At 41.6% G+C, this 72,089-nt stretch overlaps 2 protein-coding genes and 1 non-coding gene across 4 annotated transcripts in view; all 3 read left to right on the top strand.

Annotated features, from left to right (window-relative positions):
• LOC133507116 (G-protein coupled receptor 22) overlaps positions 1-22,024 on the top strand; it is a 31,166-nt gene extending 9,142 nt beyond the window's left edge. Inside the window, 2 exon segments of the mRNA XM_061831829.1 lie at positions 18,105-18,239; positions 18,242-22,024. Of these exon segments, the coding sequence (XP_061687813.1) occupies positions 18,194-18,239; positions 18,242-19,881 (1,686 nt within the window). The 5' untranslated portion in view covers positions 18,105-18,193 and the 3' untranslated portion in view covers positions 19,882-22,024.
• A 4,249-nt stretch (positions 22,025-26,273) lies between these two features.
• On the top strand, positions 26,274-71,406 carry LOC133507786 (inositol hexakisphosphate kinase 2-like). 2 transcript variants are annotated; one of them, XM_061833219.1, is made up of 5 exons: positions 26,274-26,400; positions 67,547-67,778; positions 67,865-68,028; positions 68,140-68,315; positions 69,759-71,406. In XM_061833219.1, exons 2-5 carry the CDS (start codon positions 67,675-67,677, stop codon positions 70,344-70,346), a joined length of 1,032 nt encoding a protein of 343 aa, XP_061689203.1. In that variant the 5' UTR covers positions 26,274-26,400; positions 67,547-67,674; the 3' UTR covers positions 70,347-71,406. The 2 variants fall into 2 exon arrangements, with proteins under 2 accessions (XP_061689203.1, XP_061689202.1); XM_061833218.1 differs by lacking the exon at positions 26,274-26,400 and adding an exon at positions 64,788-65,381.
• On the top strand, positions 26,480-26,552 carry trnaf-gaa (transfer RNA phenylalanine (anticodon GAA)). The gene has a single exon. It is a non-coding gene; the product is annotated as a tRNA-Phe (tRNA).
• Positions 71,407-72,089: the final 683 nt, after the last annotated feature.

Below are 72,089 nucleotides of genomic sequence, written 5' to 3'. Positions count from 1 at the left end.
TGGATTTAAAAATAGAATAGCTGAAATAATGTGGTTGCACAGAACTACACACTCATCCCTATAAATGGGATGTGGCTGTGTTCAGGAAAAAAAAAAACACAATCAAGCTCATCTTGTGTTAGCACACAACTAGCACCATTTGTGGCTACATGTTCTAGCAGCTAGCTTCTGGAAGCCTGAATGTTTTGTGCTAAGGGTTCATTGTTCCTTCTGACTAACGCCTCAGTGACACCTGAAGAAAAACAGTCTGAAAGCATGACGCTGCCACCGGCATGCTTCGCTGTATGTACAAGGTTTCTTTTTTGGTAGTTGCTTGCTTGTTTCTCATGAACAGTGTTGTGCTTATCAAACTGTCCAATGGTTCATCGGACCACAACTAAAGCCCACTTGATCATCTGAAATATATTTGATGTTCATCAGAGGCACATTAAATGATGGGTGTTCACTGACTCTAATTTGAGGTACGTTTGAATTTGATTCGTTGATTCTGAACACAGCCACATAACTTTTATGTGAGGCTGTATACATTTGTGCAACCACATTATTTTAGCTGTTTATTTTTTGTCACCCCTCTGATAAAGATTTAAAAAAAAAAAAAAAAAAAAACTTCAATTTTTTTTGGGTTACATTGGTATAAAAAGTACAGTGGAACTTCGATAGAACAGATTAATATGGGGGGGTGTCTTACACTATAGCTGATTGTCTGTTTTATTGAAAGCACTTTTTTTAGGCCATATGCACCCTATTACTGGACAGTACATCATTGTAGATCAAAAATCTTGAAAATTGAAAGTTTTTCACTTCATCTAAACCACACCAGTGCACTTGGTCACGGTGACATACATTTTGACATACAGTACTCATCATAGATGAGTTGCTTTCATGAGCCACGAGGTATTTGTGTGCTACCTAGTTCCAAATTTCTTGCCATGGATGAACACCTTGACAAAAATGCTACTTGTATCAAAAATAGCATTTTCCATAATCCAGAGATTTGTGTTTTGCATTCCTCAGAATTGCTATGCCGTGTTCTCTCTCTCTCTCTCTCTCTCTCTCTCTCTCTCTCTCTCTCCTCTCTCTCTCTCTCTCTCTCTCTCTCTCTCTCTCTCTGCAATGCAAGTCAATGTAGAATGAACATAGATACAACTATCATGACATGGGCGCCACGTTAATGCCCCACATTCGACATGGCTGCCAAGTAGCCTCGTCGTTTGGAATTAGATCGAGTCTTCTGTGACCCGGAAATACATCAATCCCGTTGTCACCAGTAAACAACAGCGGCCGAATCTGTAATTGCCAGACTTTGTCAATGCCATTTTAAGGAATTAATCGAAACTATTTTTGAGACATTGTTTAGTCCCAGTCATCCGTTTTTTATCCAATATCCGTTATATCGGGGACTGTTTAATGGAAATTAATTTGTAATAATTTAGTTTTAGCAAGAAAAACTTGACATTAGAGCAGGTGTGTGTAGTCTTTTTATATCCACTACAGTATGCATAACAGGTACAAGAGCAGTAATGGAAATGTTCACACATGGCCACCTGGCCAAGTATGACTTTTACACTAGTCATCCTGTGCACATGAGTTTGTTGTGGCTTAGAGAAAAGAGCAGTGTAGTGGCTTGTTATCACACCAATAGCTGAAGAGGAGCGCCAGAGTGACTGATGACCTCACACCAAGACTCCTCTATTTATTCACAACGACAGCTAAACAGAGTTTCATTGTGCCATCCCGGTGCATACGTGTCCACGTGTAAAATGGTGGCATAATGAAACACTGATGGGGCCACGTCGCAATCTATTCCTTCAGTGAGCAGAAGGAATGTGGGCGTTGTTGCCAGCATGATAGATGTATAATGCACGCTTCCTCTTGATCATGGTCTTATTGTCTGTTATCATCATCATGGCCAATCATTGGCTCTGGATGCTCGCGCTGACTGATTTCGGCATCTTTGTCACTTTATCTTCATTTGCTTCAGCTTTAAAGAAGTGTGATTGCACAGCAGCTTTGATTGGCACTTATTGATGGGTGGCACATGTAATGACAAAATTGCAGGCTTGGGATGTCATCACTGCATATACTATACGTAGGGATGCCGCTAATGAATGGCGGAGCAAAATGAAATCCATCAAACAAGCTGTCTAGTGGTAATGATGCCTCATACCCTGTGGACTGGCTGTATTGCGACCAAGATATTTTAGTTACACACAGCTCGCTGTATGGATTATTTGCTGATAATTAACAATCTCTCTATTGCTTTATTTATATTCAGACAGCAGCCAGTCAAGGTTTGAGGCTATAACGTGGCAGGATATCCCCATCTTTCTTTGGGTGAAATGCACTGAGTCTTAATTGACACATTTTTCCATCTTCTACTGGCATATAACAAGCTGTCAGTCATAATCCGTGTTACTATTGTCGTCATCTTTGCTGTACTCTGCTATTTTAAAATGGCAGATTTAATGCAAAAAAAAAAAAAAAAAAGCTGAGCTCAATGAGTAAGACAGAGACGCAGTACACACATAAAGACAAGAAGGCTGCTTTTGTCCCGATTTTGCCCCCTCCTGAATAAAGACATCAAACAGCAGATTCTTTTGTAAATCTTAAAAGATTATCCTATAAAATTATCTTTAGGTCTGATACTGTATATGTTAAGAGTGGATTTGTACTGATTATAGGGTCTGAAATAGGTCGGGGCCAGCAATCTTAAATATTGAAAGCATTCAATATTTATGACCAAAAATCCTCACGTACCTGAAGAGAGCCGAGTCATGGCAGTGTGAATTTCGTTTGTCTTATTTTGTTTTTGTAAATACACTTAAGACTCCCAGCACCTTCCCTCCTTGGTTTGTTGCACTTGGTTCAGCTACCTTTTGCCTCAAGACTTTTTAAACTCTAAAAGTGAATTGTTACATAACAACCGAATACAAAAACAAACATTTCTTACCCATTGTTGGTGTTGCATAAAACTTGGTTCCCTGGACGGCAGGAAGTATTTTCCAAATACAGTCTTTTTGCAACATCATTGCCTTTTAACCACATTCCCATTTCCATCAACCTTTTGAAACAATGGGGCACTTTTGGCACAAATTCAGAAGTTGTTTCTTCTGCTTTAATTTTTGAGATTAGTGATTTCACAAAGTATTATGGTAAATCACATTTAAAAACTTTCATTTGAGATCCTTTTTCAACTATTTCTTCTCTTGTCACATATACAGTGAAGAAAATAAGTATTTGAACACCCAGCTATATTGCAAGTTCTCCCACTTAGAAATCATGGAGGGCTCTGAAATTTTCATCGTAGGTGCATGTCCACTGTGAGAGAAATATCTAAAGAGAAAAATCCAGAAATCACAATATATGATTTTTTTAGCGATTTGTGTGATACAGCTGCGAACAAGTATTTGAACACCTGTCTATCATCTAGAATTCTGACCCTCAAAGACCTGTTAGTCTGTCTTTAAATGTCCACTTTCACTCCATGTATTATCCTGAATCAGACTCACCTGTGTGAGGTGGAGATCTGCATAAAGACACCTGTCCACCCCATACAATCAGTAAGACTCAAACTTGTAACATGGCCACGACCAAAGAGCTGTCCAAAGACACCAGAGAAAATTGTACAACTCCACATGGCTGGAAAAGGCTACGGAGAAATTGCCAAGCAGCTTGGTGAATAACTGTCCACTGTTGGAGCAATCAGAAAATGGAAGAAGCTAAACATGACGATCAATCTCAATCAGAGTGGAGTCCCATGCAAGATATCACCTTGTGGGGTCTCAATGAACCTTGGTAAGGTGAGGAATCAGCCCAGGACTACACGACAGGACTTGGTCAATGACCTGAAAAGATATGGGACTACCGTTACCGAGGTGACTGTTGGTAATACACTAAGACGTCATGGTCTGAAATCATGCATGGCACGGAAGGTTCCCCTGCTTAAAACAGAGCGTGTCAAGGCCCGTCTTAATTTTGCCAATGACCATTTGGATGATACAGAGGAGTCATGGGAGAAAGTTTTGTGGTCAGATAAGACCAAAATGGAACTTTTTGGTCATAATTCCACTAACTGTGTTTAGAGGAAGATGAATGATGAGTTCCATCCCAAGAACCACATCCCTACTATGAAGCATGGGGGTGGTAGCATCATGCTTTGGGGGTGTTTTTCTGCACATGGGACAGGACGACTGCACTGTATTAAGGAGAGGATGACCGCGGCCATGTGTTGTGAGATTTTGAGGAAGAACCTCTTTCACTCAGTCAGAGCATTGAAGATGGGTCGTGGCTGGGTCTTTCAACATGACAATGACACAAAGCACACAGCCGGGAAAACCAAGGAGTGACTCTGGAAGAAGCACATTAATGTTCTGGCGTGGCCTAGCCAGTCTCCAGACCTAAACCTAATAGAAAATCTTTGGAGGGAGTTTAGCGACAGCCCAGAAACATGTCTGATCTAGAGAAGATATGTGTGGAGGAGTGGGCCAAAATCCTTCCTGCAGTGTGTGCAAACCTGGTGAACAACTACAGGAAATGTTTGACCTCTGTAATTGCAAACAAAGGCTACCGTACCAAATGTTAGCATTGGTTTTCTTGGGTGTTGATATACTTATTTGCAGCTGTATCACACAAATAAACAAAAACAAAACAACTAAATACAAACAAATAAATCGTTAAAAAATCATACATTCTGATTTCTGAATTTTTCTTTTCAGATCATCTCTCTCACAGTGGACATGCACCTATGCTGAAAATTTCAGACCCTTCCATGATTTCCAAGTGGGAGAACTTGGAATATTTTAGGGTGTTTAAATATTTATTATCTTCACTGTATGGGCAAAGAACACATTTGTATCTGTATCCGGTCCCCTAATAATATCATGAGAGCAGTACACTGAAGACTTCCCCACCAATGTAGTTGGAAACATGGTGGCATGCAACAAGCAGAGAAGCAGGCATGTGTAAGTGTAAGACTGAGAGTGTAAATTAAGGAATTGGGGGGCAAGCTGGCCCAACTGGGACTTTACCAAAGGAAGAGAGATGGAGGTGGTAAACAGGGAGCAAACATTCCCCTCCAGTGATCACACGACTCAGTAGCCATCTGCAGACCTCTCAGGGTCCTCCATCCGTCATGCCTTCAATGTACCTCATCTCCAATTTTTATCTGAACTCCTGCTCCCTCCCCCTGCCAATTCCTCGTACGTGCGGCAGAGATTCAGCAGTTTCTTAAGCACACAGCATGTCATACACCTCGTACAGCGATCTGTCTTGTGCCACATCCGCAGCGAGCATGCTAGCGGGGAGACTCTGCAGGGGGCCGTGTGTGCGCCTGTGGGTGTGGTGTGGCTGGGTAGCGGCAAGAGGAGGATGATTTCAAAACTTGACACAGTGAGGGTGTTGTTGCAGAGGTTCAGAGTCAACATTGTTTTTATGGGGGGGGGGGGGGACTACCACTTCAGTAGGCTACATAGCAGGAAAACAACGCTGCTCGCGTTTTCTTCTCTCCCCCCCACCCTATTCTAATGTAATAACATGGACAAATAGCCACAAGATATTTTAGCAGCCCAGTGCCCCAGCATATACAGCAGGTGTTGGTGTTTTTTTTTTTCGAACATGCAAGGGGTCCTTGTTTAACGATGGCCCTGACAATGTTCCAAGGTTACAAGCACTGCGTTGATGAACTATTCTGTGTAGTAGCATAAAAATACAGTGGGTCCTGAAAGGATTCAGACTCCCTTAAAGTTGATCTTTGTCACATCTTAGCCATTTGCTAAAATCATTTGTCCATTTTTTCATCATTCAAGTACACACACCACCCCATGCTGACAGCCCCCCCCCACCCACAAAAAAAACCGCAATTGTTGGAATTTTAATAGAAAAAGAAAAACTGAAATATCATGCAGCAATACATATTCAGACCCTTTGCTGTGACATATTTAATTCGGGTGCTCTCCAATTTTTCTGATCATCTTCGAGATGTTTCTACACCTTCATTAGAGTCCAGCTATGTTTGATTATACTGATTGGACTTGATGAGGAAAGCCACACACCCGTCAAAAGAAGAGAGAGAAAGAAAGAAAGAAAAGAACCTTAAAGCTCAATGCGTGTCAGAGAAAATGAGAATCATGAGAACTAGAATCCTTCTTAGAGCTGGCCAACCAGGCAAACTGAGCAGTCGGGGGAGAAAAGCCTTAGTGACCGAGGTACAGAAAAATGTAAAGGTCACTGAGGCTGACGTCCAGAGATACTGTCTGGAGATGGGAGAAAGTTCTACAAAGTCAACCATTAGGCAGCCCTCAACCAGTCCGGGCTTTATGGCAGAGTGGCCCGACGGAAGCCCCTGAACACCTGAAGAACTCCAAGATGGTGAGAAGTAAAATTCTCTGGTCTGATGAGACCAAGATAGAACTTTTTGGACTCAATTCTAAGCAATTTATGTGGAGGAACCAACAACTTGCCCATCACCTGTGCAATACAGTGAAGGTTGGTGGTGGTAGCATCGTGCTGTGGTGTGTTTTTCAGCTGCAGGGACAGGACAACAGTATGCAATTGAAGGAAAGATGAATGAGGCCAAATACGGGGATTTGGCCCAAAAAGTACTCCAGCGTGTTCAGGACTTCAGACTTACCTTCCAACAAGACAATGACTCCAAGCACACAGCTGAAATAATGACAAACTGTATCTGTTTTTGTTCCTGGCACAAAAATATAACTTCAGAACAACTCCATGACTGTTCTTAAATCGCCCCAGGCTATTTAAGGTTGGACTGACTTAAACTCGTGATCTAGACCCAATTGAGCACCTCTGGAAAGACCTGAAAATGGTCGTTCACCATCCAAGCTGACAGAAATGCAGAGGATCCCCAAATCAAGTGTGAATAACTTGTTGCATCATTCCCACAAACACTCTTGGTTGGATTCATTCCTTCTACTAAATACTAAGTTAAGGTTCTGGATACTATAGCTCTTTGGTATTTTAGTGTTTTTTTTTTTAATATCATAAATCTGCAAAAATGTCAACAATTCAGTTTTTTTCTCTGTTAATATGAGGTGCTATGTGTACATTGGGGTCTGAATATTTTCCGTACCCACTGTATGGTATCTGTTGGATCTGGTAGGATACTGAAGGCAGAATCGTCACCGCATTGTAGCAGGAGCAATCACTGCTTTTGGGGCCTGCCAGGGATGCTGCTACCCACCTGCTGGCTGTGTGCCGTTTGCGCTGCGGGAAGAATTGAGTCAGATAATGAAGGCCTTGATCGATTGTCTCACTGCGGACATCGGGAATCCCTAAGATCGCTGTGAGTCTGCCTGCCGCAAGCGCTATCATCCTGTTGGCTTCCTTTCTTTTCTTTAGTTGGCGCCTCCCTTTCCCATCTTGCCCAAATGTCACCTTGTGATATCGCACAGAATCAAAGCTTCCTCCTCGCCTCGGTATTTTGTGGTGACATTTTCCAGTTTAATAATGAAAAAAATCCATAATAGACGGAACAGTTGTCAAGTTTCTCGAGGCTCAGTAAACGGAATTACACCACAACAATGCCTCCCATTTGGTGAGCGCGTTGTCGGTAGGCATGCTGGCGATGTGACAATTATCCCCATCACTGGGCCGAACAATGTTTTCATATACAATACTGAGTATTTTTCAAGATTTGAATGTGTACTTCAGGTTCAAAATCTGTCCTGAAAAGCAGCGGGTTGAGACCTCACCACGCAAGCACCATGAAGGATAGTATGACTTTAAAACTTTGTCTAGTGTTGCAAGAAGGTACACAAGACTCGAAGTCCACTTTTCATCTGAAATGGATCTGTTTTTGATCAATAATGTAGTTGTCGCCACAATGTATTCTACTACACATGTTCCAAATTTGCCTCATGCATTCTGATGTGTTAAAAAAGATTTTTGTGAAAAATATGGACTGGATTTCCACCAATTCTTTGAGTTAATTACTTCCTGGGAGACTGGGTGACTCTTGAGACTTGAGCGCACAACGCAGCCTAAGAATTTATAATGGGTATTTCTAAAGCTTGTTCTGTTGTGTTTTGCTTACCCTAAAGACAAGTACAATGGGGAAAGCTGCTATGTCAGCAATAGAACTGACAAAGGTAACAAATTCTCAGGGACAAAAGAATGGACCTCAGTAGATCTCATTTCTGCCATTGTGAAATGATTAACTTGGCTGCTGTGTCACTTTTTCGACAGACTGAAAGAAACTACACCCATCCATCCATTTTTTGAGCCGCTTATCCCTCACGAGGGTCATGCGAGTGGTGGAGCCAATCCCAGCTATCATCGGGTATACCCAGAACTGGTTGCCAGCCAATCGCAGGACACATTGAGACAGACAACAGTCGCACAAACAATCACACCTACGGGCAATTTAGAGTCTCTCATGAATGCATATTTTGAGAATATGGGAAGAAACCAGAGTGCCTAGAGAAAACCCATGCAGGCACGGGGAGAACATGCAAACTCCACCAAGGAGGGGCCAAGATTTGAACCCCAGTCCTCAGAACTGTGAAACTAACACTCTAACCAGTCGTGCCACCATGCTGCCACAGAAACTACGTTTTTGATCAATCTTCCACGTAAACTGGACATCATCTCCAACTATCATGACACAAAAACACCCACTAAAAGCTGGACTGAAGTGTTAAGAGACGGGAGTTTCTATCTGCGCCACCATGACAAGTGTTCAAATCCCGGCCCCTCCTAGGTGGAGTTTATGTTTTCTCCAGGCACTCTTGTTTTCATTCCACATCCCCAAAACATGCATTCATTAAAGACTCTAAAATGCCCTTAGGTGTGATTGTGAGTGCGAATGATTGTTTTGATGTGCCCTCTGATTGTCTGAGAACCTGTTCAAGGTGTATCCTGCCTCCTGCCCGAAGATAGTTTGGATAAACTCCAACACACCCGCCACGCTTGTGAGGATATGGGGCTCAGATAATGTAGCTTCTGCTTGGCCACATTTAGTACTGTTACTGGTGTTATTTTTTTGTTGCTTTTGCAGTGCTTTGTTGCTTGCCGACTAAATTTTCTTCTTTAACTGGTGTGGTCCCTTTAGAACCACTATACCATCTACAGTTCATGTTACTGTTCAGAACCTTTGTTTTACACAATAAGCCCATCGATACATTGCAATTTCTTTATCACTTTTCCAAATTAGGATCGTGGGTGATCTGAAGCCTATCCCAGCTAACATTGGGGTACAACCCTGAACTGGTCGCTAGCCAATTACAAGGCACATGTAGAAAAATAAAAACATTGACACTCACGTTCGCATCTTTAATTGAACTTACCACACACGTTTTTGCAATGTCGGAGGACGTTAGAGTGCCCATTACAAAATGAATGCAAGCACGGGGATTGCAACCATAATCGCACCACGCAGGATGCCCTGAGCCAAGATTCTAACCCGAACTGTCAGAAGTGTGAGGCAGACATGATAAACATTAGCACAGCAGCAACAAAACAATTGTTCTACAGAATGCACGGTGTTCATCTGTAAGAACCCCACTAATAATTGTGCTCTGCTTGTTGTGGTTGACAAGCTCGCAAATCCCTATAATCAGATAGCTACAGAATTCTACGCAGCAGATAAACACTATTCATTTGCTTATTTTACTGAAAAAAATATACAATCCATCAGGTTAAATATTAGGACAAATCAGCAAAATGATGAAATGATGATAAAACTGAAGCCACCCAGGAAAAATTATTAAGTGTTATAATTTGATAGAGAAAACGCCAGAGAAAAACGTTGAGTAGGAGAAACCATCAACGAGCTGTCTTGCCATCTGACTTTTCAAACTATAATCTGTGAAAGATGATTTGCAACAAATAATTAATTGCTCACTTCACTCAGGTGAGTTTCCTCAAGCTTTAAAAGTAGCTGCTATTGAGCCTTTGTAAAAATTTGAACACTGGATGCGTCCATGATAGCATGATTTTTCTCTTTATTTTAAATGTTTATAAGCTTGTTTTTTTTAAATACAGTTGATCATCTAAAGCACACGGAGTTACCTTGTGTCTGAAATGCACTACATAAATAAATTTACTTCCCTTTGCTTCTGTCCAGAAAAATGAGATTGTTTGTGATGAATGAATTTAAAAAAAATAAGCAGTCTGCAGTTGATTGCACCCTCTTATTATGTAGGGGGGAAAAAGCAATTTCCCCTCAGAAATAAGATGCAAACACTGATAAAAAGCCAACAAAACATCAGACCAAAGTTGTGGATGTGTTGATGATCATCTAAATAGCAACCACACGATGATTGCGTTGATGAATCCGTTTTAATTTTGACCTTTCATCACGGTTCTTACTCCTACGTTCATGATTGAATAATTAGGTCCCTAGACAAGACCCTAGTCAGAAACATCTAACATGCAGGCTCAGGTCCCCCAGGACCAAAACTGAGAAGCACTTTGAAGAATTGCACGAGTGTCTGTCCTCTCTTCAGCTGCCCTAACGTTCACTGCATTTATGTATACACATTCAAAACAGCACGATGAAATCCACATAGAAGGACCTTAAGTAATGAAAAATATAAATTCTCTAATGTACTCTCCCTGCAGCGCAGTGAGAAGTGGTTAGCATATTCTCACAGTTGATGACACATTAAGTGTTCAATTCCGGGGACTGGCCTTCCTGTGTGGGGTTTACTGTGACTTCCTCTTAGGTTCATTCAAGACCCTAATTTATCCTTATGTGTGGATATGAACGGCTGTTTGTCTATATGTGCCCTGTTATTGCCTGTTGACCAGTCCAGGGTGAACACCGCTTCTCGCGCCGAAATCAGCGGGGATAGGTACCAGCTAAGTATAGAAAATGAATGAACATGAGCTCTCTCTCAATGTCTCAATGTTCTAAATTCCTGATGAATGCTGCTGTCATCATGTAGAGCTCTGTGGATGTAGCTCAACTTTCCATAGCTTTTATGGGTTTTCTTTCATTGGACAGACAAACAGTTGGGACTGAATCTATTGCGCTAGCACAGTGGAGCGACTGGTAAGCGTTTTGCCTCACAGTTCTGAGCGCTGGGGCTCAAACCCAGTCTCACCTGTGTAGGGTTTGCATGTTTTCCCCTTACCTGCATGAGTTTTCTCCAGATACTCCGGTTTCCTACCTCGTTCTAAAACCGTGCATGATAGGTCGATTAATGAATCTAAATTCCTGTATGTGTGAATGTCAAAGTGGATTTAAGGTGGAGGTGGGTCTGCATCAGAGATCCGCTCTGAGCTCCTTCCTGTTAGTGGTAGTAATGGATAGGCTAACAGATGAGGTTACACTGGATTCCCCTTGGACCATGATGTTCGCAGACATTGTGATCTGCAGTGAAAGCAGGGAGCAGGTCGAGGAACAATTAGGAAGATGGAGGGACGCACTGGATAGGAGAGGAATGAAGATTAGCCGAAGTGAAACAGAGTATATGTACATGAATGAGAGGGGCGGTGGGGGAAGAGTGAAGCAAGGGTAGACGACTTCAAATACTTGGGGGCAACAATACAGAGCAAGGAAGTGAAGAAACGGGTCCAAGCAGGGTGGAACAGTTGGCGGAATGTGTCTGTGTTCTATGTGACAGAAGAGTATCCGCTAGGATGAAGGGCAAAGTCTATAAAACAGTGGTGAGGCCGGCCATGATGTACGGATTAAAGACGGTGGCACTGAAGAAAAAACAGGAAGCAGAAATGAAGATGCTGAGGTTCTCGCTCGGAGTAAGCAGGTTGGATAGGATTAGAAATGAGTTAATTAGAGGGACAGCCAAAGTTGGATGTTTTGGAGACAAGGTCCAAGAGAGCAGACTTATATGGTTTGGACATGTTCAGAGGCAAGAGAGTGAGTATATTTGGAGAAGAGTGCTGAGGATGGAGCTGCCAGGCAAAAGAGCAAGAAGAAGACCACAAAAAAGGATGATGGATGTTGTGAGGGAGGACATGAAGACTGTGGGTGTTAGAGACGAAGATGCACGAGATAGGCTGAGCTGGAAAAAGACGACACGCTGTGGCGACCCCTAATCAGGACAAACTGAAAGGAAAAGAAAAACAAGTGAATGTCAGAGTGAATGGTTGCTTGTTTCTATGTGCCCTGTGATTGGCTGGCGACCAGTTCAGGGTGTACGCCGCCTCGCACCCTAAGACAGCTGACCCTAGTGAGGATAAGCACTACAGAAAATGGGTGGATCGATGAATCAATAGCACCTCTCCAGGTTGCAATCCATTTTGTCTGGCTTCACAACATGAATGATTGATCAAATCCAATCCGCAGTTGTCAACATGAACAGCTCTTTACTTTGTTTTTGTGCCAGGAACAAAAACAGATACATTTTGTCTTTCGTTGTGCAGAAGCAATTATGTCTCTGGCAAGAAACGGGTCCCAAGTCACACACATACAAAAAAAAAAAAAAAACACCGTATCTATGTGATTGGATTCTGGCACACTTGTACATGCTGCATGGAGGTTTGCACAAGGACAGCATGCGGTAGGCCATGACAGCCATTAACAAGCTGACACCATTAATGATTCTGTCAGTAGGGCCCAGGAAGCTCGACAGAATATTCATTGTTGAGACTCGCAGTCGGCAAATTAGATGTAACAAGGTGACCAGACAGCATTCTTTCCCTTCAGGGAACTGTAAAATCAACTTGAGTCAGCATTTATTCTTTTAAAGAACAGTGACTCAAATATCTCATTATGCTAGACATCTCGTATGGCATACAGTATTCTCTATATCAGTGAGTGTCAAAGTGTGGTCACACAAGTGGTGTGCGGTCTCCCTCTAGTGGTATGTAAAAGTACAAGTACTTAACTTGTACATAAACCTACAGGGGCTTAAATTTGTTTTGAACCAAGTCCATTTCATTCCGCTCTATGCTAATTCACAAACCATTTAAGCACACTGTGGTGCTTAAATGTTCCAACTGTATGTGAGCATACTGTGGCTTACTGTAATATTAAATACACTTTTTGGGGAAAAATCCTGTGTCTGGTTTTGGGTATTACATTTCTACTGTATTGTCATGTTGGCCATACTTGAAGAGCTAAGTGTGAGCTGAAGCCTATCCCACCTGAGTTGAGGCAAGAGGTAGGGTGCACCCAGGATTGGTGACCAGACAATCGCAGTGCAAGGATAGAAACAAACAGTCATTCACCCTCGTATAATGGAGTGGCTTGGGAAAATCAGTGTTTTGCTTGTTTTTGGAACGTGTGGTGAAGCTATAGCACCCGGAGAAAACTCACCCGACCACAAGATTGTGGCAGAAATGCTAACCACTAGCCAGCCCACCATGACCTGAAAAAAACATAACACTGTATAACAATAAAAGCAATGTGTTGGGCTCGTCATCATATTGCACTAATCAAGAAAGTTGGCTTCTCGCTAGAAATTTAATTCAAACTGAAATCCCCCCAAAAATCATAGTAAATGATGCAAAAATAATTTCAATTTTTCCTGTCTGTAGTGCCTCTGAAAGAAGAACGTTGTGATGTTTCCCGCGTTAGATTGCCATCATACTTCCAGTCAGGGCTTTGACATTTCCCCTCAAAGAACAAGCTAAGCAAGTCAGACATTTTCTTTTGTGTGTATCCCTTTGAGTTTCTTCCCAAGCTCATCAGACTGCAGTGTCCATTATCACAAAACTGGCATTGTCATTGTGGCACTTAGTCAGAGAATGGCATCAATTACACTTGTTGAAAGCTTCTATGGCCTGCTCATTTCAACAGTTTTCTATCAACCACTTGTAACTACTAACATCATCTAATGAGAACTAGATGACAGTCTAATTCTCAATACAACTGCAGAATTCCATACATAACCTTATTGCCAAGTACACTGTGTCATTTTATCAAATATTTGCAACCATGACCTGTTCCAACATATCAGTTAGTGTGTAAGTAATTCACTGATAGCTGCTGTTTTAGCAGTTTACAGATGACAGAGTGAGAGAAATGATGCTCTTGTCCCATGTCTAACTTTGTTCCCTCCTTAGAGGTTGATTGCTTGTTTCCTGGTGTCAGGATCTGTGGTTTTTCTGTACTTTTTGGTTTGAAGGGTCAGGCACAGAAATTTTCTATTTTTGATAGAGTCCATCAGGAATCAATTCTTGCACCCCTTTTGTTCAGCTTGTATATGCTACCCCTTGGTTCAATTTCTTCAAAACTTTAATATTAACTATCACAGCTATGCAGAGGGAATATGTAAAAGCTGCTTTTTCTTTCTTTGTTTTTAAATGCTTTTAATAATGTAAACCAGTGAGTTGCGATATCTTGTGTATGAAATGCGCACTATTAATAATTTTGCTTTACTTTTTTTCTGTATGACTGTTCAAGTCAAAGAGTGCTGTAAATTTTGCAGCCTCAAATACTTATTTAAAGTTAAACATTCTCAAATGGGAGTCATTGATGGTGTAGTGATTAATCTCCCTGACTTTGTTGCAGTTAGTGTGGATTCAGTTCCCACTCTGTGACGATCTGAATGTGTTTGTGAATGACTGTCCTTTGCAAAATCTCCCCTGTGTTTGACAGGCGACTACTCAAGGGGGTACTCCATGTTTCACCTGAAATAGACTGATCAAGATCATTATTACATCGATTTATTGTTCTATAAATAAGACGATTGGATGGATCAGTTGTCATTGATGTGGTGAGCCGGCGGAGATTTGGAGAACCGTGTCATTACTGACTAGTGGGTTCATGGAAAGCCAATGGACTGGTACTCTTTGGCCCGTATCGGCTCCATCCAATACTCCACAGGCTCACTCCGTGTGCAGTGCGTAGATTCGCAGAACAGGGACACTTAAGGGACCATTAACTGTTTATTATGTACGCTAACGCGTGTGCTAATGAGCTAGCGGGTTAAGGAACCAAACAGTGCTTTGCTCCGAGCTGCTGTGTGCATTAGCCCTCAATTAACACATACACACAGAGGAAAGTTCACCGTTTATTATGTGTGCTAGCCCCTGAGCTAAGGAGCTACGTAATTAAACAGCTTGCGCTACCATGTTGAAGTCAGGGCATCCAGTTAACTACGTTAGCGCCTCTAGTTAAATTCCTCGTATGTCAACATATAATTTATTGACAGGTAAAGGGGTCGTCTTCAAGGGGAGCAGGTCCATCATATTGTGAGTGAGGGTGGGCCTTATTTTCCATGATTTCAGAGCCATCAAAAGAATGAATGATATTGACATTGATCGTGATAGTTGGGGGAAAGCATATCGTATTAGGATGCCACGGTGATCGACTGATTAGAGTGTCTGCCTCACAGTTCTGAGGACCGGGGTTTTCTTTGGGGACCCAAGTTTCCTCCCACATCGCCAAAATATAAATGGTAGGTTAATTGAAGAACCTTAATTGTCCATAGGTGTGAATGTGACTGTGAATGGTTGGCTGTTTATATGAAGAGTTTCTGTCTGTCTGTCTGTACAGAAACAACAAAAATGTATATATCTGCTTTTGCGTCTGACCTCTTCATATGTGCCCTGCGATTGGCTGGGATTCAGTTCAGGCTGTACCCTGCTTCCTGCCCAAAGATAGCTGGGATAGGCTCCAGCACTCCCGCGATATTTATGAGAATAAGAAGGTTAGAAAATAAATGCATGGCTACATCATATTAAAAAAAAAAAAATCTGATCACCTGTAAACCAAATGTTTACATGATAAATGTAAAGTCTACAGAATGAGTCTCAAGTGATACTTGCATAGCCATCCATGTACAGCAAATATTGTGACCTGTGTCACAGTAAATTCACAACACTCACAAGTGTTGGTAGGCAGCACTTCATATTAGATCCCAAGTACTTGTAAGAAGACGATAGGGAGCGTTTTTGCGCGCTTCCTTGCACAAGCTTGTTAGATCGATGATGCTCTTTAAATCGATGTTCCAGCAACACCACAAACCCCGTGGAACCCATTAGTGGTTTGAGATGGAATACTGTTTCACTCAGAGTCCCCCTTTCTGCCAGGAGGTCCCTCCCACTTGACAAATGGGAGGGAAGGGTGTGAAATAAAACAAAGAAAAAAGGGCACACAAGAGGGCGAGAACAGCAATTATGACAGAGAAAAGGCTGACAGTGAGGTAGGGCTCAATAATGTACTCGTAACTCTTCATTTAGAGAGGAGTGCCACGTCAGGTGTGGCCAAAAGGTACTTTTAGTCCAAACACACCTTGTGTGATGTAGTCAGCAAAGGTATTTGTATTTTTGGTTCATGCGTTTTTGCTGATTTGCGGTATTGAAGCAGTTAGGGATAATGATTCCCCACCCCACCCCAAGCCCTGAATCCTTAGTACAGTACTGTAGAAGTACTGTAGTATGTACAATATGGAGTATGTAGGATATTTTTTAACCCAAATTCTATTTTAATGCTAAAATATTAGTATTACAATTATTAAATAAAAATTAAATAGTAAATAACGGAAATACATATACAAAAAATAGATGCATGATAAAACAAAGTTTTTGGTCTGTGATTGAATGTTTTGCTTGATTAATTTCTAAATTCTCAGTGAACTCCTGTGAGTCTACTCAAATTCATGTGTAAAAAGGTGCATTCTCTTAGAAATTCAGTCTTCCCTGTTAAAATGTTACAGTGAAGTTTAAAGAGGCCGCAGTACAGGATTTCATATTGCTAGATGGTCTCTTTATGGCATAGGGTGGTCTTAAGCGCTGTATTTTCTTTACAAGAGCATTCAGCCAGCATAAATACTGTACCCTTTATGCAAAACACTGTCTCCTCCAGGAAAATGAAGCAGGAGCAGAACAAGATGGGATGTGAGGGTTACAGGGAAGTGGAGGAGGGGGAGGTATGCGAAGAGCTGGTCTTTTTCTGATAGGGTTGTTTATGTGCCACTGTCTGTGGGTCACTGATCCATTCGTCTTCATTATGTCCCCCTGTGAGAACTATTAACTGCTGCCACCTTCAGCTGGGTGTCTGCGATTTTGACATTCACTACACAGTCTCGCAGCGATCCTGCTACCTCTTCGAGGGCAGGTTGAAGGTGACAGTTTTATTCTGCTTATGGTATCGGATGGAATTTTAAATGACTGTTTTATATTGGCAAATCGTGGGATCGAACCATTTTTCATTCTCATCACAAGCTGAGTTTTGTGTGGTATTCCACTGAAAGATGCCAGTTGGTAGGCTAGTGTTCCTGTGGTTCTACATTCTGTGGACCACTTACACGCTTTCTGACCCAATTAATGTACACTGCATAATCAAACATCCGCCTACTCAGCCTCAGGAGAAGGTTACATTAAATTCAGCACACAATTGGAAGTGCTTTCATGAGATTCAAAATTGCATGTCTTTTGGAAATCTATTTACTGCTCAATGATCCCAGACAAATCTAGACTCTCTAGAGCAGTGCTTTGTCACCATTATTGAGCAAAGGCACATATTTTAGTAAGAAAAATTTCACATTACACCACCAAATAAAAATGTTACAAGAAGTATATCTGCTATCATCAGGAGAAATCCTCACATCTCCAAAGCCATCACTTTTCAGTTGAGAAAACGAAACAAAAAATGGACACATTTGTTGAAATGTTAACATTGGATCATCAAAGAGAGAAAGCCCTTTTCGTGATGATCTCGTCCCAATTTACTCACATATGTACAAACAGTGTGAAATCTGGTCTTATTTTCTCTATTATTCTGTTCTTTTAATGCCAATAGGTGGATACAGTTAATTTGTACCTTCTGCCATCTCGGTGAAGAAAATGTATTTGCTCTCCAGGTCATATACATATCCTATACCTTGCTGGCATAGCTAGATGAACAAAGGTACATTATTTGTAGTGAAGAAATTTTTCAGACCAATTAAACCAATGAGATGAAATTGGATAATTTCCTGTGCTACACCTGATGACATCTCACGTGGTTCAGTGGTTGGGAATCACGGATCTTGAGGTATCCTATCTTGCAGCCTTCTATTTGTGTATTTGCTCAGTCATGATGGGTCCTCAAAAACAGCTTGACTGTGCTCTGTGATTCCAATCACCCGCCAGACTAACTTTCACCTCCTCACTACTTGACAAAATTGAATTGAACTAAAAATATGGCACGATTTAACACCTCTTTCTCTCCTCTCCAATTGTTTTATTCACAGAAGAGCACCCTGATCCCCCATCTTCATTGATGACGATGAATGGGCGTGGTAGCCACTGTTGCTATGTGTAAACGAGTGCCTTGGCACCAATGGAGACCGAAGGCTATCGTGACCTCCCGGAGACTAGCGACGGTCAGAGGTAGGCCTCCTGGATGGACAAGGTGGGGGTGGGGTGGAGGAGGACTGGAGTGCCCCCTACCCTCTTGGCTTCCAGGTGTCTTTGACCACAGTACTGATCCTAGAGCTGGTACTGGGATTCAGCAGCAACTTGACTGTACTCGTGCTGTACTGCGCACAGTCCAACTTGGTAGATTCAGTCAGTAACCTCGTCACCGTCAACCTCCACGTTCTGGACATACTGGTGTGTGTGCTGTGTTTACCGCTGACAGTGGCTGTCATCTTGCTCCCGGCCAATGGAAGTGGCGTCGGGAGCCTGGCCACATTGTGCTGCTTTCACGAAGCCTGCGTCACATTCACCAGTGTGGCCACTGCTGTTAACGTCCTGGTAATCAGCTTGGACCGCTACGATATCTCTGTCCGTCCAGCCAGTCGCCTCCTGAACCCTCGCCGTGCTGGACTGCTCCTGGTGGCAGTCTGGGCCGTCTCTCTGGCTGTCTTCTTCCTTCCTTTCCTTGAAGGGGACTTCTTCTCCTCGAGGGCTGAAGACAATGAAGATGTGGCGCAAAGGGGCCTAAACAATGACTTGGAGTCCACTACTGCACCCACAACAATTTTTCCTTCCCTTGCACCTTCTGTTTTACCTTCAACGCACTCCTCCTCTCCCTCACACAACCTTTCTCCACTATGGCAGAACAGAACCCTGCTATGCATCGGGGGGCAAGGCTACTACACAGGAATGGCTATGTATTACCACTTGTTACTACAAGTACCCTGCTTCTTCATTGCTGTTGTTGTAATGCTGTTCACCTACTCCAGGATCCTACAGGCGCTCAACATTCGAATAGGATCCCACATGATGAGGAATAACCGTACAAAAGATTCTACCTGCAGGATACGCTGCAGAAGGACGAAGAAGAAGGACCTTACCTTGCCAACAGAGGTGGTGTCCTCCAATCAGAATCAGAATCTCTCTCATCCTCCCCTTATTCCCTCTCCCACGCCAACACCAACATCCCCACCACCACTCTCCTCCATGCCCCAGGGGATATCTGACAGTGGTGCTACAGTAACTACTGTCAGTACGGCTGCCACTACCCCCATCGCCACCACACCTGCCACCCCTGCTTCTCCAACTCCCGCATCAGGATCCATGCAGACCCATGCCACCTGCCCACTGCCGGCTTCATCCATGGGGGTCCAGGCCTCAGTTTCTGCAATCATCGCCTTGAGACGGGCCGTGCGTAGACATAGGGACCGTCGGGAGCGCCAACGTCGTGTCCTTAAAATGTCTCTAATCATTATATCCACATTCTTGGGCTGCTGGGCTCCCTTGTCCGCAGTCAACATTCTGATCCTCTGCATGGGCCCCAGCGACAGTTTGGTGCGGATCCGTCTTTGCTTCTTGGCGATGGCTTATGGGACAACAATCTTCCATCCTCTGCTCTATGCTTTCACAAGGCAGAAGCTGCGCCGGGCCCTGAAAACGCGAGTCAAGAAAAGAGTTGTGTCCCTTCTCCAGGTGGACCCAGCTCCCATTGGGGGGACAGTCATTCATAACTCCTGGGTAGAAGGGGGAGGCCAGAGGAAGAGTCGCAAGCCCCGAGTGGAGGCCAGCGACGGTACTGATCGATGCCTCACTGAGGCAGTGAGAGAATAAGGATAGTCTTCAGTGTGCACGCATGCGTCAAGTATGGGGAATTTAAGGTATTGTAAGCCATCATCTGTTGATGGATGGTGTGCATATCCTTGCATGTGTGTGAAGCTATTCGTTTACAAAGGATAGATCCCACGACCTCTGGTTTCGGGCTGATGAGGAGCCTGGAGTCACTGGGTCTAAATGAGAGTCGACCTTTCTGCGCTCCTAATGTAAGCTAGTTGATCACTTACAACTTGTCCCTTCCAGTAAGTTCAATTCCTTTGTTTTGGTTGTAAGTTGAAGACATTTGGGTTTCAGATGAAAAGATGAAGATGAGAGTTGAGTTCAGAATAACAGCTTTTCTTTCACGATATTTACATCTATTTACATCAGTTAAACAACTCAGGACAGAGCATCTTTCGTTTGAATCCATCCACTTCTGACTTCGAGATAAGAAATATACAGATCATATCACAAGATCCGAATATCTGAAGCAAAATGAATTGGAAGAACAGATTGGATTTTGCAAAGTACGGAGACAAGCCACAAAGGATTTGGAAAAAAAAAGTTTTATGGACTGATGAGACCAAGATTAACTTCCACCAAAGTGAAAGAAAGGCCAGAATATGGAGAAGGAAAAGCTCATCTTTTGAACTGAAACCCGAATGTCTTAACCATACGACAAAAACAAAGGAACCTTCCCGTTCCAATAATTTGAAAACGGACTGTATGATCACATTATGGTGACGCCACACCTGAAAATATTCTGCAATAGAGCATAAGTGTTGGATGAAATCGGTTGAAAACAATGCTCCTCCAAACATGTGCACAGACAGAACCACAATACATTCACACACACACATTCTCTCTCTCTTTCTCTCTCTCACACACACATTGCACACTGGTCTGTGCTTGGTCATTTAAAAAAAAGCACACAAGCAGCTATACAGTAATATCTACGTGCACATGTATTCTCAATGAGAACAGTTTTAGCGTTCAAATTTTTTTCCTTCCCTATTATTTTCATGCCTTAAATGAGTTCATGGATTATGCGTGTGGTGCTGAACGTCTGTTGTATGTTTACAGAGTAGGAGTGAGACTTTGCACGTCTGTGCAACAACATGGTCAGTAAATGCTAATATTTAGAAGTTTACATTGTGAAATTACCAGCAAACTGGTTTTGAAAAAGGAACATGAAAAAGAAGGGACTTGCTTATTTATGTATGTATGTATTTATTTTTTAAAGCTAAGCAGATTTAACCTATAAGGCATGACTTTTTGCAAAGAACCATGGAGGATATGATGTAGTATGAGTGATTGTCTTGTGTTTGCGTGTTCTGCAGTAAGCAAAGCACTGACCCCCTAAGATGTGAACAAAAAGAATGTGAACAAAATTGATGGTTTTCTATTTATTCTTCAGATAACAGTGAAGCAATGGGACTTAAAAGCGGGGGGGGGGTCTTAGGAAGACTTAAATTATGTGGCTAGGTAATTATGGTGTAACTATGTGTATATGACAGGCCACTGTACTACCACTGTATCACTTCAGCTTTTCAGTGGCAATCAAAGGGCAATATTTTGTTAACGGTCCGTCTGAAATGTCTTTGTAGTCACAGCAGGTCAACCTGTACATGTAGTTTAAAGCAGAAAACTGCTGACATGTAAGAAAATCATATACTGTTCCATTTGAAGTTCATGTTTTGGACTGAACTTTGAGGCAGAACGGCCTGGCCTCTGCCATGTTCAGCACTGTGTCCGTGACATATACATACACTGTACCTGTGTTCCTCTATTTCCTCAGGGCTCACATTTACAAATGTGCTGGACATGAAATAACAAAACCAGCCCTCAATCAACTCTTCTATTGTCTGTGTTACTGTAAGTTAAGATTTATGTCACTCCATAGGTAGAGAAGACATCACACTTTGTACAAACGTAGGTCTTGGAAACCAACTTGGGCTCTGGGCTATCTTCTCCGTCATCCTCTCACCACTTTTACACAAATAGTGAACCAAACAGAAGTCAAGAGTTCTCGTGTGTTCATGTACATTTTTCAGGGATGTAAATATTGAAGTGTCAGATTTGGGTTTTAGTCAGAGATTTTTTTTTCCTCCTTTTTAGTCACAATCATCTGCCGGACAGAAAGAGAGCCATTGTGATGACGTGAGCGACTGTAAAGAGATACATGTAATCGTATTTGTGTTAATACTCTGTGTGTATAAACATTATTGTACATTTATGACCTTGTGTATAGAGAAATATTAGTATTGTATACAGATTTATATTACTGTGGTATTGTATAGAACAGAATATGTATTAAAATGTAATCTACAAGTTGACCCATCCTGGCTTTGTATTTGTGTCACATTGATCTGTGAAACTGTAACACTGACCACAAGCCTTGCGGGACTCAGGTCGAACCCTTTCAATTGTTCAAAACACATTTTCATATTGGAAATAATGAAGATACATTTACTGCACATGCAATGTTTTAAGTAACATTTTAATGTTCTTAACTGTCACACGAGTGCAAAAGACAAGTTCACCGCTATTAGTAGTAAAATGTAGAACTACAATATTAAAACACTTTACTTGAAGACAAATAGCAAAGGTGCAATGTGACAGTGAGTCACATGGCGGATGCCCTTCAAACGTCATATGAGTAAGTAGAAAAAGAACATGAGAAGCGATTATGCATATAGAGCTCGTGGAGCTATGTCATCGAAATCACGTGACTGGCCATATTGCTGGTCAAACAAAGCATTGTTCAATGCTAAGTCCGTTGAAACAAAACGAAAATATGTCTTATATCACGACACGCAGAGTTTTGTCTGATACCATTAAACATTTAGAAGGTGATAATAAACGAAGGTACGTGGAAAAATGAGAGACACTTGGCATGGAGGACCCATATTTAATGCCGCAGTCGATGTTTTTGCCGATAAGAAATTGGACTATTAACCTGCTTCCTCTTGTCTTGGACAACTGGATCTACACATGTATCTGGTGAGTAAGTCGTCGAGATTTACAGAGAAAAGTTTGAAAGTGTATAAAAATCTAGACGCAGACAAATACTTCGTTGCTGGATCTGTTCTCAATCAGGAAGAAATCCCACATAGTGATGGACCCACACAGATTTTTTCAATACAAATACCAATATTTAAAAAAATTACCCCTGGTTTTACACAAACCCGCATTCATTAACTATGATTGGAAAAGAAAAAAAAAAGAGGACAGCGAGTCGGCTCCTCTGTACACAGAAGTGTAACCCTGCCACACGTAAACCTATCTGCGACAGATGGTTTATTGTCTTTTTTTAAAAACGCATTGTTCTCAAATGAGTCAATTTGGCATTATACTGTAGATACTAATTGGTAATTTGAGATTAAGAATAATTCCCACCTGAAATGAAGTGATCGCTATACAGGCATGTGTGTATTTTGGTTGGGCACCGGCCATCACGTTTAATTGCCAAAATCCATCACTCTTTTCTTGTCTTTTCAGATGGGATTCCATAGAATGATCTCTTCAAATGTCTGTCTCGTCTGTTGTGACAACCAACAGCACAACAGGTCTCGGGTATTGTAAAGATCCTCCTCCGGTTTAATGTCCCCCACAATGTCGTGCAGCTCAATTTTACTTGCAATATGGTGCCGTGAAAATGGTGACGTCACGTGCATGAGCTCTATAGTAACACTGGAGACTTATTTCATGTGACTTCTGGTGTGGCTTCTTTTCTTGCCTGACCTGCTTGAGACTGCTTCTGTGTCAAAAAATAAACCCACAGAAAAAGATATATATATATATATATATATATATATATATATATATATATATATACATATATATATACTTACAGTCTATCCTGTAAGTGGTCTTGTAACATACGGTGTGGACTCAAATGGAACAAGTGTCTCAATAAAAGCCTCAGAAAGTAAAACAAAAAGCAAAACACATGCACACAGTTAATCTTAGTGCTTGGTGAACTGAAGTTACAAAGTTAGATGTATTAAATTACTCAAATGTGAATTACTGTAACATTTCTGAACAAATTTGAATCGTATTATTCCACTGTACAATTTACATGTAGCTTTGTAAATGTACATGTTAATATCGGGACCATGGTGTGCTAGTAGTTAGCACAGCAACCTCACATTCTAGGTTTGAATCTTAGCTCGGAACATCCTTTGTTCTCTTAAATATATTTGGCAGCTTTTTTACATATTCCACATGCATACTGGGGTCATGGAAGACCCTAAATTCCCCAGAGTCATGAACGTAAGTGGGAATCATAGTTTGCTTATATGTGCCCTGCGACTGACTGGCAACCAGCCCAAGGTGTATGTTAATATACAAATGTAAAGGCGATGTAGTGATGTCAATGTAGCAATGTAGTAAAGTAATGTCACTAGTGACTGAGCTAGTACAGCTCTTGTGCGCGTCTGTTTGCATTCCAGAGCAAATCTCTCTGAAAGCTATTGTCTGTTAACTGATTTTCCCGATCATACCATGTATGTCCTTCTTCTCATTCCAGATTTTCTCCCGTGCTTCTCCCTGGTACAGCGTTCTGCATCTCTCTTATCTCTTATCAACATTTGGGCATTTCAAAGCGAAGTGGGGAACAGCTACAGTCTTTTGGAAGGAAAGTCACCTTGAGGGATGAAAGAGGAACAAAATAATGTGGGAGAGAAAGTAAAAGGGAGGGGCTGCCGTGCAAACTGGCATCAGGGGACAGGCACGGTATCGCTGCAGATTATCAATTTGATATTGCTCTGTCCACTGTGGTCACATCACACATTATAACAACATCCTTTTCCAGAATGCAGGAGAAGGCCACAATAACTGTAAATCATGTTATTGATCTTCCAATTGTCCCTCAAGTGGTTAATTCAATAATTAAAAAATAAAATCTTATACACAGCAGATGCTTCCAAAGTTTGACACAAAATGAACTGTATTTCAAAATACATAGCAATAAACTGAACTTCACAACCTCTTTTCATGACAAATACTCAAAATACTGTAATTTACGACCGAGATGCCATGACTTTTTTCATACGCTTTCAACCCCGCGGCTTATGTGGTGATGCAGCTCATTTGTGCATTTTTTCTAACGGCCGCAAAGGGGCACGAACAGAAAAGGCAAGAGTGAGACTGGTGGAATATATGTGCCAAGGAAGTGACTTTTACCAGTATGTAACCGGCCCTGTTAGCGCTGCGCTAGCATTAGCGCCGCGCTAGCGTGTTGCTGCTGTGTTACTGCCGCGTCTCAGTGATTTAGGTATGTTTTTCGGTTTTTTTTTTTACCAGCCCTGTTCGCGCTACCGTCTTGTTGCTATGTTAAGCTAAGCTAAGGTATTAAAACTTTGAAAACTCTTTCTGTGTATCATCTTTGTAAATATCTCATGTTTCAATGTGGGCACTTGCGGCTTTTACACACATGCGGCTTATGTATGTACCAAATGGTATTTTCATTTCAAATGTACTGGGTGAGGCTTATAATCAGTGCACTCTTCAGGCTGGAAATTACGGTAATCATCCAACATGGGCCATGCTCTGCTCATATTGAATAAGTAAGTTTCTTTCGGCTTGTCCCTTTCGGGGTTGCCACAGCGTGTCATCTCAGATGAAACGCACATATATGTTTGGCACAATTTTTACGCCGGATGCCCTTCCTGACGCAACCCTTCTCAGGGAGTGGAGGCCCCAGTGGGATCCGAAAAAAAAAAAAGAAAGAAAAAAAAAGTACAAATTAGTGTCACCTAGCTGTGGAGGAAGCCTAAAAATCCACTCAAAACGCCTGCTTCAAACAAAAGACATTTTTTCATGCATCTCGTAACAATAGATGTCCACCGAATTTTGTGTCTATTAGTGAAAGTGTTGTCTGGGCAATTTGTCAAAGTTGTACCCTTGAATTTGCCCAAAATGGCTTCTTCGTACCAAAATGGAGGACACTCTGATGAATTTAAGGTACGGCTCCTTCACTTTTTCATGTGTCCTATGATTAAGATAAACATGTTGAACAGCTAAACATAGATGAAGCTGGTGTCCAGAGCTAGTTCTTTTGGCCCAGTAGGGAGTGCTACTAAGTAAGTTTCGAGATGGTTGTTTTGATGATCCTTAAAATAGAGTAGCCTATATACGTTTGGCATAGATACACATTTGCAGAAATGGCTGTTTTCAGGCTCTAGCAACATTATTACTTTGGAAAAAAGACGATAAAACTTGGTTTTTATTGGCGCAGTTAACGAAATTAATTTCACAATGTTACTGATTGTTCGGTTACAAGGGGAGTATATCAGACAAGGAGCTTTCTAATACAGTATGACGTTTTTGAGCTCCACTGGAGGGTCAGCATATAACTCCGATGCTGCAGTTTAGCCAACATTAGATGTAATTGTCTTTTACAGGAGAGTACCCACCCTGAGCTGTGGATAAGTGTGCTATGCTAGCGTTTCCCGGTGTTCAACTATCAAACGTCATCAGGCCCAGAAACCCCAGGCGCGGAGTTGGAGCCACGAAATCCGACAAACTGCCACGGTAAGACACTTGCTTTCCATATGTGCCGTTGATGGTGACTTATTGACATCGAAATGTGTTCCCGTAACTTGCGTGGTGTGCCGAAATAGCTCAGTTGGGAGAGCGTTAGACTGAAGATCTAAAGGTCCCTGGTTCGATCCCGGGTTTCGGCATTAGGACTAGCAAGCGTTTTTATTTTATGTCTTAAAAGTCTCCCAACAACGTTCATGTAGAAATTCAGAGATGTATTAACGTAATGACATATTTACGTTCCTCTTGGAATGTTGTACGCACGACAGAAGGACGCACGCGTTGCGTAAAATTGATCCTTAGCGAACCTTAATAATGTTGTTTTGTCTTTTTGCTCATTAGTTTCTTTCTCAAACAGCACTTACATGTTAAAAGGGGGAAAAAAACGAAGAGAAAAATAGACTCGTGCATGAGGAAATTTACCATTTGTACCTGAATACTCATCAGCAGGTGGCGACCTTGTCCAATAAATCTGGGAACAGTCACCCTTAGTTTGTAAACTCAGAATCCTGCTCATGTGACGGCATTGTGTGTAGGGCAATGTACATTTAAAATGAAGATTCAAATCCAAAACATACTTTTTTCCCTCAAAATGTGACATGCAACAATTGACATGTCTTGCTTTCGTCAAGTACGCAGTGTTTATCAAACATTTCAAAGACGATTTATTTTCATGCAGGGTTTGCCGACCTCTATTGAGCCAGTTTTTCAATTTCCACAACAATCAAACATAGATGTCACAAAAAGTGCATGCAAATAATGCTAATTTAATCTCCAGTCACCCACAAATCAACTTAGTGTGTCTTTTTGCGAACGCAGCTTTATTTTAACTTCTGCTGTCTAATGTAAGAGCATTTGTTTTTCCTGTCCCTATACACCACTGGCAGAGATAAATGAACGAATATATATTTGTAATAAATAAATTGTAATTTGGGGTCACATAAAGTGAAACTGCATCATTAATTGTCCCTCACAGGTTGGGAATCACTGCTTTAATGTATTTAAAAGATACGCTTCAGAGTTTCATGAATTGTACATGTAGATAAAATAACTGCAGTATCAATCCCACAAACACCTCCAGTGTGTATCAGCAACATGAAAAACACAACATAATAATATCAAGCTGCATGCTGTAGCTTAATGCCAGTGATTGTATTTGCGTGTAGTGACAGGCAGCACAATTAAATATTGTTCCACAAGATAGCAGTTGGTACAATTAATCAGTGAGATTTTTCCCAATGTAAAATGTGTGTCTCGGGTCTACAACACTTTTCAAACACCGGTCGCCAGTAGATTTTAGGACCCTCAGATGCTGGGGATCATAAAATATGATGATAATTCGATATAGACAAGCCCTATGTTGTTATTTTATAACAGCTTTACATCGCACGCCAATGATGTACATCAGGGGTGCCCAGACCTTTTTACCCCAAGATCTACTTTTCAAGCAGCCAGCCTCTCGCGAGTTACCGACAACAATGGGGGGTGATGATGCTCCCAAACCGTTTTAAAGTTAATGTTATGTTGCCTCCTATATTTCAAATACAGAATTAGCTTTTTGTGCACTGCATTGTCTGTCCTTTTATCCTCAATCAGGCTGTGCCAAGGTGGAATTTTAAAATTACACACCATCTCATCCTGCATTTTCTACTTTGGCTTCAGACCAGACCTTTCCCACTCGGAAAAGAGAAAATCTCATTCAGTTTAACCACTTTTTCTTCAATTATTCACATACTCCGACAGTCATTGCAATTTAAATCAACAGCATTTATTTTTTAACTTTCTCCATTAATATTGAAAGTAAACATTAGCAACATGTCTAGCTCGTCTTTGCTCTATGTTGCACAGACTGTGTTGCTAACTAAAGAAGTGGTGGTGGACGCTGTCATTATAAAACACATTGATGGCCTGCATAAGTACTGTAACATTTGTAATTATGAGTGTACGTCTTTAAGGGGGGCGGAGGTGTTAGGTTAACTAGGAAAAAGAGAGTGTGGTGGAGCAGCGGTTTTTGTTAGAGAAAGTTCCATGTGCTGCCTAATAAGAAACCAGTGGCTTCTTCTTTTCATTTTTTACAGTACACAAATTGTGCCATTGGATGTAACAACCAGTCATCCCTCACTCATTGAATCACATTGCAAAATGCCACAAACTGAATAGCTGTATGTTATACTTTCAATTTGCATTGGATTATTTATTTTTTGGCACGCAATGCAGAATCACTGCGAAGATGAGACTGCATCAGCAGTGCACAACTGCGCGCGCGCACTGTTTAGAGGGAACATTGGCTGACGTCTTTTTTTTTCTGCCTAGCGATCGACGCATTGAGCACCCCTGATGTACAGTATATCCTTAATCACACTGCTCCTAGATTTGACACCTGTCGCTCATTCGGTTACACTACTTAACCATTACACTGACTGACCACAAACATTAGTTTCAGGTTCTTAATATGAGTGTAAAAAACAAGTTAAGGAATCTATCGAGTAAAAATAAAAGTCTTGGAAATTTCACACACCACAAAGAAGTCTGTTAACAACCCTACATAATATGAAATCTTGAAAAAAAATCTGCAGTTATGTAAATGTGGCTTCAAAAGTGTGAAAAATCAAGCCATTTTCTAAACTCTCACATGGCCGCTGAATGTGCTGAAGACACTGCCCCCTCAGATGCTGTCAATCAAATATTGTAGATAGGAGTGTGTACATTGTGCACTATAAAAATGATGGTAGCTTAAAAAGAAAAATCACATGAGGAGGCTCAGCTCCAAAATGTCATTATTGTTACTCTTATTGTAAAATAAGCCCACAAGCCAATTTAGACTCATTGGTGGGGAGGTAATTCGACTGCTGACCAATCATGTAACTACGTCAATGGACAGCTCAAGTTCTTATATAGTGGTAAAGGGAGAGGCTCATGCCGGACACCCGAGTGTGTCACGAGGTGATATAATATTTAGAAACCAAGCTATAATTTCCCTTTACAGGGATATTGAGTGCCGTTAATAGTAAAGTGAAAAAGTTAATGATTGTGTAACATGGGCTGTAATGAGTTATCTGTTATTTCTGCATTCAATTTACCGTATACTGTTAATGGGAATTTTAGGTCATATCGCCCAGCCCTACTCAAGAGAGCACTTATTATAGTTCTTTTATCGCATCTAATTTGATCGTGTCAGATAAAAGTCGTGTAATATAATTGTAGCAAGAGGCAAAGTTATTAACCATTTAAAAATAAATAAAAACAAAAACAAACCTTTGGACTTGTCAATTTGTGTGAGTGGCCTTCTCCTTGCTCTTATCATCACCTGTTTTGTGTAAAAGTATACAGTATTTTATAAACTAACTGTAATCTCGCCACCTCTTAAACCTTTGCCTCTCGCTTCTCTTCTAACTTCCCCCTTTTTTTTGTGCTCCGCCAGTAAAGATGCCACTCCTTAGTTTATTTATACACACCTTTCTCATCTCATGGCAGACTGAACCCAATGCACCCCGAACATGACACGCGGGGTGTTTGTGTATGTTTTCCAAGAAGAAGCCGCAACAAGGTGTTCATCAAAACATGTTTTTAGAATACAGTATGTGTCCATACTTGCATGAGAAATATGGAAAGAATGGGTCTTGGATTTTGCGTGTTGTGATGTTTTTTTGATAACATATGTACATAGTGATCGTGTATCTGTTAAGTGTTTCAATACTGATATATCAACATGGTTCAAAAAACTGGGTGTGTCGATTCTCTTCCAGCAGTTTCTTATCTTTAGTATTCTGTATATACAGTAGATAAGTTTCTGACTATGGTTTGTTGTTGCAAAGCATTTATCACAGAATGTCTGGCATCATCCCAAATCGTGACATCTCTTCACATCAGGGCTCCGAAGCAGTCTTCTTTCAGAAACTTTTTTAAATTTTTTTTTTTTTCTGTTTGTTTATCAAAGCAATAACCCTATTCATTTTTAATGGAAACCCACTGTAAGCAACAAGGTCAAATGAATAGTTAGTCCTCTCAACCTACACCTCCCAAAAATGCTAATTTGGGACGTGATTACCGTAATTTCCAGCCTACAGAGTGCACCGGATGATAAACCTCACCCAGTACATTTGTAAAGGAAATACTATTTGGTACATACATAAGCCGCACCTGTGCAAAAGCCCCAATTGCCAGCATTGAAATCCACATTGAAACATGAGATATTTACACAGAAAGACAATACACAGAAATAATTTTCAAAGTTTTAATACCTTAGCTTAGCTTAACATAGCAACAACACGGTAGCAAGAACAGGGCTGGTTAAAAAAGAAAAAAAAACATACCAGTAAATTAAAAAAAAAATGGCAGCACAGCACTAAGAGAGCCAGTTTAAAAAAAAATAATTAAATCACTGAGACACAGCAGTAACACGGTAGCACAGCGCTAACACTAGCGCAGCTCTAACAGAACCGGTAAAAAAAAAAACATACTGATAAAAGTCACTTCCTCGGCACATATATTCCACTAGTCTCACTCTTACCTTTTTTGCTCGAGTGCCCCCTTGCAGCTGTTAGAAAAAATGCACAAATGAGCCGCATCACGGCATAAGCCCCAGAGTTGAAAGCGTGTGAAAAAAGTTGCGGTTTATAGGCCAGAAATTACGGTCCAGTAAAGATGCTCGAGACCCGTGATTGGCTTAGGACCAGTGCAGGGTGTACCCCACCTCTCGCTCAATCACCTTGGATATGCTCCATCTCATATGAGGCCCTCGTGTGGATAAGCGGTTCAGAAAACGCGTAGATTTCTATTTACATTACTGAAGTGGTACACTTTATAGCTCCATATGTGTTGTTTATTGTTACACTTAAAGACCACTTCTTTAGGTAAAACTGCACAATCCAATGTGTTCCAACACTGTCAATTTTTTCAAGTAATAACACAAGCATACTAATATTTGTAAAAAAAATTTAGTACAACTGTTGCACTGGATCTCATTGAATTGTGGATGTACGCTGAATGTTGTGCCTGTTGGGTTAATACAATAAACTGGCGACCCACATGACCCCGCTGGCCTCATATCATGAGGGATCGACTGCTTTCATAGACATCGTCCCAAATGGAAAGGCAAGCAACATTGTACATTGTAACGTCACACCATGAACACACTGTACATGTCACTTTTTCATCTGTGACAGATAAATTATCACCTCACCCTGCCGATTGGCAATCATTTCTCACTGCCGCAATGTTCTATTCCGACATCTTTGGTAGTTCGCCAAATACCAGCCTGCAATATTATGGGCCCCAACATGTCATGTCATTAATAGCACCTGTTCTTTCCTCCTGATAAAGTCACGCCATGCAAAAGACATGTTGTCTTTGTCTTTCACTCAACTGTTTCGTCCCCTCTGCAGTGAAAGGAGGACTTTGTCCAAAGTAATATGAATCTACTAACTTTAAAAGTTAGTAGATGAGGGTTCACTGTTTCTATTAATGCCAAAATTATCCACACATTTCACCTAAAAACATCTCTAAATTGGAAAAGTATTATCGAAATTCCTCTCTCGCTCAGACATTCTAATGACTCCGGCCGGAAAACTGACAGCCAATCAGCCTTTGCTACGCCTCCAGTGTAACCCCCCAATTGCTCGTTGATACGTTTCACCAAACAGAGAACGTCCACTATCTGGCATTTTGTGGACGATTTTTGTGAAAAATAATTAGAAACAAACAAAACAAAAATAACAATGTACAATATTCAAGCCGACGCGTTTGAGCCAGAATACACACAAGCGGAACTTGACATGTTAGAGAGGGAGTGTGGCGCTGACGACGAACGATAGCAAGTCGCAATATATGGATCGATGTGTTTGATGTGTATGAGGAGCGTTCGGGAGTGAGTGGTCATGGAGCAGCAGCTAACGTCTTAAACAGCTCTCAGCCTGAATTCCTTCGAACACGAACATTACATTGGCGACGAGGAGTAAATGGAATCGTGCGTGGTGTCAAAAGAGGAACAAGGAGGAAAGACGGACTAGGAGGAAATACGGACTAAGACGAACTATCAGGACGCTACAGTGAACAACTAAGAAGCTAAAGTTAACGACGTTTCAGCTAATGGTTAAGAAGCTAAAGCTAATGGCATTTGATGTTTATGATGTTCCGATGTGTTTGACGCTTTTCTGAGGAGTTGGTTTAGATGTAGAGAATATACAGTGTATATACCATCTTGTATGGAGAATAGCATTCAAAAAAGGTTCCCTGAAGAAGATGGTGTTTAGGATATCACAAAGTCATGTATTAACATGAAGACTAATACCCTGTTAGATCTGTTTGTACACTCATACACTCATGACTGAAGTTTATTTAGAATGAACCAACTTTTACATACATGCAATTCATTTCCAAACAATATTGGTTTTGTAGCACATACATGACTCCCATACTTTGCTGGTTTGGTGCAAAACAAGTACACAGGCAACACAATGACATTCCTATTAGGGTCCAACATTCAACACTTCTTTAACCACATTACTACTTTGGAAATAATTTGACACGTTATCGGGACTACATTTTTCATTTCAAAATTTGAGATTGTACATGAATGGGAAAAAAAAAGCAAAATAAAGTCCGTGTTGGAACAACCCCTAGATGTCACAACCAAATTATTGTGTGACAAGAAAAAAAAGAATACTAAAGACGAGTTCCATTATTTACTGATGTTTGTGAGTTAACTGGGACAATTGTTTTTGCACAACAAGGTCCTTTTCTGGTCGCTTTTTTGATACAATGTTCTCCGGGATATTCTGAGGAGATGGATGCTAAGCAACGTTTCTTCCGGGTATGGCTGCGAAAGCTGGCACATATCCAGATTTTGCTTGGATTTAGAAACATTTTCTTTATTTTCAATTTGTTTTTCAGTTAATTTCCAAAATATATGTAATAATAATATTACTTTAGATTGGAGAGTCCTCCTTTAAGTTTGTATGTCAGCAAGGGACAGAAGACACAATAAGTAGGTTTGTTTTGCATTGCGCACATGTACAATATTTGCACTTCCTGTCTTTCGCTAGACCCCTCCCCAAGTCTCCTTCCTCTTTATAGATGTGTGGCCGAATGTAAATTTAAGATTATTAGTGCTGTGACACGTGCTGCTTTTGAGGCCCCCTCTCGCATATTTCCTGCCACCAACGCACTTCCGCACTGGCCCCAATGTGTCACGTGAGTTCAGAGCCTGCACAGGAAAGGAGAAAGAGGAAGAAGGCTTTCTCCACAGCATTAGTCAGAAATCACTTTTATGATGAGACTACGTTCGTTCACTGACAATCGCTAGTCTTTTCTTCCAAACCAGGTGTCTGTCGCGGTACTAAACTGACCCGATAGAGACAACATGGTGCTACAGGGCAGCTAGACTGCTGGAAAATACAAACTAAATGAAGAATAGGAGTAGGAGGGGAAAAAATGATGAAGCTAGGCTAACTGTTAGCTTATGTGGTCTTTGTCATTTTTACTGCAGTGAATGACTTGTGAGACACATTAGCCTCACAAACAGGCTGAAATCAATTCAACTGTCACTCAGTATAATTGGGTTTGGCAAGTACTTTTTATTAGTGGCCAATATTTGCCCACTAATTTTGCTGTAATTTGAAATTTTAAAAATTGGTGAACGCTAAACACCCAACAATCTAACATTGGAGACATCACAAACAACCAATCAAAAATGGCATCCAATTAATTGAACCTAACCCCAAAATCTGTTTCTGAGTAGAAGCAAGATCCAGCCAGAATAAACAAACAGGCAGTGGCAACCCCAACTGTCAACGGGCAGGAGGCCGGGCACACCCTGAATCGGTTGTCAGCCAATCACAGGGCACATCGAGACATACAGCCGCACTCACAATCACACTGAGGGGGAATTTAGAGTGTCCAATAAATATTGTATGTTTTTGGGATGTGGGAGGAAACCGGGGTGCCCGAAGGAAACCCACGCAGGCACGGGCAGAACATGCACATTCCACACAGGGGGCAGGATTGAACCCTGGACATCAGAACTGTGAGGCCAAGGTTTTCCAGCTGATCCACCGTGCTGCCTATGCACAAGTATAGTCAAATGAATGGAATTGTTTGCGGTTAAAATAATAACAACAATACAATAAATGTTTTTCCTCAAAACATTTTTCGATAAGAATACCGGGGGTGAGTTTTATATATGCAAGGGTCAATGAGGCTCAAGGTTTTTTCACAATTGCTCACTGTTGCTTTTGGTCGTGTCGCTCGGTGTGCGGCTGGCCTTATACAACCATTCAACACAGTTCCTCCTCTATATCACTACGGTAACAGCATGTGCTTTAGATTGCTTCTAAATCGGCTATCAATCCATCTCACGTCACAATCACAGAGCTGTGGTTCGGCCCGGATCAGAACTTGGAGATATGTGATTGTAGATAAACAGGTTTAACACAATGACTGTCGACCATGTTTTCCAATCACATCCAAGAGGAAACATCAGTGTTAAAACACTCACAACACCTTAGGTTAATCGATCAGGACAATCTACAGCAAAAATAAAAAATCAGGCCTTTGTCTTGGGTAGGTTCAGTTTTGACAGAATATGCTTGCTTGTTATTGATGTAGTCTGCAGTGGTGTCCAACAGTAGTGTGTCAAATGGAGAACTGTTCCTAATGTTTTTTTTACTCTGCGGCTAAGAAATTGGGGAAACCGCTCTTAGTTGTATCCCTCATTTTGACACTGTACCATCATTGTCAACAACTTTAGTAGCCCTCGTCTGTGGCCTTCAGCTACATTCCATTATGCAACAGACCACAAAATGGGGGAAAAAAAAATCAATATCGACACACAGTGCGGCAATAAAGTATATGTGGTAAAGGGCAATTGTATTTGTTTGAAGTGTATTTTTGGATGATTTTTTTTTTTTTTTCAGTTAATTGGCCGAAGGATAAACTAAATAAAGACGTGGTGGTTTAATCTTTGGTCATGTTTGTCCAGAGTGATTACGGTATCTAGTAAATCAATAGCTTTTCTTCCAGGTTTGTAATCAGAACTAAGACTGTCTCTACGCCGCTTGTATGACCATACGTCATGTCTCTCCTCGCTGGAGTTGCTGATAGACCGCAGTGTAATGTGATCCAGAGCAGGACTCAAAGCACTCGGCCTTCTTTATTAGGCTAAGAATGTCATTGACCAGTGCGTCGTTGAGTCTTAATATAGCCTGGAAATGAGCCTTGGATGAATGCTGGGTGCCAAGGTGATACAGTATGTAGCCGAGTTCCTTTTGTACCTGTGTGGGCCTGCAGTTCCACAAGGGAAAATACAGAACAAAATGACATGGTCCAGTCTTTATCCTGTGTATTCACACTCAAAGGTGTCATTCAGTTAACACCTACGTCCTGTCTGAGGCGAGGGTCATCAGGTGTGCACGCTCAGCAGATTTGATGGAGCGAGAACACTAGTCAATGACCTTCCTTTTGCGTATTTGTGTTAACAAGAAGAGGGCTCATACAGCTACAAGCATAATCATTAAGACACCTCACCATGACTGTACATACACCAATAGGAAGTGAAAATGGAAGAGTTTGTCCATCCTTTGAAGTCGGAATACTTTGTGGAAATTTTCGCCTATTCACCACAACATTTCAGAGATAAGGGCTTTCCAGTTCTTTCACATCTCCCCAGTTTGCATGCTCTCCTGCTGCCCTGCGATTGGCTGGTGACCTCCTCAGAGTGGACCCCGGCTCCAGCTCAGCCACGACCCTAATCAGGATAAGTAGTATGAAAATGAATGAATGGATGGATAACAGGAGGGCTACCATTAACGGTCCCTTTACTTTTGTTTGATTCTAATCTTGATGTGATGATGTGCAGATGTGGGCAGGACCCCTTGCCTCAGGTATCCTATGCCAAAAAGCCTCATTGGAATGCTGAGGTCCTCTTGTCTTCAGACAAGGTCACTGGGAGAGATCCTTATATGATTCTGACCTCCCTTTTTCTCTTCAAGGCCTCAAAAACACACCCTGTCCATTGCTGTATGCTCAGTGAGACACAGAGACCTGAACATCAATATCCATCCATTCATTTTCTGAGCTGCTCATCCTCGCAAGGGTTGGGGGTGGACTAGAGCCTATCTTCAGGCAGGGAGCGGAGTACACACTGAACTGTTTGCTAGCCAATCGTTGGGCACAAAGAAACAGACAACCATTCGCACTCATTCACACCTATGGGCAATTTACAATATTCAATTAACTCATGAGGAAACCAGAGGATCCACATGCATTAACTAGGGACTCTTAATTGTGTGATTGTGAGTGCAACTGTTGTTTGTTTTTATTTGCCCTGCAATTGGCTGGCAACCAGCTCAAGGTGTACCCCGCCTCCTGTCCGAAGATAGCTGGGATAGGGTCAACTTTTGTGACTCTTGTGAGGATACGCGGCTCAGAAAATGGATGAATGGATGAATGGTAAACAAGGGTGGATAAAGTATGTTAGATTTTGAAAGTATATAGCCCTTTTTGTAGTGAAGTATAATGTAATTTGGTGTGTGTGCAGTAAAGGTCATTTTGAAACATAATTTAGGGCTTACATTTTTGTGTTGTTTCCCACTGAATTTTTATGCCAACAAAATATAAACAGGCTGGACATTCACCTCCTGTTTTATATATCCATTAATTTTCAATACACGAGATGAGTTGACTTGGTGCCGCACAGCTGCAAGCATTAGATCAGTTTCACTGAAACTTATGTAAGCCAAATGTTCCCGTTCAGGACGTCAGCAGTGTCGATGACCCTTTGCCTGGGCTTCCTTTCCCCCTTGGAGGTGATGCTCGCAGGGTTTCCACGTCAACTACAGTCTGCCGACTCGCTCATATGCCACAAGAGATAAATGTCTGAAGAGCTGTTCATCCATGCCACACATACGCACTCACGCGCGTTAACACTTTTTCCTAGGGATGAGTCCGGTGTTGATTTTGGCTGGCGGTGACAGAATATTTGACGAATGACTTTGCAACAGAGAGTCAGGATAGTTTTCTGTGGTTGAAGGGAATACAAGTGGTGGTCATTTTAAAATTGGTGGGCTCACACCTGCAGTGTGCAAAAAAAAAAAAAAAAAATCATGTTTACTTCCATCCACCAAATAAGATATGATTTCCATACAATTGTATAGAGGGTGGCACGTGATTTTAAGAACTAAATTAATTCAGTGCGGTCAAATTTAGTGTAGTGGTTGACTTTTATACAGCCAACATGAAATCCATTCCCACTTAGTAACTGTATGTCTGTATGATGCCCTCTGATTGACTAGGAACCTGTCCGGGGGAAGTTTGCCTTTTGCGTAGTTAGCTGGGAGAGGATCTGCTTGTAAATACTAATGATCATAATAAAAATCATGTGTAGTTGTGACATCAAGGGAACAAGACGAAAAAAAATCTTAGATTTCTTCATCAGACAAAACTTCAAAAAAAATGAGAGAATAAAATGTTGCTCCTTTTTCAGTTCAAAGTTCAGTGACTCCAAGCAGTTTTTATGGAACCAAAAGGTGAGAACAATGGCCATACCCACGTTCATGTCTCAGTATTGGTCTACGCTTGGGTTGCAATCACGTGCTAATCACCGCCATTTCTACAGACTAGCTCGTCGTTGCAGACGACATCACCATGGCAATGTCCACAGACCCATGTGTAAGCAGTGAGCGGCGGATGTTTTCTGCCTACTTTAATTTACTCGATGATGTCGCCAAAGCTAGATATGTAAAGAAGATCAAACTTTGTGAAGCTATCGATCCCTATACTCTCCACAACGACGTCCTTTCAAAGGATCTGAAAGACTTCCCTGAAGTAGAATATCAGGACACTAGAAATACACATGCTTACCACTTACAAAATGATCAGAACAGACTTTCAAATAACCATTTGCCTTGTGTGCTCGAGCATTGTTCAGATTTGCATGTCGTATATTTGCAAGCCACTTTTGTTGCCGTTTTTTCGGTAACTCCATTCTATCTTCTCCTTTATGCAATCTAATCTTTGAAACGGAAAAATCGCATTCCAATGTCTCTATTCCTGCGATTTCCTCATCCGTAGACGCAACAAAAATCTGGCATGATGACGATGGACAGCTGACTGCTTGTCTGCAACAATGGCAGTCAAGTACCCAGATGAACAGGTGTGACGTCACGTCCAACCTAGCCAGTCATTATAGTTTACCGTCATTGGAGCCAGGGGAGCCAGTGCTTTATAAGATCCATCAGATTGAGCTCTGACGAAAAACAACTGTACTGTGTGGCAGGCGGGACCCATCTTATTACTGCCATCTATAGGACTGGAGTGTAGCACTATCACGTTTATCATTTTCTTGTTATCAGTCAGACAGCTATGTTTTTAGAGCTTTCCTCCTTGCTATTACAGTTATTTTGGTGTCCTTCTGGCAAGAAGCAGCATTGCACTTCGAGAGCCAAAATAATCTCATCAGATCTCCACAAAATTGTTTTAGCATGTGTCCATCGTACCTCTCTATGAACTGACAACAATAGAGCAAATATGTGCTCTTTCCAACCCATAATCTGTGGCTGTGGCCTGCGTTTTCCATTGTATGTCCCACTCTGGACGACAATAAGGGACTCTTGTTCACAACAAACAACATCTTGAGGAAAAGTATGGCACACAAAACAGTCATTGACCAGCAGTGCATTGCGTAAGCATGAATGTAGATTGCAAATAAGCATGCGCTTTCATAAGAGGAGGGTTGTGGATTATTGGAGGACCTTTTACATGTCCCAGGTCACACTTGCTGTGTTGTCAGTGCAGGGGGAATGCAGAAAACCATGTTATGCAGTTCTGTCATTTCACAGAATGACACAATTTAATTTCTGATTTTCATTTGTTATTTCTTTGTATGCATGGATTACTTGGGTTGCTCTCAACATACAGTCACTGATGGTGCAGTGTTACACATACCTTACTTTGGTGCTGGTAGCGTGGGTTCAATTCCCACTCTGTGATGGTGTCAATATGTGCCCTGCGACTGACTGGAGACCAATTCAGGGTTTAGTCTGCCTTTCGCCCAAAGCTAGTTGGGATAGGCTGTAGCACTCCAGCGACCCTTGCGAGGATGACTTGGTTGCACCACACCTTGACACCCAGTCTGTGAGAAAAAATGGCTACTCTAAACCAGTCCACATTGCAAAAAAGGTTGGAGAACACTGATATAGGTGACTCAGAGGTGTGAAGGGCATGGCTGTTGCTAACCTTACTCCTTTATGATATGAGATTAATATAGCCTTCAACTCGGCTCAATTCAACTTTGTTCATACTTAGCAAGCCCTTTACCTCAAGTATTATAAAGAGCAACAAGTCTGGTGTGGTGATTCATCTGTGCTTACATGCTCACGCGAGGAATTTTGTTTTTGTCAGCAGTTGTTGGAAATTATAGCAGGCCTAGTTTGGCAAGAAGTGATTGCTTTCAGTCTCAGCCCTGTCCCCTTCCTGTCTGGCTATATTTAAACTTGCTCTTATTAAGAGCAAATGTATCCTCTGAAACTTTGGCTTGGGCTATAATTTTTTGATTTCCGTGTCCTGTTTTTAGTCCCGGTAGGTTGCTTCCTTATTGCCCCAAATGACTCGAGAAAGTCTTATAGGTTGCTCTGTTGAGACTATTCAACCTCTTTTTTTAGAATGACTCACCTAATGCTTACAGGGACGGGATGTCCCAGTTCCAAGACCTTTAATAATTTTTTTCAACACGACTTCCCTAATACAATCGAGGATGTGGAGTACAGATTTCAAAGCTTCCACTCTTTCAACTGTCATTTTGTATTCTGATATCACAGACTTTCACTTCACAGGCTTCCTTCCTATTCCCAACAATGCAAACCAACTGGACATGTGCTGAAATGACTTTTCGCAGAGAAAACCTTTCTTACTGGCAACACCTCCATCTGCCACTTAAGCGTTCTCAGAGTCTGTTCTCAGAGACAAGGTAGCGATGTCTCTTTTGCCTGACAGCCCAGCACCATTAGACCCACAACCTGTTCTATTTTATCCCATCTGTGGATTGTTCTCTCTGCCCTCCTTTTGTCTGATCCCTTTCTTGATCTCTAGGATTTACCACCGCTTGTCATCATGGTGAGCAGAAGAGTCAAGGTTACGCAACTCAGGATTATTTCAATGGATAAATTGAGTCGGACAGGCTGAAACCACAGAGCATACCCTAGGTTCAAATGCATTCCCACAGTTGGTTGAAAGAGGTCACACATTCCCTTGGTAAAGTGTTAAAACATAAGCTGAAAGATGAAGAATGTGTACGTTATCTACTGGACGATAGTGTTATCGTGAAGATTTGTGACTTTTAAAGATCCTCATTATGCATCAAAACAATAATAAAAATCCTAAAGAGCATTGTGTCCCAAGCTACACTGTGTATCTCCTAGAACCAAACCATGATTCCTTTTGTGCAATACCTGATTTTTGGACTGCCTACTTATTTGTCGATTGACAGTTTTGGGTTTCTCTTGGCGTGTGTGTGTGTGTGTGTGTGTGTGTGTGTGTGTGTGTGTGTGTGTGTGTGTTGTGTGTGTGTGTGTGGTGTGTGTGTGTGTGTGTGTGTGTGTGTGTGAGATCAAGCCTTGATTGGAATATCAGTTGTGTATTTACTGTATTTCCGTTATACTCTGCCAATATGTTTATTCTAAGTGCAAAGATGGAAAGACTTGACTTTTTTGACATTCGACTTGACAGTTCTATGACTTGTGACTTGTTTGCCAAAACTTCAGAAAGATTTGACTTTTGACTTGGAAGCCAAGAGACTTGATTTGTCTTGAACTAGATGACTTGGCAAGTCATGTCATTTGGAGTAGGAAATCTGCAAACAATTTGCCTTTTTTTCTAAGAAATATATTTGAAGGTTCATTCACACCAACCTGGCAAGAGTCTGCATTGTTGCGCACTTACTAGTGTGACATAACCACTTGCATGAACAATGATGGAAGACGCTCCAAAGATAATGGATTTTGGATTCAAGGATCATGTTTGCATTCCTTGCAGCTCTGGCTGACTATATTAAAATGTTTTATCTTAACTAGTGTTATTTTGCAAAACCAAATACATTTCATATTGTGATCATACAGTGTTTTTAGCAAAAGTATCTGGAAACAAATAATTTTCCTTGTAATCAATTCTTACATTTATGTACCAAAATACATGTTATTTACAATTTAGAGACCGTCCCTGAATGCACCTTGTGCAAGTAAACATAAATGGAGGCTGCATTGAATCAGTTGTCAAAAACTGCATTTATGTCCTGCTCCTGCCCCCTGCGATGACCTTGACGAGCATAAACCAGGTAGAAAAGGCTTTGCTTTTTCCGCTACAAAGCTCTTGTGAGACCATATCGAACTGTACGCTTAAATTGCTTGGAAGTTGATTACCAAACGAAGGTAGGATATTCTTCTCGAGGTTGACTTTGCTTTTACAGTGCACAGTAGTCAGAGATGACTGGCACCGGCCAGCTCCCCCACTGGCCCAGATCCCAAGCCCCACAGGATTCCCATTAAAGCCCCTCTGTCACGGAGGCCTGCCGGGTCTAGTTTCTCTTGGCACCACAATGTGACCGAATGAGAGCAGCAAATGACGGGAGGGGATTAGTTTCTGATGAGTGACTAAGGTTTCTCGGATTTGCACAGACACACACACATTAATTGGACAAAAAACACTTTCTATGTTCAAATGTAATATAGTTTTTCGATAAAATCTTGTCAAAAGCTTTTGTCATCATCTTGGTGGTTTACACCCACTGGTGTGGTGTTATGGTGGCTGTTATCTCTGAAGGCATTAAATAATTTATGAAAAGTTATTACCAGGAGTACAGACTCTAAAGAATCTCACACACAGACTGCATAAATCATTAGTCTTAAGTGCAGATCATTTGAGCTGAGGCTTTCCTGTCTTGGGTTTGCACGTTTTACTTGTGTTTGGGTGCATTTTCTCATTGTATTCCAGCTTTCTCCCACATTCTTAAAATGTTGGGAGCAATGAAAATCTCAAAATTGTTCATAGGTGTGAATGTTAATGTTAATGGTTGTTTGTCTCTGTGCCTTGTGATTGGCTGGCGACAAGTCCGGGATAAAGCTTTGTCAAGCAAAGTGTTGGACATGCTTTATAGTGACAGCACTGCCCTGTCACTGGTTAACGCCATGTCACATGACTTAATGGACTTCATAGTATGGGCCTGCAGAAACTTTTGTCAGTTTTGGACTCTTGTAAATTGATTTTTGGCAAAATGGTTTGTTGTCTGACTAATTAGGCTTTGCACTATTGGGATTTTTCAGCAAGTTGAAAAAAGCGATAATCAATCACGATTCAATTACAAGATAGAGCAATCAGTCTATTTAAATGAACTGTTCATTTATTGTATACACTTGTGTACTTTAGTCTTCAAAAATATTTATAATAAACAATTTGGTTCATACATGTATGCTAGGCTTCCACCTCATGAAGCATGTTGAAAATTGTCGTCTGTGGTGTTGCATGATGAAAACATTTTTGGGCCATAAGCGCTTCTTCTTCATGTATGTCATTATTCTCACGTCATCGCCAGCGGACTGCGGCAGAAGTCTTGCCCCATGCAGCCACATCCTCACCTAAATGACCTCAACTGCATCCGTAACCACGTTGCAACAGAAGGCCACTGGCGCACAGTTGTCACACCCAGATTGTCATTAACACATTTCCACTCACCTCCTCCACTTTCCGAGCAAAAATGCATCACTTTTCTTCCTGTGAAGGCATTGCAGATTCATATTCCTTCTTCACAACCAATGTACAACATACAACAGATAATGAACATGCATCTTCTTCGAACATCTATCCATCCATCCATCCATCCATCCATTCATCCATTAATTGATCCGCGTATCCTCACAAGGATGAAGAGAGTGCTGGAGCCTATCCCAGTTATCTTCGGGCAGGAGGCGTGTACACCTTGAACTGGTTCCCAACCAATCGTAGGGCCCATAGAAACAAGCAACCATTCGCACCCATAATCACACCAAAGGGCAATTTAAAGTCATCGATTAATGCATGTTGCTGGGTTGTGGGAGGAAACCGGAGTGCCCGGAGAAATCCCACACAGGCACGGGGAGAACATGCAAACTCCAAGAGGCGGGGCTGGTCCTCAGAATTGTGAGGCAGATGCTCTAACCAGTCACCCACCGTGCCCTCTTATTTTCAGATGGGACATGAGATACAGCCTACCTTTCCATCCACCTCACTGCTTCTGTAGGTCAAGAGAGACATTTTAATTTAGACCTCCACTGAGGCCAAAAAATTGTGCCATATTCTTTGTGGATAACCCCCTTCTGCATGTGCCTTAATTTTGTCATGAAGATTCATGCATTAGTTAATGTGAAAGAAGAACAAACGTAAAATATTAAATGACTATTATTATCAACTTATTAAGTTGTTCATCCTTGACTGTTGCCCCCCCCCCTTATCATTTAATTCTGCACACTAACAAAAAGCAGTTAAAAACAAAGCTCCTCGGGGTAGTGCGACAAATATGTGATTTACAGATTATTTCAATGCAGCCCTATGGGGGCACAAACCAGTGCAATCTGTAGGCCAGTCCCAAGCCCGGATAAATGCAGAGGGTTGCGTCAGGAAGGGCATCCGGCGTAAAAACTGTGCCAAACAAATATGAGCGTTCATCTAAAGAATCCCATACCGGATCGGTCGTGGCCCGGGTTAACAACACCCGCCCCCGGCACTGCTAACCTGCAGGGCGTCGGTGGAAATTCAGCTACTGTGGGTCGAAGACAAAGAAGAGGAGGAAACCGGATCCAGCGTCAGAAGAAAAAGAGGAATGCACAGAGCCTACAACTGAGTGTAGGGACTTTGAATGTTGGGACTATGACAGGAAAAGCACAGGAGTTGGTTGACATGATGATTAGGAGAAAGGTTGATATTCTGTGCATCCAATAGAGCAGGTGGAAAGGTAGTAAGGCTAGAAGTTTGGGAGCAGGGTTCAAATTATTCTACCACGGAGTAGATGGGAAGAGAAATGGAGTAGGGGTTATTTTAAAGGAAGAGCTGGCTAAGAATGTCTTGGAGGTGAAAAGAGTATCAGATCGAGTGATGAGACTAAAATTTGAAATTGAGGGTGTTATGTATAATGTGGTTAGCGGCTATGCACCACAGGTAGGATGTGACCTAGAGTTGAAAGAGAAATTCTGGAAGGAACTAGATGAAGTAGTTCTGAGCATCCCAGACAGCGAGAGAGTTGTGATTGGTGCAGATTGTAATGGACATATTGGTAAAGGAAACAGGGGCGATGAAGAAGTGATGGGAAAGTACGGCATCCAGGAAAGGAACTTTGAAGGGCAGATGGTGGTGGACTTTGCAAAAAGGATGGAGATGGCTGTAGTGAACACTTATTTCCAGAAGAGGGAAGAACATATAGTGACCTACAAGAGCGGAGGTAGAACCACGCAGGTAGATTATATTTTGTGCAGACGATGTAATCTGAAGGAGGTTACTGACTGTAAAGTAGTGGTAGGGGAGAGTGTAGCTCGACAGCATAGGATGGTAGTATGTAGGATGATTCTGGTGGTGGGTAGGAAGATTAAGAGGACAAAGGTAGAGCAGAGAACCATGTGGTGGAAGCTGAGAAAGGAAGAATGTTGTGCCGCCTTCCGGAAAGAGGTGAGACAGGCTCTCGATGGACAACCGAAGCTCCCGGAAGACTGGACAACAGCCGAGGTGATCAGAGAGACAGGCAGGAGAGTACTTGGTATGTCATCTGGTAGGAAGGGGAGAAGGAGACTTGGTGGTGGAACCCCAAAATACAGGGAGTCATACAAGGAAAGAGATTAGCGAAGAAGAAGTGGGATACTGAGAGGACTGAGGAGAGGCGAAAGGAGTACATCGAGATGCGACGTAGGGAAAAGGTAGAGGTGGCAAAGGCTAAACAAGAGGCATATGAAGACATGTACACCAGGTTGGACACGAAAGAAGGAGAAAAGGATCTCTACAGGTTGGCCAGACAGAGGGATAGAGATGGGAAGGATGTGCAGCAGGTCAGGGTGATTAAGGATAGAGATGGAAATGTGTTGACTGGTGCCGGTAGTGTACTAAATAGATGGAAAGAATACTTTGAGAAGTTGATGAATGAAGAAAATGAGAGAGAAGGAAGAGTTGAAGAGGCAAGAGTGAAGGACCAGGAAGTGGAAATGATTACTAAAGGGGAAGTCAGAAAGGCACTACAAAGGATGAAAAATGGAAAGGCAGTTGGTCCTGATGACATACCGGTAGAGGTATGGAAGCAATTTGGAGAGATGGCTGTGGAGTTTTTGACCAACTTATTCAACAGAATACTAGCGGGCGAAAAGATGCCTGAAGAATGGAGGAAAAGTGTTCTAGTTCCCATTTTTAAGAACAAAGGGGATGTTCAGAGCTGTGGGAACTATAGAGGAATAAAGTTGATGAGCCACACAATGAAGTTATGGGAAAGAGTAGTGGAGGCTAGACTCAGGACAGAAGTAAGTATCTGCGAGCAACAGTATGGTTTCATGCCTAAAAAGAGTACCACAGATGCATTATTTGCCTTGAGGATGCTCGTGGAAAAGTACAGAGAAGGTCAGAAGGAGCTACATTGTGTCTTTGTGGATCTAGAGAAAGACTATGACAGAGTACCAAGAGAGGAACTGTGGTACTGCATGCGTAAGTCTGGTGTGGCAGAGAAGTATGTTAAAATAGTACAGGACATGTATGATGGCAGCAGAACAATGGTGAGGTGTGCCTTAGGTGTGACAGAGGAATTTAAGGTGGAGGTGGGACTGCATCAGGGATCCAGGCTGAGCCCCTTCCTGTTCGCTGTGGTAATGGATAGGCTGGTTAGACTGGAATCCCCTTGGACCATGATGATATGGTGATCTGCAGTGAAAGCAGGGAGCAGCCAGAGCAACAATTAGAAAGATGGGTGTACGCACTGGAAAGGAGAGGAATGAAGATTAGCCGAAGTAAAACAGAATGTATGTGGATGAATGTGAGTGGCGGTGGAGGAGGAGTGACACTCCAGGGAGAAGAGATAGTGAGGGTGGACGACTTCAATGACTTAGGGTCAACAATACAGAGCAATGGTGAGTGCGGTAAGGAAGTGAAGAAACGGGTCCAAGCGGGTTGGAACTGATGGCGGAAGGTCTCTGGTGTGTTATGTGAAAGAAGAGTGTCTGCTAGGATGAAGGGCAAAGTTTACAAAACAGTGCTGAGGCCCGCCATGATGTACAGATTAGAGACGGTGGCGCTGAAGAAACAACAGGAAGCTGAACTGGAGGTGGCAGAAATGAAGATGTTGAGGTTCTCACTCGGAGTGACCAGGTTGGATAGGATTAGAAATGAGCTCATTCGAGGGACAGCCAAAGCTGGATGTTTTGGAGACAAGATTCGAGAGAGCAGACTTCGATGGTTTGGACATGTTCAGAGGCGAGAGAGTGAGTATATTGGTAGAAGGATGCTGAGGATGGAGCTCCCAGGCAAAAGAGCGAGAAGAAGACCAAAGAGAAGGTTTATGGATGTGGTGAGGGAAGACATGAGGGCAGTTGGGGTTAGAGAGGAAGATGCAGGGGATAGGCTAAGATGGCAAAAGATGACACGCTGTGGCGACCCCTAACGGGACAAGCCGAAAGGAAAAGAAGAAGAAGACAGGAGATTATTTGATCTTGCATGGACATGCTGAAAAACATTTAGCATGATTTGTTAGGAATGGACACAAATATGTGGTTTGCTTGCAGCTGTGTCTTTCTACGTCTGCTCCCTGAATATGTCCTGGTATTTTTCCACTTCGTATCAGGAGAAAGATGAGAGGCTATTCATAACTGTGTTTGGTTTTCTTTTCTTTTTTCACCCTGCATCTTACCAGCTTTGCCCATACCCATCACCTTTCTTCATCACCATGAGCCCTAACACTGCAGCTTGGAAAATTCCACACTGCAGCAAAACGAGGGGTGGCGGAGGAGGAGCGAGCAGGAGAAAGAGAGAAAGTGGTGCAGGTAGGACCGAGTGGGAGGGACAAGCGGAGAACGTTTAAAAGCAGGAATTGATGATGTGAATGTATCAGCATGATGTAGGACCATATTCTTGTGAGAATTAGTATGGTGCCTGTGCGGTGACTAATATGATCATTTATTGATGAGGACAAAGTAAAACTACAGCTAAACACTGCACTTTTGATACAATGTTTCATAAATGTCTTTTAAACAGTTCATAAGCATGCATAAGTGCAGGCACAAAAAGTAGGACAGCAAATTGCTGCCAGAAATAAAGTGTCTACATTATAATTGGCAGAGGGTAAACTGCATTTAAAATTTTGTACAAAAGTAAGACAGAGGCAGACGAAGCGAGTGAGGTTGGAGTGATGCAGCTCTTTGGACACACTTAACTCTGCAAAAACGTGCTTCAATCGTCACGTGCTGCAGTGCCCCAATACTGCTGCACCCAAAAACACAACTCACGAGGCTTACAGCCTCATCTGCGCTGTGAATCATGCCGCAGCGGCCACGACGTCAGGTACACCTGCACCATCTAAATTGACATGCTTCTGGCTTTAATGCAAAGCATTAGGAACAAGTCAATGTACCAATGTCTTTCTATACCACTGCAAATTAGGTGTACCTGATATTGTGATTGGCAAATGTACAATGGATATAAAAAGTCTAAAAACCCCTGAGATATTAAAAAATGAAATGATAGTACATTTCTTTTTTTAAAAAAAATACACCATTAGTGTAAAACAAATAAAAATAAACGGGTGAAACAGACATTTTCCAAGTGTGCAACCAACTACAGCTGAGGTGCATCATGAGCAAGCCTTGGCCACTGCCAAGAGGGGCATGGCCAGGCCACTGCTCTGGGAGGTGACACCTGTCACTGGTCACAGTTGTTTTACATTTGGACTGTAATTAGACAGGCATTTAAGTTGGAGTTTTTGTCACTGGCATTTGTGAGTGAGTTGCATTCACTGACTGTGGGACTCTCCGCTTCTACGCGTAATTTAGACTAACCCTAGTCACAGCAATTCTGTTCCCTTTTGTTTGATCCTGTCCTGTTGAGTTTGTTAGTTTGCCCATAGTTATCGGACCTTGATGCATGTCTTTTGGATCCTGCCTAGCCTCGCTTTTCTGTGGCTCTGCCCTGTCGGACTGCTCCAGCATGTATGACCCAGTTTCCAGAATAAACCACTTTATAAAAAATAAACAACATTATGCCTGTGCCGCGAAGTCCTGCATGTGGGTCCGCCCCTGTACCGGAGTTTCGTGACAAGGTGTGGTTATATTTAGAATTAACCAATTGCATTTAAAGTAGCTTTATGAGGCAACACTCACTTGTCAGCATTTAAAGTGGCTCTATTTAATTACCCTTAACCTGAAAAAATGTAGATGTTCGAGTTGACTTTTTCTGACTTTGCCTTCGACTGGATGCCTGAAGCTTTTGTGCTAAGACTATATCCGATTTTGAACTGCTCATAATTTCAGTTTTCACCTTGCCTAAAGACCCAATTCCATATGAATAAACCCATCCCCAAAGCATCGCACAGACACCGCCATTCGTCCTTGTTGGTATGCTGTTGTTTTGTTGATGAGCAGTGTTGTGTTTGCGCCAATCGTGCCCTTTGGAATTACAGCCAAAACGTTTAATCTTGGCTTCATTGTACCATAACACATTTCCACACGTGTTTGAAAGACTTTTCAGATGTAATCTATTTGTAGTAATGACACACTTTAAATGGGTAATATGAGTTTGAATATTCTGAATAGAGCTACATCCTAGTAATAAGCAGAAATGTCCAGTTTTTTACTTACCCTCTCGAAAATTGAACAAGTTAAAAGTCAGATTAATGGTGAAAAAAATATGACATAATTTACCCTGGTATCATTTTTTTTAACCTGACACTTGAGCAGGTGTAAATAGAGTTTTTATATCCACTGTATGTATGACCTATTTACACCATGCAGGGCTCACAACAGACGTCACAACCATAATCACCCTGCCCGTTGGTAATATTCCACTCATATTGATCCAAACAAGCAGTACTGTTATTGAGTGGCAGCATGGAGATCCCAATTGGATAGATGGTGACAATAGGAAGAATGTCTCACTGATACCAGCACTCTTCATCTTCACCATTTTCAAAAGTATTTTAAGACCTGTTCTTTGAATGATGGGGTTAAGGCCTGAGCGCCACACATTTCAATAATAGTGGTGCTCATTTCAAACTTGGAAAGAATTTACTGTATAAGGATGATCACTGAGGTAGATATGTACTTAAATCATCCTGTTTACAAATAGTGCTGTCTTTTGTCTTCGTTTCTCTCTCCCCTCTTGAAAACTTTGTTCTGTTTGACTGATTCAATTATAATACTAAGAAACCGCAGCGGAAGCTTCAAAATTCCACTGTAACATTAAAAAAAAAAAAAAAAAAGTGGTTGACATAAAAGAATCCTCCATTCTGCTTGACTTAACAGCCGAAAAAGCCAAAAAAAAAGATCAAACACTCTGTTTTGATGACTTTGATGAATTAATTACTTATGGGTGCTAAAAATATAAGTTCTGTACACAATCATAAAGTTTATTTATTAATGGTAATGGATAAAAAAAACATATTTCACTTCATATTTTTGATGTCAGTGGTGAGGAAAGTATGGCCACACTTCCCACTGGATAATTTACATTATCAAGAGTTATATAACATTTATTTACAAATAAATATTACAGCAATGTATATTTGACTTCTGAAAAAATATGTTTTAAATGTAAATGAATTAGTATTAATTAATCAGTACATAATCACATTAAAAATTAGGATCATTAGTATTCCATTTTATTGCGTCACGGTGGTGCAGCTGGTTTGAGGGTTGGCCTCACAGTTCTGAAGACAGTGGTTCAATCGCGGCCCCTGTGTGGGTTTTCTTCGGGAATTCCAGTTCCAAACATATTCATTGGAAACTGTAAATTGCCCCTAAGTGTGATAGTGAGTGCACCTGTTGTCTATCTCTATGTGCCCTGCCATTGGCTGGCAACCGGTTCAGGCTGAATGATGGTACCTGGGATAGGCTCCGGCACTCCCGTGACCCTTGTGGGGATGAGCGGCTAAATAAATGGAGTGATGGTTCGTATTTTATTTATAATTAATCTTGGGGGGATACATGAATGATGGATTTTTGACAGATAGAAAGAGCTGCTGACATGACAGGATCTGAAGGTGTACTGCTTATTATGAATCATTACGATGACCTTTTTTTTTTTAAACACTCAGCAATATTGTTACATTTCCTCATTCTCCAATGCTGTTTATGTTGTTGTATTTATTTTGCATTGCACATTATTGCCCGTCCATTTGTCTTTGTCTGCCTTTGTGTAGTTATTTGCTTCTTGGCAATGCTGCTGAACTTTCTTGTGAAATATTTACTCTTTGGTCTCTCGGTGAAATGTCACCAGGCAAGTTCTTGTTACAGTGCGACTTTAAACGTGTTGATGTCTATACCATGCATGCTAAGTCACTAAAGAAAAAATGGGCTTGCTACAATATTGATGGTGTCGTGTTTTTCTCTGCGTGACCTCCGACCCTCTATTGCTGAGAGTAAAACGTGTAAGGTAAGGCAATGTGGAATAGTGTTTACACTCAAAAACTCTGATCCCACACAAACTCAATGACACCAAATGTGGAACTGATAAACAAGTACTTCTGGATTCTATGGAAAGTACTTCCAGGAACTCCACCTCAGTTTTTGGATCAGAAAGACATTTGGGAAACACTTTATAACTCCCAGCCCTTCATCATAACTCTTTAGTGTCAGCAACACCACTGAAGCAATTCCATTTTCTCTTACATAACATCAATCTATTATTTTTTTTGTCTTCTCTTTGGGGAAATTATGTAATGTACTTAAAATGAAGAATACACACTTTATTATTGAAATAAACATTTACATCTTTATATGTATTTGTCATTAATTGAAATCCTTATTTTTTCTTAACATTTAAAAATTTTAACCTTTTTAATTAAATAATATTCCATCAGTAACAATATCACAATTGAAAAATATTGCCAAAAAAGGACAATCAATTAAAAAATGATAATTGAAAAAATGAACAATTTAAGTGAGAATTGTTGTATTAAAATGGATTATTTTACATATTTGTACACATCCATTATACAGCGTGGCTCTAAAGTACAGTTGTTTGTAGTTGTTTCATATTTTGAATCTGTGCGCTTTGTTTAATAGTTGCCAAATATTCAGTCAGTCGTTCGGTCCTGATTGTCTATGTGTGCACGTATGCGTGTGATTGTTTGTGTAAGTGTACGTGTGTTTTTCTGGAAGTGGAATTATATCCATCCATCCATTTTCTGAGCCACTTATCCTCACCAGGGTCTCGGGAATCCAGGAGCCTAGCCCAGCTATCTTCGGGGAGGAGGCGAGGTACACCCTGAACTGGTTGTCAGCCAATCACAGGGCAGATATAAACAAACAACCATTTACACTTACATTCACACCCATGGGCAATTTAGAGTCTTCAATTAACCTACTATGTATGTTTTGGGGATGTGAGAAGAAACCGGAGTGCCCGGAAAAAACCCACGCAGGCATGGGGAGAACATGCAAACTCCACAGAGGTGGTGCCGAGATTTGAACCCCGGTCCTCAGAACTGTGAGGCTAACGCACTAACCATTTTTGCCACCATGCCGCCATTAGCTAATCATGTAAACCATAATTCTGAACCAGTATCCCAAAGCCTGCTTTTCGCCTGCATTGTATACACATTTAACTTAAAGAGGGTGCATTTTATCAACCAAATATGTCCTTTCTGGACAAAAGTTTGCCTCACACTAGATGTATAGTCTTGAATTAACCTATAAAAATTTGGTAAGGGGTTGAGGGAGGAAGCCAGAGCACCCGCAAAAAACCCACACTTGCCCTTCACATTGGCCTCGCTAAATGAATTCTGTTAGTGAAAGTCCACATCCTCCACATAGATTGTGTGCAAAGCACCAGGATCAATAAGGCCCTTTGACAGAGTGAGATATCGATGCCTTCTCAACACAGTTGCACTAATCGCTAGCAGTGAACCACTGAGGGACTGAAAGGCTCAAATTTTAAAAGAAATTGAGCAGATATATAAAGAAAAATCTCTTTAAATAATCACATATATGGGAATTGTACTCTAAAAGAACCATAGTGACGTGTAACAAGTAGAAGAAATTCTGTCATTGTTATGGTGATCCGAGTTTATTAAGTTTTGTGGTTGCTTGCATAGTCACTAACACTCCTGTGCAGAGTTGTGTGCAGTGTTGGTAAGAACTGTATGCTAAAATCATTTACTACGTTTACTATTGGATCAACTATCTTTGTTAGGAATTAGCATGGAGTAGTATTTCATAAGTGAATTAATGATTTGCAAGTTTTGTGGACAATAGTTTTACACATCCCAACTCTGAGATAAATCACAATTCATCTTTTTGCTAATATGGCGAAAGTTTGCCTTAGCTCTACTGTTATGACTTTTACCTTAATAATTTTAACTTTTCTGCTCATGTAGAGTAAATTTGTCAGCATTCAGATCGCCATTTCTTCATGTACAAACTTTTTGTGCTTATCTGTTGTTTGGCAACATTTAGAAGACGCACGGTAATTCATGACAGTCTGTGTTTTGCCAGTGTGTTTGGGGTCTTCTGCCCCGAACAGTATGTACTCTGCGTCAGCATACATCTGTTATAGGTTCATATTATGTAACTGCGTGAACTTAAACTCTTCTCCTACTCCCAAACACAAATGGTATGCATGCACAAGATGACACACACTGACAGATGACCACACAACTATATGTTAGGAAACTCTAAAAGGCTGGACACAACAAAATGAATCCATATGGAGGGAGGAGTCAGTTTCAACAACGGGCCATGTTTACCTTTTTTTTTTACGATAAGACAAAAGAGTAGCAGTGACTTTGACAGTTAGCCAGCGGGAATTACAGCATTCACGTCCATGACCTGTGCACATAAATAAAGATGTTTGCACTTTTTAGTTTACCCGAGTCATCAGATTGTAATGTTTATGTTTAAGAGTTCTTTTAACTATTTGTCGAAAATTACACAAAACCAAAACATAGGGGGGGGGGGGGACTTGCAGTGAACTGAAAAGATGAAGTTCTGCAGCACTGCAGAGCCAGAGTGTTTCCATATGACCTTATAAACTTCTTGAAAGCCTTTGGATTGTAAATATCTCCCTGTTTGTTTTGGGATCCTTAGCATGCATGTGTCGCTGCGAGTGTGCATGTGTGTGTGTGGGTGTGCATGAGAATCACAATATTATGGTTCTAGCTGCTGGCAGTATGAGGCTACACGTGATTTCCCGTACAGCACGTGGAGGCCAGCAGAAGAGGACTGACTAGTTGTTTTGCTCCGTTTGTTTGTGTCATATGGAAATACAGTATATTGTCATGAGCCTCGCTAGAGATATGCTGCATGTACAGATGATCAAGATTATGTCACATTACAACGTAGTCTTTTGCAAACACCTCTAAAGTTGCAGCCTTAAATCAATTGCCAGACTGCATTTCAGAGAACAGCTTTATGAAATTTACTTTGAAGCCAGCAAAATGTCCTTTTGAACAAGATTCTCATATTTGTCCTTTAGAGACAACATGAAGTAGGTCATAAAGTTTGTTTTTCTTTTCTTGTTCTCTTCTCCACCCACCAAACTTTCCAGACATGCAAGATTCTTGTGTATATAGTGCCAATATTGGACTGTGTCCAACTTTAGTCTTAAAGTGGTACACCATGAAAAAAATAAATCCATTGAAGTGGTACGAGTTGGATGCTGAATGCTGTTTTTGTTCTCCACTGTGTAGTTATGCAGCGTTGAGGCTCACAATGACACCCCATGATTGGATAATTATCCAGAGTACTGAATGTTCTTCCATATTTTTGATCTGCAAAATTAGATGGTGATTCATTCCGATTCATATTTCCGGGATATCCAGTCATTGCGGTACTGACATTTTGGATTATGTTATGTTCATGTGGTGAGATGAGACCTTTGCATCTTTTTATTTTTCAAATCTGTTTTGCAGGAATCCCTCTTTTCCAATCTATTGACTATCACTTTGAGGGTGTCATTTTTCTACTTTTTACTGCAACAAAAAAATTTTCATTTGACAATTCTTGTATCATTAAACGTGAGAATGATAAATCTGTTGGACCAATAAGTGACCAGGATTAGTTCTCCCATATGGTACAATGGTTTGGGACAAATGGACTTTTGCCAATAATCATCTTGAGTCCATGTTTATGGACTCATAAGTGATCACTCACACGTCCCAAACAAGCTGCATATTTTGTTGCGTATGTAACTTAATGTTTCTGATTGTAGAATTTTTGTTGTTTTGTTCCTGAAAAGTCTTGATGATAGTGCTTGACTTTCTATGCTCTCTGAATGAAAAGGCCAGAAGAAATTAAAAGATGAGTTTGAGAAGAGTTTTGGCTCTCGCGTACAGATTAAATTTTGCATTATTTACAATGCGCAAAGAACCAATACATATAATTTGTCTTAATTAGCCCAAATCTTTCTCCATCCTGTCCTTACCTAACATAGCTGTTTAAAAATTGACTAAATCTTGGCTCACTACTCTCATAGCTACATGCTGTCCTCTCAAAACTGTTCCCATGGTGATATGTCAGTGAAGAACCAGCATTGATACATGTGTAGAAAGTGGGGCATCACACTGAGGGAGTTACAGTTTGCAAGTCATTACATGTCTTTTTCTTTTTTATACCTGCACGTGAGTAGGCGATGCGCCACACAAAAGCAAACTGTTCCACTCCGTGTGATGCTTTTGTTTGGGTTTTTTTCCACACTCACTAAACTAAATAAATTGAAAATGGCTCCATGCCTCAGATTGGAGCGTGACATGTGTATGTAAACATGACTCCCGGGGAGGTCCTCCTTGAACTGGGCCAAATTGGGTCAGTGTCTTGTTGGTAGTTGACGGACAGACTAAATGCTGATAACATGGCATTATCTCTCAACACTGCTGTCATCTCTTAACAGGGCATTGGCTGTATTCATCTTTGCCTCTTGGAAGGGTCTTTTTTTTGGCTCGCAGGGGGGGGGCAAGTTTATGTTGGCTCTTTGCCACAGGCTAGTGCATGCTCTCAGCTTTCATGGCACGTGTTCTGCTGCTTTTTGTATTTAGTCGCCTATGCTGTTTTTTCTTCACTCTTACTGACTTCAAAGGGGGTGTAGTGTGCCACTGATGCAATAGTTTTGAGTTAAAGAGACTTAACACATGTACAGTGTGACAATATGTAGTCTCACTGACCAGCGATTTCTGTTTCCATGCATCATGACTGTGCAAAGACATGACTTAAAGGGTAACAGGCTATGCAAAGCTTCCGGAATGCATGTGTGGAATGTGTCAGTGGACTTGAAGAATGTAATCTCAATGTGTGAGGCTGGTCAGGTGCTTTCCACCTCAACCAACAATACTTGCACGTGTTGGCCCAGTGCAGCCTTGAAATGTACTAAATTTAAAAACACAAAGTGACTTTACTGTCAAACTATTTGACTTTACGAGATTGTGTGATTGCGTTATGAGAGGATAAGAATGAATCAGAATCAGCTTTTTTGGCCATGTCTGTAAACAAAACACACACAGGAATTTGTCTCTGGTATTGGAGTTGCCTTAGTACGCCATAGATGGTGAGTACGAAAAACATTGGGCAGCCAATTGAAAGGGAACATTTTTTTTAAAACTTAGTTGAGCAAAGTTGTCCAAAAGATGCAGAGTCTTCCACTTCAGTACTGAGAGCAGTTGGAATACCCATTAGAGCAATAGTCCAGTGTAATGACCAGTGCTTGGCGCTGTCAAGACTTGAAGGAGTGTATGCAGTTTAAAGTCACTAGCCCTGTGATCGTATGTAATATTAATTCTCATTGGCCCAGCAGGATGTGACAACAACAGCTCGAGGCAGAAAATTGGCAGCATCTTACAGTGGAATTGTAAGTTAGCTGTCAAGAATGTAAGACTTTAATTGCGACAAAGAAGTCGGAATGCCTGCTAGTTTTGGTTTGGATTGATTGATAGCATAACATACATGTATCGATCACGTAATGTTTGGAATAAAAATTAAAGAGATTACATGTAACTGGAAAACAATAATGAGCTAGTAAACAACTGGTTATAATGTTCATCCATACAAGGAGCCTGTTAATTTAAACATTCTCCCACCTATATGTCTTTGTGCTTCAACGTTAACAGAAATGTATGGTAAAATAAGTAAATCCAGTGATCTAGTGATCACTTTAAGGCTGAATGGTGACTAGGTTTTTAGGCACGTTTTATGTTTCTCAGAAATACCGATTTCCTCCTTGTGGAGTATATTTATCACTGGACTCACATTTTATGATCTACAATATTTACTCTTCAAACATCCTCATTCTTATCTCACAAATGACAACCCGCCATGTTGTTGAGCAGGGTTCACACATCTATTGTCAAAACATTGAATTAACTAATTTTGATACAAGCGCTCCAACCCAATTCCTTGGTTGCTGCTTGAAAAAAATATAGTAGAGGATTCAAAAACAGTGACCTGTATAGTTTGGTGGCAGCAAATTATTTGAGAGAGGGGAAAAAAAACACATTGTAGGGTGAAACGAAAGTACTGTGTGTGTTTAGGGTGTTTTATGATGCTGAGAGAGATACACCCACAGACAATCTGGCGCTTTGATTGTATTTTTACCACTAGTGGTCAAGATCTTGTGATCAGACGAATCAGACGAGTTTTGCTTCCGTTATAGACAAAAGGAATGATAAGGAATGATGTGCGGGTGGGTGTTGGAAAACCTTGGCGTAAACAAGGCTGTCCTTGACTTGGCATTTTGTGTCACCATGCCTGTCACATTCACCATTAACACTCTTAGCACACGAGAGTGGCACGTGGCCTTATAGGAGTAACATATGGAGCAATCCCCCTTCTCTAGCAAGCTATCACCCTCGGCCATGTTTCCCTGGCTCACGTGTTGGTTGGGGAGTGAACGGGAGGGCGTTTGTATTCACAGAAAAATGGGATGTCCACTGACTACAGTAAAGCAGTGTGTGATTCCCCCACCCTTGAAATCCTATCCATTTTTTGCGTAACTGCACGTTTTCACTTCTAAACTCTGCCCATAAGTCTAGTGTTTCCTTAGGGGACTGGAGCACAACAACAATAGCTTTAAGAAATTGCGAAAGATTAAAATCAGTTCATTACGGCGTATTTCAACAACAACTCGAGCTTTCATGACTGAACAAATTCAAAGAAAACAATATCAATTGTCTTTTTGGGTGTCTTTAACCAGCTAACAAATAAAAACAACATCTGCCCTTACATACTTAACAGCTTTTAAGGGGAATCGCACAACAAACAAATGTAAAATAAGGCAATCAGCCCCAGGAGATGGGTATTTGTCTTTGTCTTTCAAAGGCACGACTCACGCAAACCGATTCAAGATGGCAAATGAGCACGCACATGTTAAAAGGTCTGTGTATTCACTTGTGCTCACAAGGGTTGAGGGTGTGCTGTAGCCTAAACAGCTGACTTTGGGCGAGAGGTGGACAGGCCACCATCCACTCACAGGGATGATAACATTCTCACAACAATTTGTCCACACATTCACACCAAAGGACAATTGTGACTTTTTAATTAACCAATCTTGCATGTTTTTAAAATATGGGAGGAAATTGGTGTACCTAAAGAAAACCCACACAAGCATGAGGAGAACATGCAAAAGGCCAGAGCCTGGATACGAACTCAAACCTCAGAACTCTGAGGCAAATGTGCAAACCATTCATGCAATCTACTTCCACTACAAAAGCTAAATTACCAAAATGTTAGCTGAAAGATAAAGTGAATGAATGAAAATGTCCAAGGTTGCGCACCCCAAATGTCCTTCTATTTGCAATTTAACCAATAATTCCTGGTTTAAAAAAAAAAATAAACACATACCTAGCCTTAAAAGTCATTAAAAAAACCTGCACATCATCAGAGACAGGTGAATACACATTGTTTCAACTTATTATCAACAGTGGTAAATTAAATGCAGTGTTATTGTTTCAACTACAATATCAACAGTGGTTAACCTATTTTCAGTCGTGACAGTATTGTTACAGTATCACTTGAAACATTGTACAGTGGCCAGCACCAACAGTGTTGTCACTAAGTTTCGTTTTTGCTTCACTGTATTAGGTAGTTTCATTATGATGAATTGTGATGAATAGATACCACCGGAAGCTTCATGTTGTCCTGCTAATGTAGTCAGTTATACTCTAATATCATAAAAGTGGTGTATTCAGTATACTTTATGAAGTTGTTTTGATGAGAATCCTACACCCTTCTTACAAGAAATATTGTGCTGGAATGTACAATGTATGCGGAAAAGGTTGGCGATTACATCACTGCCCTGAGTCAGTGCTGGACTAAAGACCCGGTGGTGCTCTCAGAGTCTATTGTCCATGGCCGCGGACCCATGACATGAGAGGAGCTCAGAAAATGCTGACGAAACAGTGAGCCAAAGATGTCTCTGGACATTTCTATGCATCCAACTTTATAGTTACAATTTGGGGAAGACATATTTCCTTTGCTCACATGAACCATACATGCATGGTTGTGTTTAGTGGAGACGAACTTGATGGCACTGACCTCAACCCCATTGAACACAGTCCACCAAGGAGTCCTTTCCAGTCAAAGCAAAAGAGAGGAAACTTGGTGTCCTGTTTAAAGGCTGATCATTTAATCGCTTCTCTGTCTGGCTCTGGGGTTCTTTCTTTCTGTTTGTAATCCGAGTGCTGAACTGGAACATCAGAGATTAGTGTGATTAGACTGTAACCAGTGACACATTAGTCTGACCCATTAGGCTGTCTATCACTCACAAACATCAGTGCAATTTGGATAGTATTCTTGGTGCAATGTGGGAATCAACAGCGTTTTAGTTTCCACTGACCCATAGTGAAGCAGTACACAAGCACGGCGCCATATTGCCGGTCAAACCCAACTTTTATACAGTGCGAGAGCCCTTGAACCAGAGCAGATTTTTTAAATTCCCCAAGACCTGTTGTGCTCTTGGTTGTCACAATAGACGACTCAGTTCTTCCAAGATAGCATTCTGTAGAATACCAACTGAAAAGACCAGAAAAGATCGATGGGTTGCCAGTCAAACAAAGCTCTTTGGGCGTCGCTGAAGCGGAGCATGTTTTTCCCAATGCCCGAGACCTATTGTGCTGTTGGTTGTCACAAAAGAAGAGACAGTTCTTCAAAGAGATCATTCTATGGAATACCATCTGAAAAGACCAGAAAAGATCAATGGCTTTTGGCAATTAAACAGAATGGATGGTGAGCAACGAAATAGACACGCCTGTGTAGCGATCATTTCATTACAGGTAGGAATTATTCTTCTCAATCTCAAATTATCAAGAAGTACTTATAACGGCAAACTGACTCATTTAAGAACAATGCGTATTTTTAAAAAAAAAAATGTCTGTCGGAGGTTAACATGTGACCGCAATACGCTTCTGTGTATGGAGGAAACAACTGCTGTCCTATTTTTTTTTCCAATGAAAGTTAATAAATGCGAGTTTGTATAAAACCAGGGGTCATTTATTTAAATATTGGTATTTGTATTGAAAAAATCTGAGTGGTATTCCTGATTTAGAACAGATCCAGCAACGAAGTATTTGTATGCGTCCAGAGTTTTATACACTTTCAAACTTTTCTGTGTAAATCTTGACGACTTACCCACTAGATACATATGTATATCCATTTGTCCAAGACAAGTGGAAGTGAATTAACAGTCCATTTTCTTATTGGCGAAAACATTGACTTCGGCATTAAATATGGGTCCTCCATGCCAAGTGTCTCTCATTTTTTCATGTACCTTCGTTTATTATCACGGTATCGGACAAAACTCTGGGTGTTGTGCTATAAGACATTTTCGTTTCGTCTCAACGGAATTAACTTGCAACAATGCTTTGTTTCACCGGCAATATTGTGAGTCATGTGATTTTATGACATTGGTGCATGAGCGCTATAGTGTTTAGTGTAGTGAAGATACCCAAAACAGCACACCACAGGCACATAGTGCCATAAAGCATTCAGACTGCTGGAAGTACAAAGAAGATGAAATAGTTTTGGTAGCAGTGGTTTTAGAAGAAAAATTAATGGAAGTTGGGCTAAATGTTGTCTCAGGTCATGTATAGGTATTTATTTAAGAAATATTATCTATTTATTAATGGGAAGGATGTCACTTATCTACTGTTGGAATGTTTGTTCAGTAGCACATTGATTCAAATTTTGTCACACGTGTGTTACTAATAGGAACAAGATGACAAGAGCAGGTGGAATTCTTGGGAGGACCGAGCCCATATAGTTCACGCATTCGGAGAATTTTCCTAGTTATGTCACATGGCCTCACACTTTTACATCATGCTATGCGGCCGTATATTAGAATGACGAACATAAAATATTTTGTCTTTTCACACTAAAAATCTCTTGGTATTTATGTTTTGGTCAATACATGTACTTTTGTTCTTATATTGTTGTCCTTTAGTAGGATCAAACAAGGTTACTCCCACATTCCCCCAAAAAATGCATGGTCGGGTGATTGAAAACCCAAAATTATCCTTAGGTGTAGATGTGAATGCTTGTTCGTCCTGCAATTGACTAGTGACCAGTCCATCTACCCTGCCTCTTGCCCAATCAGATGGGATGGGCACCAGCACACCCCCAAACCTAATCAGGATAAGCAGTACACAGAATATATGGATGCAAATCAAGCCATTTTAAGGTCCATACATTTCCTCCGAAAAATTCCCTGCAACCACCCTACTCCGGATACTAATTCAAGATCCCTGACACACAGCGTGTAAGGGGTATTTAACTCTGAGGTGTTACAATTGTTAACTTAACACACCAAAATATTAAAAGCTGATTGGTGTCTTGTGGCTAGCAGAATTAAGTGAGACTTAAAGTAGAAGTGACCTTCAATAACCTAATACTTCAACCGTTCAGCCCATGTTATGACTCAAGACAACAATTAAAACAAAAGCCACTTTTACACTCACAACCAACCACTAACACCTGACTCCGCATCTTGACAATGACATCATCCACCCAACACCGGTCAACAACTCCCCCTCCCAGATGCAGAAATTCTCTTGCTTGGGTGACAAGCGTTCGGTAATGGGATGTTATGAGGAAACTCCTATGTGCACTGGCCGCATACTGAATTCTTTGGTTGGCCTCGGGTACAGGGAAGGGACAACGTGCCAAAAAAGGAGTTTTATTTTGTGTAAACAGGGACAGATTTCACACTTAAAATGAAAACATAGCTTGTAAATTTTTTAGGAAAGAGTAACATCAACCTCACCTAATACTATTTGTTATGCGTGTGAGGGAACCCTAATCATCGTACTACCATAATACATACTGTACTTATTCATGTATTCCATTTATATCCTTTTATGACTTGTTTTGGACAGAAGTCAAGGAGGATTGTGGCACGGTTTTACTCCATCTGGCTAAAGAGTTTGACAACTATGCTCTGTGAGCAAGTTGACATAGTAAACAAGACTCCACCAGTTTGTAGCCACACGTGGCGTTGACTGACTGGCATGTCTGCGGTGAAACGGTTAAACTAGCTAACTTAATGAGCCACCACGATACCACTCTAACAGGGGACATACAATTCCTGTGATACGTCGAACTGTTACAAAGTGTACATGTTCTGCTGTTGACTATCGGCCCACCACAAGTGGCGGAGGGGCCTCTGTGCAGAGTGGTGCGTCATGTTTCCTGTTGGCAGGCTCGAGTGCAATGTAGTGGGCAACGTGAATAAGCTAACATAATTACTGCAAACACGTCAAGTGGACTGGATGTTTTTGTTGTTGTTGTTGTTTTTTTTTCCCCAGACGCCCCGGCGTTCCATTCACCATTAAAATATGTATTTTTAGATGCACTGCCTGTGCAGTGGCTTGGTTGGGGCAAATGAGTGCTTTTCTGCTGACCTAAACAGTAAGGACTGAGCACTCATAAGCACTAACAGTCTATCCTCTTAATTTCAAACATCTTGGATGCACTGATTTTTATTATATTTTTTTGGGCAATCAGATTTCAGCCTTTATGTGCTGTGATGTTAATCCAATCTCTCCAGGGCCTTCTGAGTCAGTACTGGCATCTGATTGCAATATATGTAAAATATAGAAGTGGAACTGTTTAACGAATCCGATTTCCAACTTTTCCTCACCAGAAGTGGGTCGTAACACACAACATTGCGACAACATATCTGCTTATGCGATCTATTTTGTCAGACAGACTTCTGCCTCAAGCAGTGACACATGACTGTTTCACTAATTCTACAGAACCGCTAGTGTTTTGACTCCATTTCACCAATCAAACGTAGGCAGACAGTTAACGTGACCATTCAGTCTCCACTGGCACACACACACACACACACAAGCTAAGTTTACAAATTAAATGGAACAATGGAGGAAACAATCCTGTGCAATTTGCAGTCACAATAGGGTGAGGCACAACTTCCCTGGCCTCACCTTCAGTCCATTTTTATTTTACAGACTTTGAAAAAGTAGACTTACTCAATTTTGTGAGGAACCCTTTTTACTGTTACTTGATTCAGTACTGAGACTTGAGTACAATTTATGGTTACTCTACCAAACTCTGGTCTTCATAGTGCCAGCAGGCTGGCTCTTGATGACGTTAGCATTTTTTCCATCCTGATTGTTTGGTCTGAGCAAAATTTGTTCCAGCCAACTGCGAACATTAAAACCGATCTGGAGCAATTTGCACGCATTTTTTGAGTTTTCAAAATGCTAACAAGATTCGAATCAAACCTCATTTGAGTCCCCGCCCTAGCTCCTGGATCTGCCACTTTGCATTGCTGTGCAACTAAACAGCCCCAGCTCATGGAACGAAAAATTACCTGAAAGATAGTGCCTTGGCTGGCCGCCATTAACTGCTCCTCAGTGGGCCTTGCTCCTCCAGCAAAGACCCTTTGGAGGAACAAGGATGGGACCTGCTTCCCACTCACCTGGGGTTGCTTCATTCAGAATTCACTGTGAGCGCCAATGTTACACAAACTGTTGCCAGCTTGGTGTTGTATTTTCTGGAATGTACAAGCAATTCAAAATATAAGAGGTCATCAACTCACCTCGCGGCCTGGTGAAAACAGTGACGTCACCTTTCTTTTGTACGTAGGCGTCAATGCGGTTCGAAGCCCAGCAATATGAACCTGTCCACATAGGACACACGGCGCCATCATAGATGTCTTGATTTGAAGAGAGCTGCCCATTTTATTCTTTTCAACTTTAGTTCCTAACCGGAGTTAAATAATTTGGTCAACAAACTACAGTACAGTCTCCTTTTGGATGACGTTGTATGAGGATCGTGACCGCCATATAGCACGTAAGCAAATGACTGAAAGACTATTCAGTCACGCCGCCCGTCTATGCACCCACTGGCTATTCTTGTTCTTCCATGCACAGTTATAAAATGATAATTTAAATTTGAAGCATTAGATGGGTCCAGAGAGGGACACGTTTTCAAAAGTTCATGCTTATAATATTCTCCTGTCGGGTCAAGGAGATTATTTTAACATTTAGAACAGAAGTGCTGTTGTGAAAACTGTTAAATTGCAGTTTGCAACCAACCACAAGCGCTAGTACTAGGTTGCTAATGATTAGTATGCGATTTATTTTTTTGTTATTGTTTCGCACGCTGTTAGTTGGATATTAATTCTGAACTACTTCAGATGATATGTGGCAGTTGCATGTTTTTATGTTGTATATTTGTGATTTTCTATTACTGTGACAAGCTAGTGGTGGTATAAAAATATGGATCAAATTGGACAAGAGCCCATTGAAGGTTCACGTGCCAAATGCACCACCTAGTTATGTTTTTTTGGATCATGATAACATGTCTGCACAGCACTACATTCATGCAAAAAACATCTAAACCTGTTGGGCACGTTACATGTCCTTCTCGTGTTTGACATGAAATGAACCTTTTGAGCCCAAATGCAAACCTCATACGCAAGCCTCAGGTTGTCTCCGGGGCAACCTAGGAGAAGAACCTGCAACATTAGTAAACAGCCCCAAAACAGGCCTTCAGTCAGTGTTGTGTTTTTGTGTCGAGTATTTTTCCTGTTCTCCCCTCCCCCCGTTTTCTCTCTCTCCCTCTTTGTTTGCGTGATCCTCCGCGAGATGCCTTGTCTCCTCCCAGCGACAACTGCGCCGCCGTGATTGGCTGGTTGTCGTTTAGGGGCGTGGCTGACTGATCTTTACCAAGCAGAGACTTTGGGGTGGTGCGTCAGTTAAGCCAGAGTCAACGTCACGCCAATACGTTTTTGTAAGCCTTTAGTGATGCACACGCAGCGTTTGATGACACAAAATTAATGGCGGAGACTATATAGTTCTACAGAAGAGGGCTGTACACTTCCCCAGGGCAACTGACGCGAAGGAAATAAAGGATTTTCTTGCCTCGGTCCTTCCTGCTCAGCCTTTGTTTTGGGTTTTTTTTTTTTTTTCAACGCCAGCCTTGGTCGAAGCAGGTGACGTGCAGCGCCCCCTGTGGACGAAGTGGGAAACAAGTTCAGGATAGGGAGCCGGACCAGTGGCCGAGCCTCTTGCCTTGCGTGCGACGTGGGTCCACCACGCTCAGCTGTCCGATGCGGAGTGAGGATGAGTCCCGCTCTGGAAGCCCTCATGCAGGCGGACGGGACTCCCTATTCGGGGAAAGGGGTCATGCTTGAACCCTTCGTGCACCAGGTGGGGGGCCACTCCTGCGTGCTGCGATTCGGGGAGCAGACCATCTGCAAGCCGCTCATTCCCCGCGAGCACCAGTTTTACAAGAGCCTCCCGGCCGAAATGAGGAAATTCACCCCTCAGTATAAAGGTAAGAAACGGGAACGCCTCGTCCGTCATGGCGGTGCGGTGACAAGCTAGCTCGCATGTTTCTCGTGTGTATGCTAAGCATTACGTAACGCTCGGTAGTGCTGCACTTGCACGTGGATGTTCGCTTGAGTAGTTGCAAACATTCTGGGGAAAGAAATGTATTCTGAAAATGGCAAGACCTCGGTCGTGTTGTTTGTACATCGCGAAAGGAGCGCGGGGGGGGGGGGAGAAGATGGCGGCCTTGGATTTGCTACCTGGGCCTTCATTCCAGACTTTAAATCCACCTCTTCACTCTGTCACCACTAATTTGCAGTTAGAAACCATATACTGTATAATTGAGGTGATTAAGCAGCATCTTTGCTATGTACATCATCTTAACTGTTCAAAACAACATGTCAACACTAAAAATGCATCATACTTAGCAGAAATGTTTCTTCGATGTATGGATTACTATGAACTTGTGTGAATAACTACAGATGTATTTTACTGTTGCAATTTAACAAGTTTACCCGAGGACAAAATGCTGAGATGACTAAATTTAAATGAATGTAGTCGTTTTGCTTGTATAGTTTTGCTCACGTCATTCCGAACGCCATAGGTACACTACTGAAATGAAGAGAATGTTGGGAATACATAAATACAATATTGTAAAACTAATATTAAAAGTTGGGTCAGTGCCTCAGATATGTTAAGCTCTGTGAGCCCAGCACAGATGGCAAAACCTCAGCCCGGACAGACCATGTTAAAGGAGCCATGATGTCACCTTCCATATGAAAGCATCAAAAGCAAAGAAACTGTATTTATATCTGGTTTGTCACAGGGTGATTTGTGTTTGTAATCGTGAAATATGTGCATTTAGTATTAAATGAAACCACTAACAAATCCAGGATTCATTTAATTCACCACAGGCGAAAATATAAACCACCATACATTTTATTATTGGGGGATGGATAGCATGGCCTGCATTAACACTCCGATTACCCCACTAATGACTCGTGATTTAGTACAGACTGAACCACTTGTCTAAAGGCATCTGTTAAGGAGGTAAGACTTCCCTGTTATTTGAGTCCTCAGAAATCCAGCGTGGTACTAAAAAAAGACCCAGTACGTGGAGTCTGAGCATTTAGAGAGCAGACTTCTAGGACAAAGACTTAACAACTGTCAAACATTTTCATATACCTATTTAAAGGTCTCTTGCCTTAAAGTGTATACCTGACCACATAAAGGTTCCAGAGACAAATGTGTACTCAAGTTCTCACCTCTGCCTTTTTATTTATTTACTGAGAACAAAGAGTTGAGTCACAAGTTCCCACACTGGCGGCTTGTGGTGCAATGACTGTGCGATGGCAAGAAGGCATACAGGCCTAAGGATGCTGATGTCAGCACAGATGATGTCAGACGTGCCTCACGCTTAGGAAGCGGAATGGCCGCCGGGTCCTCGGCCCTGCGGTTTTAATATGCAGACGTGCTCAAAACTAAAGGAGCCTTCGGAGATTTCAATTACTTCAACAATACAGTCGGTCTTGTAAAAAGGTGTTTTGATATTTGACAAGGACATAATGTCCATATTTCTGCCAGCGTATTGACCACATCCCGTTTGCGCTTCCTCTACATCACAACTGTGATGTTTACTCTGTCTGAGACAAACCCCACCTTTCACAGGACACTCTTGAGAACATAAGTGTGTATAAGAAAAAAAAAATATTCAAAGGTCAAGTGCATGACAAAGTACAAAAGCTTTGATGGGGCTGTGTGCTCTATGGATTGTCGGTAATTTACCAAATGCTTCAAGCATGCATTGTCTAATAAATATGAGCTCGATTCATGCTCAGGCTGTAATTGTTCAATTTGAATTGAATTGGTAAATAAATGTTGCTTTAAATGAGGAAAATAAACAGCCTTGTCTGTGTTTTCACTACCTGAGCTTGTGTGTTGTTTGTTGGTCGTAATTGCTTTTAATGTTCTATGATATGATGGGAATTTTTTTTATCGTGTATTATTTCCTTGTTGAGCCAACTTCCTTAGGAAGATGGAAAATGCATTGTCCTTACTGTACTTAATGACATACATGTAATTCCAGAAGATGTCCTGTGCTATACTGTATTTAGATTGTTTTCATATTTGTGATTGTAAAGTGTTAAAACACCCCTTCTTTCCCCCCCACAGGTGTCGTTTCGGTCAGTTTTGAAGAGGACGAGGGAGGGAACCTGTGCCTCATTGCTTACCCTCTTCATAGCGAATCGGGCGACCTGGAAAATAAGGACCCCTCGTCGGACTGCGAGCCCAAGAACAAGATGTTAAAGTGGAGCAACAAAAAGCAGTCCCCTTTGCACTTGGAGAACGACAACTTCAGCAAAGAGAGAGCCCGACAGAGCCGGAAAGACGACAAGATCATGAGGTAAAGTCCTCACCCTGAACATCCTACGGGGAAACTTTTTAGTGACACAAACGCTGACCCTTTGTGTGTCCGCACTTTTTTTGTAGCTACCGTGATGATGTGCAAGCGCAGCAGCAGGCAGAGGTCCTGTATTTAAGCCTTGAGAAAGGCAACATGGTGCCGCAGATTAAACACAATCCCTGGAGTCTCAAATGTCATCAGCAGCATTTACAGAGGATGAAGGACAATGCGAAGCACCGGAACCAATACAGTATCCTTTCATGTCGCTGTCATCTTGGAACACGCGGCACTTTTCTATGCATAAAAAGCACAGATTGTATTTGTCTCGTGTCGCTGTGCATTCCTTGACTCGCTTCCACAGAGTTCATCCTTTTGGAGAACCTAACGTGGCGTTACACAGTACCATGTGTCTTGGACTTGAAGATGGGCACCCGGCAACATGGCGACGACGCTTCAGAGGAAAAGAAAGCCAATCAGATCCGCAAGTGTCAACAAAGCACATCGGCTTCCATAGGCGTTCGACTCTGTGGCATGCAGGTAAAGTCTAGACCAGAGGAACCCTCCTTTCCATGCTCTTGTTATTGTGATATACAGTGGTGCCTTGACTTATGAGTGCCCCAACGTGCGAGTGAGCTTCAGATACGCCACCGCTCCTGTGAAAAGAAATTGAGCAATTTTAGGTAACTTATGCCGCTCCCTTGGCTGGAGGCCAATTTTACAATAGAATGGTCCCTTCGATATGACTTGGGCGGTTGCTTGTTTGGTGATGTTACAATATTGGACACCATTTTGTTTTGAAGGACAGCAAGGGAAAGGAAAAAGATGCAGAATCGTTATTGTGAATTCCTGATTCTTGTTGGATTTTGATGGTGAATTTGGTTTATTAATACCTTTGTGAGCAGCTGAAGGGTTCTCCTGAAGATGTTTGGATTTTGTCTTGTGTCAGATAGCTTTATCTTTGAAGCCTCTGTGTTTGTGACAAAGGTATCAGAAAAAAAAACCCAGGCAGTACAACATAGACAGACTTGAGTCATTCCCTGTCATTGCTGTACTGTATTTACTGTATACAATTGTTGGCCATGCGTGTATTTTATAACAGGCACCATATTGGGTAGGTCAGGGGTCCTCAGGCTTTAATATACAAATCACAAAAACAAATGGATTTGCTTGAAAAATATGCTGGTTTTTTTTTCAGGTTACATTTATGATCACACTGCAACAGACATACAAAATTTTGTTTCGGTAACTTTACAACCTGGAGACCAAGTTGAGCTCCACCAACAATTGATTAAAGCGCATAATTTTTAGTATATAATTACCGCAATGTCATTTTGGTGAGCCAGCATTGGAATGCCTTCTCTGGACACAAAATATAGACGATCATAGAAAAATACAACAAGACGTTAGAGGAGCTGATTCATCAGCACAGTCATCTCCTCTAATAGTGACTTGGCTTAAATGGAGTTTTTGGCTTTGTTTTTACGAAAAAAAATATTTTATAATTCACCCTTACATGGGAGCAAAGAGAGCCACAATCACCAATGAGCTTTCAGCTGTTTATTGAATCGGACAAACAAATGGACAGATATAACATGAAAACACTTGCAAGGAGCACTGTTGATAACTAACGCTGACATCCGAATCCGGCTCCTGACACCACTCATTAGGTCACGCCCTTGAAAGGCGCACATCTGTACACGAAGACTACAATATTTATGCTTAAAATAAATAAATAAATAAATGAAATGATTTCTCATGTTTTTCATCAATACCACTATTTTTCTTTATTTAAAAAAAAAGACAAGATGGAAAAAGAATGTTTTGGAGCTGGATTGGATTATTGACATTTCAGTGGAGGAAATCAAATTGATGGAAATAAATTGATTCGTAGAGCAATGAATGTAAGTCTCTTTAAGTCAAGGCACCACTGGACTGCGGTTGTGACGCTCTTGTACTCATTTCCCACTCTGATCTCCACAGGTGTATCAGTCCGATTCTGGTCAGCTCATGTTCATGAATAAGTACCACGGCCGAAAGCTAACCTTCGCAGGCTTCAAGGAGGCCCTTTACCAGTTTTTCCACGACGGACGTCGTCTGCGGCGTGAGCTGCTCTCCCCGGTGCTACGACGTCTCCGCGAAATGCAAGCTGCCCTGGAGTCCTGCGAATCCTACCGATTCTATTCGAGCTCCCTGCTCATCATCTACGACGGAGATCCTCCCAGAACGTCCTCTCGACCCAGACACCGCGGTGGAGAGGAGGGCGATGAAGATGAGTTGTCTGACGAGGAGGAAGAAGGGGCCTTCGGTTTCCCTCGTTCGTCCTCTGCAGGCTGCAGCGCTGGCGGAACCGGAGGGAGCGGCAACGGTAACGGCGGTCGCTCGGCCCACAGCACAGCGGAGTCCAGCAGTCCCACGGTGGACGTGCGCATGATTGACTTTGCGCACACGACTTGCCGCCACTACGGCGAGGACAGCGTCGTGCACGAGGGCCAGGACAGCGGGTTCATCTTCGGGCTCCAGAATTTGATCACGATCATCTCCCAGCTGGAGGATCACAGCACTGACTGAGGCTTACACCAGAGCCGCCATGTTCTGAATTTCAAGCCTGGGGAATGAGCTCGATGAGTCGACGACCCGCTTCTCCGAGGTGCGTCCGCGTTGGAGGTCTGAGCCTCCCCGCCTGCTTGGAGAGAACCTCGGACTCCTTGACGTCAGCAGGGAGAGTGCGCGCGGTGCGTCACGCGCTCTCCCTCACCTGCCAGAGGACAGGGCTGCCTGAGCCCTAAGTCGCACCTTTTCCTCATTGAGACTTCTTTTTTTTTTCCGCGCATAGCGGGAGGAACGAGACTGAGGTCTCGCAACAAGACACAGACTCGTAGCATCCTAGGACACTCACCCCTGCGGTGCACAGGTTTCTTCATTGTGCATTCTCTCTGAGAGAGATATTGTGAGCTAGATGGTCGAAATGCAAGTTTACTGTAGTTTAAAAGAGTCTGACATGGTGCTTTACCTGTGGCATGAGTTTATTTGGTGTTTTAGGGGAGTGCAATTCTAAGTGCCAGTCCCTACGAGTATAGCACATAATACTGGGGGAGGGACTTAAAAGGGCTGACCTTGGCTGGCTAGGTCAGCAGCCTTGTAGCAATCAACAACGTAAGCTCCTGATAAGGACATTTTGTGTTTATGTTGGTGTTTGTAAGAAATGTGCTCTGTGTCTCCAATCAGGCACTTTGGGGGGCTTTCAACACACGATGGACAAGATTATTTAGGAACAGGAGAAGGGCTTTGCCTTTTTCCCACAGTTCCCTCTGTACTTGATTTCCTGTAACAAAAGATATAAGAAAAGTGATTTTTTTTTTCTTCCTTTTATTACAATGTGCATTTTGTTGGACTTTCTCCTATTCATTCCTTAAAAGTGGACTTGAAGAGAATTCACTGATTTTAAAATCACTAGCTACCAAGAGACTATTTATTTGAAATGGTTGTTGAAAATGGAAACCAATCACATTCCAAATAACCACTCAAATGTTTTCTTATACTGAATTTATTTTGTTATTTGTGAGCCGATAAGCTCACTTGTGTACCTGTGTGTTAGCAATGTCTTGGAAAATAAAGACATTCATTTGTGGTAAGGAGTTTTGTATTGTGTGGTTGTTTTTGTGAAAGGGTTTGGCTGTGTAATAAAATTAATAGATTGCTGTCACCATGTAAATGAAAGAAAATTTAGTCATGCAGTAAATATATTTCCTTGAAGAAAAATTTGTTTCTTATGAGGCAGGCTTAGATGTATTTAAAGGTCAAGTGTCATGAAATAGAGGAATTTTAGTATGTTATTCATGAAAACATGGCAGCCAGTATGGACCATCCGTGTTTTCACCACAAGATGTGATTTTGACGTATATGGCTTTTAGTAACTCCCGCCATGAAAATCTTCTCGAGGGATTTGTTTTCGACAAGCAGGAAGTGACGGAGGCAGTAGCGCACTCAAGCGGACTTGTTTCTATTAGTTTTATCTGCGGGAAAACAGCTCGTTGTTCCTTCATGTTGGCCAAAATGCCGACTTGCTTTTTTGCTGGATATTGCTCGAACATTCGGGAGGATGGATTTACCCTTCATAAGTTTCCAAGCGACCCGGTTCGTCGTAAAAAATGGATTGCACGGGTGCAAAGGACGAGAGCTTCGTGGGTTCCAAATGACAGGTGGGTGTGTATACAGCTACTAAAAAAAAAATAAAATAGTTTGGGGGGGGACCATGCAATCCATCTCTCATAACATAAAAGATCCATGTAGGTATGACAGGGGTGCTAAATG

Source organism: Syngnathoides biaculeatus, chromosome 10 (assembly GCF_019802595.1).
Source record: "Syngnathoides biaculeatus isolate LvHL_M chromosome 10, ASM1980259v1, whole genome shotgun sequence".
NCBI lineage: Eukaryota > Metazoa > Chordata > Actinopteri > Syngnathiformes > Syngnathidae > Syngnathoides > Syngnathoides biaculeatus.
The sequence above is the reverse complement of the archived record's forward strand: the minus strand, read 5'-3'. Positions and strand labels throughout refer to the sequence as shown.

What these genes read in the sequence shown, in the direction of transcription:
- LOC133507786 (XM_061833218.1), top strand. Translation starts at nt 65,168, where the DNA reads ATGAGTCCCGCTCTGGAAGCCCTCATGCAGGCGGACGGGACTCCCTAT. An exon ending in AAAGACGACAAGATCATGAG is followed by an intron (nt 67,779 to 67,864) that starts GTAAAGTCCTCA and finishes CTTTTTTTGTAG; the next exon opens with CTACCGTGATGATGTGCAAG. An exon ending in TTCGACTCTGTGGCATGCAG is followed by an intron (nt 68,316 to 69,758) that starts GTAAAGTCTAGA and finishes TGATCTCCACAG; the next exon opens with GTGTATCAGTCCGATTCTGG.